The sequence below is a fragment of the Enhydra lutris genome, unplaced genomic scaffold (assembly GCF_002288905.1).
Source record: "Enhydra lutris kenyoni isolate GAN:26980312 unplaced genomic scaffold, ASM228890v2 scaffoldscaffold62, whole genome shotgun sequence".
Classification (NCBI taxonomy): domain Eukaryota; kingdom Metazoa; phylum Chordata; class Mammalia; order Carnivora; family Mustelidae; genus Enhydra; species Enhydra lutris.
The window spans coordinates 2275297-2345789 of NW_019154146.1; the positions used below are offsets into that span (position 1 = coordinate 2275297).

The window sequence follows — 70493 nt, forward strand, 5'->3', positions numbered from 1 at the left end:
CTGCGCTGGCCGACCCGGGAAAGTGGCAGGCGGGGCTCGAGGCCACGTTCGGGGGTGCACACCTCACGGGGCTCCCCGCTTGGCTCTGCCTGGCACATAGCGTTTCTAGTCTGTCACACTTCGCTTTGTCTGCATAGACGGTACATGATGCCGGAGACAGCACAGTTCCCTAGTCTATTATAAGAAACACCTTCCTACTAAATTTCTCAAAACTGCTGAGAATGTCTCTCTTGAGGTCTGAATGTCTAGATGCTTTTGAAACTCGCTCGGCTTCCTGGCTCCGAGAAGTCACCGTAGTTAATGCCTCGCAGAGAAATGCACAGCGCCAGGCACCAAACTGCACGTGAATCGGGGCTTTCCACCTGACGGCGGGGCCCACCTGCCACAGAGGGGTCCCCGGGGACCTGCCCAGTCCCGGGAGGCCAGGCAGGACCGGGGGCCCACCTGAGCCCAGCCCCGGCTCTCCTGCCACGGCCGCATGGTCTCATGTCATGCTCTTGAACGATGCCCCGCAACGGGAGCTCACGAGGGTGACAACAGTTCGAAAGTCTCCTTCCCGACTGCTTTGTCTTGTTCTCTGTTCAAACCTGGCCCCAGAAGGGACGCCCCAAGATGCTTAGAGGAAGGACAGGTCTAGTGTGTGCAGAGGCCCAGCCCGTGGCCTTCCCGGGACCTGCACCTGCCTCGTCCACGCGGACAGACCCCGCCTTTCCCCGGGCCGCCCCATGACCTTGGTAATAACCAGGGTGAAACATGGTGCCTGAGGCCAGAAGAAACGGCAACGCTCCCTCCTGCTTGTTCGCTTGTTCGGAAGCAAAGTTACGATGCGAGCGGGTCCCTGCTGCTGTGCTCTGCCGAACACGGTCCCCAGAGAGCAGCGAACCTGCTCAGTGAGCCTGGCTCCTGCTGGCGGGCGTCAAGTCCCCTCCAGTGAGTGGACGCAGGCGACTGGCCTGCAGCTGCGGCCGCACAATCACGCGGGAGCTTCGGATCAAGTTCTCTGCCCTCAACACCGTCTACATCGCGTCCGTATTCTTGCCGTGGGCTCAGGGCACGCGCCGTCCCACACGACGCTACTCGTTAAAAATCTAGTGTTTAACGTAACCCTTTTCCACGTCATGATAAACTCCCCACAGGCTTTCTTCACTCGATCCCCCGTAATCTGTCCAGATGTTTCTTAACCGTTTCACCGAAGACAGACACTGAGAGCTGGTGCCCTCTGCTCGGGTAAATCAGGCTATGAGGCCACACAGCCCCCCGGAGACCTCGCTGCGGCCCTGCCCACGCCAGCCGCCTGAACAGGCTCCCGGCCCAGCGCCAGGCTCTGCCGAACCTTCCCAGCAGGGCTGTCTCCGGGCTCCTTGCCAGGCGAGCCAGCTTTGTCCAGGAGCTTAGCCGTGGGCTGCACTCCCTCCCCGCAGTCCCTGCTCATTAGCCAGGCGACCGGGGGTCTTATGCCAGCAGAGCGCTGGCCCTCTTCCTCTCTGCTCCTGCCCGCTGGCAGGTGGGGGACCCAGGATCTCTCAGAACACCCTGAGGCTTTGGTCAAACTCAACTTTCTGACTCGGTCAGTCTGGGGAGTCCCGGCACCCCCGGGTTTTTGAGCCCCTTAGTTAACTCCGGGAATGTGCAGTGGAGCCGTCTGCCCTGGGTGAGTAGCCATGGTCAGGGCCCTTGGGTCGGCTCCCCGTTCTGCCACTCTGAGCTTTGAGACCTGGGACAAACCATGCAGCTGCTCTGAACTTCCCTGGTCTGTGAAATGGGGGTGACAGCACCCGGCCTGTGGGATTATTGTACCGGTGAGGAAGATCACGTATGAGCCATTGAGCACGGAGCCTGGCGAGCCTCAGCCCCCCGTTCGGGTATGACGCTGCCGTTTTCAGGTGACCGGTCTAGTCCCTCAACTTTCTTTAATCCCTGAGCAGACTGTGTGCCCTTTGGGGACACAGCAATTTGCCTGTGCACCGCCAACACGGGGCCTGAAGCGGGACAGGCGGTCAGTGACCTGGAGGTCGCAATATTCTGCTAACTCAAAGGTTTACTAGGATTCTTTCTTTCTGGTATGTCCTTTCCAGATCTTCTGTGAGGCTTCCGTCGGCCCCGAGCGTGATTCCACACATCTCTGGGAGGGGACAACGTCTCTGTCTGCCGTCAGGTTCCGGGTCCAGTGACCCCACCTCTAAGGATGTTTCCCTGGGATCGTGTCCTGTCACTCCCCTCACAGAAGCCTCAGAAAGTTGTCTTCTTGAAGACATACGGGGAGGAAGGGGGATTTTGTCCTTCTCCAAACTGTTTTCTCTGAGTAAGGAAATGAGTCAGAAGGAAAGTGTGGGCAGGCAGCAAACGATGGGCCCCAGAACCACAGTGACTTTGCTGTCAGCAGCGAGTTTTACTTTCTTTTCTCCATTGACTCGCTTCTTCTAATGCAGCAGGTGCACGGTCTCATCTGTGAGTCTGGCAAATCTCAGCATTGTCCAGAAGGATGGCCAGCAGCCCGAGTTCCAGTCTGAGCGATGGGTTTCTTTCCCTACTCAGAAGGGACTATCAGTGTTTCCAAATTCTCTCAATGTCATTTTTTCCCCTAAAATCCAGTGGGCCACGGATCCCTCTTTGGCTAAAGAAAGCCCCCCAGGTTCGGGAATACTCGGAGCTCTGCCTTACTCCCCACCCACCCTTCCTGGTCCGTCCCCTGAGTCGGACCCTTCCTAAAGCCCCTGACCACACCCCCCAGCACGCCACACGTTACCCGCGCCTCCCCGCCCCGCAGGCCACCCGCTGGTGCTCACACCTGCTTTCCCTCCTCATCCCCTCCCTGAAGCTTGGAAGGTGTCCACTTATCTTTGTGTCCCCAGCACTGGGCACAGGGCCTGGCACACGGCAGACACGGACTATGTTTGTGGAATCAATAATAAACACATGAACAAATTAACCTGATTTAAAGTTAACACATTAACTTTCTTAATCATCTAATGGGTTTTATTAAAATATACTTTGGAATTCTGGATCCACAGGCAAACTTAAAATATCTTTAAAGGGTATTCTAGGAAAACACTAATACAGATGAAAACATGACGACTGGAGAAAGCTTGTCCTCTGTACTTCCACAGTCACCTCTGCCACTGAATCAGACTGTGATTTATTTAGGGCTCGGGATCATGAACTGCGCAACTCCCTGCGGGTTGGGTCAGCGACTGTCAGAGACTCCTAGAACACACCACCAGTGTTCGTGGACTCCCCGAAACCGCCAGCCTTGCACACCCCCCTCTGTATGTTGTACATCATGTGAGATTTGCCATCTTAACCGTCTTGTCATGGTGCAGGGACAGCAAGGATATTCACACTGAGGAGCAGCCATCACCACCGTCCATCTCTAGAACTTTCCATCTTCCCCAGCTGGTGCTCTGACCCATCCAGCCGGAAGCCCCACCCCCGCCCCGCCTCTGCTGCACACCGCCCCCCCCCCATGTCTGTGTATCTGTGTGTATCTGTGCATGTGTCTGTGTTTTTAATCCTCTCTGTCACCTATATCCTTTGACCCGCTCAGAGTCCCACGGCTCAGGGAGCAGCCGGGGGTCCGATGTGGGGCAGACACGCCTACAGGGAGCAGAGGCACCACAGGGAGGAACGGGGACGGGGTGGAGCAGAGCTGCGCGTCCCCAGCAGGAGCTCTTGGTCTTGGGCCGAATGTGTCTGCAGAGCTTCAGGGCTCTGGCTGGGATTTCGAGCTACTGTTGACCAGAAAGAAGCAAAGGAAAAATCCTCATACAAGGGGAACAGAACCCCTCGGGTGACTCGCAAGTTTAGTCCATGTCTGTAATGACGAGCGTTGCAGATACGCACAAATGTGCTCTAAGTCTTCGTAAGACAAGCCTCACTGACCCGCTGTCCTGGTGGAACAGTTTCCAACTTCGTCACGTGCGAAGTCTCTAACGGAACACGGCGTGTCCCCCGAGGGAGGAACTGAGCTGTGTTTCTGATATTGTATCTATTTTATGTGAAAATATCTTAGGATTATAAAGATTATTTATATTTTATCTTTATTATTAGAAAGATGATGATAAAGATTGAACACTAAATTAAAAATACTCCACAAACTCAGAGAACGTCTTATTTATTTTTAAGGAAGGAGTCGTTGATGCGAGGAACAAATCTTTGGATTTCCCAGCATAGGAGAAAACGGGATCCAAATGCTGCATTTGTCATGAGGGAGCAGTAGAGCCCTGAGCCCCAGGGCCACGCAGGCAAGGGGAAGACAGGGAAGGGGAGAGGAGCGGCCGTGGTGGGTCATCCCAAAGCAGAAGAGAAACGGACACCAGAGAAGTGTGTGTGAGGTGCGGGACGGGAGGGGTCCCGGACCCGAGTCACACCTGAGGGCAGAGAAGGACAGAAGAAGCCGTGGGGAGGGGAACATGGGGGCATCTTGGAGACTGAACTGCATCTGCTCAAGTGTGATGCTCGTGTGGGTGAAGTTGGAGAAGGTCCTTGTCCTGAGGGGCCTGAGGGCGTCCTCAGTGACTCCCACAGGCTGCATGGACCACGCACCTGGGGAGAGAGCACGCGGCCCTGCCCTGAGCAGGGATGGACTGAGGTGACGTTCCACGGTCCTGCGTGAATTATGACTCTCGGTCTTCTCCGTGGCTTTGAAATGGCCCAGAGTAAAAGGTGGGAGGAGAAAAAGCATCAACACCAGTTTCATAAATACCAAAACGCAACAGCTAAGATTTAAAAAAAGAGTAAATGGATTTCTTGTAGGGAGGGGAAGGTCTGGGATGGGGCAGTGGGTGAGGCCCTGCTAATTCTTCTCATGAATCCCACAGGACCTCTTGCTTCTGTAAGTTATGTGCATTTATAATTTGATAAAAGAAAACTGTAAATATAGATCGGGTTTTAATTTCTTTACCACGCCAATAAAAGAAAAAATTATTTTTTTAAAATCAGTTTCGAGAGCCTACCTATGACATGAAAAATGAGAAAAATGTCAACATAGAGGGCATCTATAGGTTCCTTTTAACCCCATTTTTAAACCCCAATTTAAGTGTTTTCCTATGAGATATTTAAATCACAACATTTTTAAATAACATGTAATTACTTCACCTACTACGTTTATGCAAGACCAGTAAACGCAGATTCAAAATCATTCTCGCCAAAGAAACCAGCAGCATCACACTTTTCCTGACAGCAAAACAGGGGCCTGTGAACGCGTTCATGTCCTCTGGTGCATTTCTCCTCGGTGTGTGGCCTGGACTCCGCCACCTTCGAGAGAGGGCAGCGCAGAAGAAGAAATCCCTACCCGAGCCGGCCTCCGCCACAGAAGGGTTATCTGATCTGGGGAAAGTCACATTATATAGGGTTTGAACTCAGTTTTTAGTTCCCCTTTTAGGTCGGAATTCTCAAAGAGGGCCCCAGTCTGTGACGCCAGTGGAGGCCACAGTGAGACGCGGGTGGACAGCCAGTGCACTTCCACGAATCCACCAGCCACGGCCTCGGACGCGCCCGCTTGCCGGCACCCGGGGACCCACCAGGTGTCATCCAGCCCCACACGGTCCCACCGCACGTGACACGGTCCCACCGCACGTGACACGGTCCCACCGCACGTGACACGGTCCCACCGCACGTGACAGACAGGTAATGGTGTCTCTTACAGATACGTTTCAGCAGAATCTCGTTAGAGCTTCGGCTAAAAATCTTCCTGTAAGACACAGACATTTATTACATGACAAGAAGTCACAGTAAAGATTTCGCCTCCTGGTCATTATCGAGTCAGAGCTCTGCCAACCTGCACTTTCTAGATAGTTGCAAATAAATAAGAACGAATGTTGGTCTTGAAATTTTCTATCGGATGAAGACCAATTTTCTAACTTCTTGGATACGAATGGGTTGGCAATCTCTTGGGCCGGTGCTGAGCGGGTCACTGAGGGCCAAGGACAGATAGAAGACGTGGTCCCCCGTCTCTAGGAACCTCAGGCACACCTGGGCCATCGAGCCTCAGTGACGAGGGGACCGTCAGCACACAGACGGCACGGTGCCGACCAGGGTTCTTCCTCTGCAAGGAGGCGCCGGAAGAGGCCTTGAGCTGAGGCGAACTCCGAAGGACGAGAGAAAGAGAACGTGTCCAAACGGACCTGCCCAGCAGGGGAGCAGGGGGGAGGACAGCCCGCAGGCCAGCCCTGCCTCCAGCAGCGTGTGGGATGAGGCTGGAAGCCTGGGGTGGGCTCAGACATGCAGGCTGGTTGCACCTGGTGTGATAAGCAAGTGGCCACGTCCATCGAGACAGACCTGGGGGCTGCGGGAGCGGACTCTGGCGGAAGCATGTAAACACACAGGGAGAGGGAGAGCCCATTTAGAAAGCGTTAGTGACCCAGTCACACAGCCATGTCTACGCCAATGTTTTCCACATTTTACATGTGAATGAAAATTGTCTTCAGCAGAGTAATGGTCCCCAGGAAAGCCCACAGGCCGAGCCCCAAAACATGTGAATCTGTCACCTTTCCTGGCAGAGTGACTTTCAATTGATTAAGTCAGGGCTCTCAAGATGGGAGATTATCCTGGACCATCTGGGGGGCCCCCCCTTAATCACCCCTGTCCTTCAAGGTCAGAGTCCGGGAGAGAACTTGGCCCCTGAGCAGGAGGGAGAGGCTTGAGGAAGCGACGCTCCCCTTCGGAGACGGAGGAGGGGCCACGTGCCAAGGAACACAGGTGCCTCTGGGAGCTGGAGAACACAAGAGAGTGGACTCTCCCCGGAACCTCCGGAGGAGGGGCACCCCTGGCTGACCCCTGGGTCTTATTAGGCCCGACGGTCACACGCTGGTCTCCTGACCTCTGGCTCCATGAGAATTGTGGGCATTGGTTTCAGCCACCAGGTCTGTGGGGATCTGTGGCAGCGGCCCCAGGAAACAGGAAGCAGGAGGACGCCGTGTAAACTGCGCACATCTAGGCCTTACCCTCAGAAGCTGGAAAGGAACCGAAATGAAGAAAATCAAACACTCCAGCTCCTTGACGGGGAGAACACAGGTGACGGAGGGACTGAGGTTCTGATAGGGGAGGAGCGGCAGGGCCGCAACGCTCTGATTTCCAGCCAGAGGAAGGAGCAGTGGTGTCCTCCTACAGATGCGGGAGAAGAGGAGGCCTGACGCTGCTGGGAGGCAGAGAGAGGGTCTCAGAGGTGGCACGCCACGGTGCGGCTGCCCGGATGTCCCAGTGCAGGAGGCGAGGAGGACTGTGGGTCCCCAGCGGAGCCCCAGAGGCCCGCTGCACCCACAGACCAGGAGCGGAAGGAGCTGGATCAGGCTGTTGGAGGCTCGAGGAGAGAAGAGGCAAGGCCAGGGCAGGCTCCGTCCCCGGGACTGCAGACCAGGGGCAGGAGGAGAAAGAAGAGCGGGGCAAGGAAACAGCCTGAAGACTCCCAGGGACCAGACGTTGTGGGAAGCATGTTGTCAAACAGTGTCGGCCGCAGCTGGGCGCTCTGGGCACGTGCAGGAAGGACAGAGACGTTAATTGGGAAAACTTGGCCCAGGTCAAGGTCAGGTCAATAAATCTCCGGGGGGTTTGGTTTCCTCACCTGCAAAATGAGAAGTTGGGGTTAATTTCTAAGAGTTCACTCGCTCTAAAACATGCTGTGATTCTATGATTTAACGGAAAGATCGTTTGTAGCTGGTGACGCCCACTGAGTACCAGTTTGAAAACACAGTAGTGACCGTGCCTAAGGTGATCCCTGCGAACTGTTAGATTGACCAGATTATAACGTTCTTCAAATACTGGAAAATGGCTAAATGTAGCCAAGATGTCTTAGTTTGGGGCGTAACTGTCTCCCCTGCTCCACTGAGGGCCTCAGGCTGAGAAATGCAGCTGGTCCTGAATGGGGTCCACTGTGAACCTCAGGTCCTCTTCTCTCCCTGTATGGGCAGATCCGTTGTCCCCTGGAAGTTCCCTCTCTGCCTGCTAAGCGTCAGGTCAAAGGCCTCTTGCTCCCCGGCTTCCCCAGAACTGGGAGGACTCCTGTGTGAACGTGGCTTCACTTTCTGTTTGATTGTGATAAAGGGAGAAAGGTACTTGGTTGATAAAATGTGATTCTCTCAGGATTCCTTCCCCTCCAAGTCTGTGGGGACCAGCACTCGCCCACAGGAGGACGGCTCGACCGGCAGCTCAGCAGGGGACAGGCAGGCTTGTCACGACCTCGAGCCCAAAAAACAGGAAAACGAGGGCTTCTCCCCCAAACTCACAGCTCTGCAGCCAGAGCGCAAGGACACAGAGAAGAGAAAGGCGGCGGCGCTTCTCAAGGATCAGGCTCTGAGAAGTGTGTTTCATTTATTTTCATTTTTTAGAAGATTTTATTTATTTATGTTTGCAAGAGAGAGAGAGAGAACACAGGCAGGGGGAGGGGCAGAGGGAGAAGCAGACTCCTGGCAGAGCAGGGAGCCCGATTCGAGGCTCGAACCCAGGACCCAGGATCATAACTGAGCTACAGCAGACGCCTCACTGACTGAGCCACCAGGTGCCCCTAAGAAGTACGTTTTAATCAGAATTACAAACACTCCCATCCCTGTGTCTGCTCCTCTGCTCACTGACAAAGCGTGAGGCCCAGGTGTCTCGTAGAATAATGCACCCTGAGGGGAAACTGAGACTCCCCCGCGAGTCGCCAGAGGGGCCGCCTGGTCTCTCTCTAAAACATAAATTAGTAAAAACTGCACGTCGAATGGAGGCAAAGCCCCTTGTGAGCCGCGTCTAGCAGCACCGACTCTATCTTGTCCGCACGACCTCCTGGAAGGAAATTCTCTGCACGGCAAGGTTATAAATGATGTTTTTCCTTTTTGACGCTCCTGGTGCCTGTATTTTCTATATCGAAGAGATCATTTCTGTTATTAGAAAATAATCACAAATTTAAGGATTCAATTATTAGGTTGTGAGTTTGCACTGTGCTGGGCCAGTGCTGGGCGCCAGACGAAGGTCAGGGCCTGCGGCCCGCACGGATGGCCCGTGGGCTCCACGCCCCTCCCCCCATGAGGAGAGAGAGGACATTTGTGGGACCAGCATGTCGCCCCGGCCTCAGGAAAACCAGAACCTGAAGATCGCTTCCAACAGGCCTCGCAGCTACAGACACGGCCTGTGCTGGCCTATCGCACCGGGAGGGAAAGAAGCCCGGAAAGGAGAAGAGCCAGTGCGGGGGGCGCATCCACACCTGGGGTCCCCGCCCTGATCCGGGAAGGGCGTGGGTCAGGGATCGGGAAGAAGCGCAAACAATACTTACGCTGGACACCATTTAATTTTTTAAGATTTATTTATTTGAGAGAGAGAGAGAAAAAAAAAATACCCTGTGAGCAAGGGGCGGAGGGAGAGGGGAGAATCCCCAGCATGCAACACTGAGCGAGGAGCCCCACTCGGGGCTCCATCTCACCACCCTGAGCTCACGACCTGAGCTAAAACCAGGAGTCAGACATTTCACCGACAGAGCCCCCCAGCTGCCCCGACACCATCTACGATTAAAAATACATGTGTGGGGGCGCCTGGGTGGCTCAGTGGGTTAAGCCTCTGCCTTTGGCTCAGGTCATGATCCCGGGGTCCTGGGATCAAGCGCTGCGTCGGGCTCTCTGCTCGGCGGGGAGCCTGCTTCCCCCTCTCTCTCTGCCTGCTTCTCTGCCTACTTGTGATCTCTGTCTGTCAAATAAATAGATAAAATCTTTAAAAAAAAAAAAGTGTGCCTCTGCTTGGGGGAGGGGGTGTCACAGCTCCTGTCTTTTCCCTTTTCATCGTGCTTTTCTGTGTTTTCCACTTCTACGCATTGAGAATACGTCAGATGTGCAATCAGGTAACATTCAAGATTATTCTACGAAGATGCTTTGGGGGTTGTAAATGGGACTCGACCGTGGTCAGGGTGCCCCAGATTTGCTGAATGAGCAAATAAGTGAATCACGTACTTTAAACGATCAGTCTCAGAAAAGTCCATTTTTAAATGCCATTTCTGGCTATGTTTGATCCTTTCTCCAGCAGCGGTGAGAGGACAGCCCTGAAAACCTACTCCCATCCTCCAAGACTGCCCCAACTTCTGCTTCCATCCACATCTTCCTCTCGCACGTCCGCCTCGCAAGAGCCAGGGGCTTTCCGTCCTGAACTAGAAACTGTTCCCCTTTAACATGTGTCCCAAAAATGGTGAAAAATTTGTTGGGGGTTTTCTTGCTGTTGTTTTAGTTTGTTTGGCTTTTTTTTTCTTTTTCTTTTTTCATTCCACTAGGAAGCACCTTTCTGCACTTGACCTGTGTGGGAGTTTGAGTATAATCATTCACAACTTTTTTGTAGGGTTAACATTTTTCTACAACAATAACTTATATCCCTAATGATTTCTCTTTTTTTTAATATTTTGTTTATTTATTTGACAGAGAGAGAGAGACAGCGAGAGAGGGAACACAAGCAGGGGGAGTGGGAGAGGGAGAAGCAGGCTCCCCGCCGAGCAGGGAGCCCGAGGCGGGGCTCCATCCCGTGTGCGTGAAACACTGATAACACTCATCGTTCATTCCGTTGGTGGTATGTGCGTCGCAGGGATATTCTGAGGTCGCCGAAATTCTTTTACCCAAACCCTAAATCCAGACGTGCGCTCGGGACCATCACAGGACTTGGCCACAGTCACATGACTTCCTCCCTCCGAGGCTGCACTCCCAGCTCCTTTTTCTAAAACATGACCACTTTTCTCGGAAATGACCGTTGCTCCTGTCCCCGAAGGCTCAGCCTCCCAGAGTCTGAGGTGACAGTAAGAGACGTGAAGAGTCACCGAGTCTTAGACCCGGAGTCTTGCCCCGCTGGGGTAAAGCAGAAATTCCTTAGGACGGGGAGGAGCAGGGTCGTGGGGCTGGGCAGTCGGGTACGGCCACGAGAAAGGAAAGTGGGACGCAGTGAACTTGTGAAATCCGTAGGACAGCCAGCCGCCCGGGCCGAGGAAACAACGTGCCGTCAGCGAGTGGGACTGGGCGCCCCCAGCCATGGGCGCGTCCCGCATCCCTGACAACCCTATCCCCATCCCGTTTCAGTCGTACCTGTTACTGAATTTTATCACGCGCTCCTCGCAGATCTGTGTGTATTCCTTGGCCTTTCCTGCTGGAAGATAAGTCCTCAAAGTCAGGAAAGATTTTGAACATCGTAAGTATTTGTATCCCCAGCACAAAAGGAACAATGCTTGATATGTTCTAAATTTTTTTTTTTAAGTGTCTAATAAAGTATTTAACTTTGCCCAAAAAGAGGTGTTGACCTTTGGTCTCAGCAGCCAGGAGGTCATCTCTGTTGGGAGGTCATGCTTGACGGAGATATGATTTCCCCGGGGGCTTTGGGCCAGCCAGATGGTAACACTGTGATGAGGCTCGGGGCTCTGGGTCACACAAACCAGCCAGCCCTCCAGGACAGAAGGAGCCTAGGACGGGCCACATGGAAGCTCGGCCGCCCTGACGGGACGGACCTCGACGAGGCGTTTGGATGCCAAGGCTGCAGCTCCCCCCGCTGACAATGCTTGATTGGATACTGAGAATGTCACTCCATCCCTAATCCACGACAGGACAAAGGAAGCTCCACACTTATTACTTTCCTAGACTCTGTCCCATGCACCTTCTCCCTCCCTCAGTGGATTCCAATCTATGCTTTTTCTATAATAAAATGAAACTCTGAACAAAATAATGTCCAGTGAGTTCTCGGGTCCTTCTAGAGAATCGTCAAAACTGGGGGTGGTGTTGGAGACCCCTGACTTAACAATCGTGTGTGAGAAGAAGTGGCCTTGTAGGGACTGTCACTTCAATCCCCGCCACTGGCTGACCTCGAAGCGGCTGACAGGAAAACCCAATTTAGTCTTCCACCTGCTTATCCTCAGACGCAAAAGAAAAACTGGAAAGGAAAAGGAGAATTAAAGGCTGTGCTGGTTTGAAGCACAACCACAATTTGAAGATTCCGTTTTCATTTAAATTTGGGAACAGGCGTGTGAGTAAAGCATACATAAAAACTTCTCTTTGAGAAGAGGGAAGCTTCCTTAATGAGAAGAACATTGAAGAAATAGTAATAGTGATTGAAAATAGAGTTCCTGGGGATAATAAGATTTACTAAGACAAGATCCCCAAGGGAGAAGCTGATATAGCGCACCTTTAAAAGACAGGAAGTAAAGAACAATTCAGTCTCTTAGAAATAAGGAAGATGAATGAGTACTGAGAAAAAGAAGCAGAATTTTAAATTCTGTTATTTTTATTTCCCATATTTAAACACAAAAATATGTAATAATTATTAATTTTTGTGTTGTCTAATGAGCTGGGCTGGCTATGACTTAGAAGGTGTCTGGCACACGCTGAAGTCCGCAGTTACAGGGTAGCTCTGAAAGTCTGTCGCTGTCTTCAACGTGTTGTGAGGAGCACATCTGAGTCACTTGTGTCCCTGAAGAGTTAGCTGCCAGCTTCCTGGGCGTCCTCCTGTGCCGACAGCCGTCGCAGAGATGAAGCAGATGGCCTCCGGCGACCCTCCCCGGGAGCTGGCCGAAGCTGTCCACAGTGAGTGTGCCACTGGCGAGTCCCTGTCCACAGAAGGCATCACCACGGTGGTGCCGTTGGGACACTCCCACAGTCTGGATGCTTGGACGACTCTCCACAGGTACCTTCTTAGAAAACAGAGAGACAGGTGATCCTGCCTGATGCAGAGGTGGGCAATGTGTAGGCCGGGGGTCCAGCTGGAAAGGAAAACTCTGGGTCAAATCACCTGAAATCAGGTAAATCAATGACCCTGGTGGGGTTCTGGAGATGCGGCCTTTTTATGACACAGAAGGGAACCGTGGTTAACTGGGGGGCAGCAGAGCCGTGTGGTCAAGACCCCCAGCTCTGGTTGGACTCGGGGCTGAGAGGATCCTGCTCCTGCCATTTGCTGAACTGTGACCTTGAGCAAAGAACGAACCTCTCTGGGCCTCCACTTCTTCGTGCACAACACAGAGCTTAACACTGACCTACTTCCCTTCACTGCTGCCTGTGCCCCGCGATAGCATGGGCGAGCGCGTGGAGAGCCACACACCAGACAAACATGCAGCAAACCTTAGTAGCTATTACTGCTGAGACGTTTCTCGGTCTAAAGTCTGGTATCCGAAGGGAAGACATCGGAGCACCCTTGATGACAGGCGCAGAAGGAAGCTCGATGCTGGGAGCGGAAGGAGTTTTGTTGCCGGCACACGGACGTCAACAACGGCAGCTGAAAGTGCCCCGGCACACCAGGGTGCGGCGTGCAGGACTGTATTTGTAACAGAATCTCAGACACGCATGACCCTGCAAGGGGCTGTCACCTTCACTTCTCACTCAAGACGCCGGAACACAGGCGTTCCTTTGGTTCCCCCAAATCACACTGCCACTAAGTGCAGAAGCCAGGGGTGGAATGAAAAAATACTTGTCTCCAGAGCTCAAACCACACTAAACAGAACCAAGATAAGTGAGGCTGAACGGTGGGTCAGGACCCAGGTGAGTAGGGCTCACTGGTGGGTCAGGACCCAGGTGGGTGAGGGTCAACAGGGGCTCAGGACCCAGGTGGGTGAGGGTCAACAGGGGCTCAGGACCCAGGAGAGTCAGGGTCAAGAATGGGCCAGAACCGAGGTCAAGCATGGTCCACCATGGGAAGGGATGACTGAATTCATCTTGTATCTCATGACCTTGACTTTCTGGTGGAATCTATGCATCTTGGCCAGTCATCAACTTCATTTCTCTCAAGGCCAATGGAGTCTGACAGGTCTAGATCCTAATCCAGGTCTCATAGGAGGGAGGGGAAGCTCCTCAACAGAAAATAAAACGGGACAAAATAAAAGGACAATCGGAAAGTGGGCATCCGTGAGTGAGAAGACCGGGCCACCCAGAGCGTCTTCTGCGATGCCCAGGACCAGGTCTGGGTGCCCATGTGTGAAACGGAGCCCACGCAGGAGAGCTTCAGTAAGTGTCCCTCCTCTGGGGCTTCCCCACGAGGCATATGCAAGCTAGAGAAGTCTTTGGTTTCCATCCTGATCTACCCGTGTAAGGACGAGACGACGAGGCGCACGGAAGCCACTGAGGCTCCACGGGCAGAGCCGCAGGTGTGTCCCTGTGCTCCCCAGACATCCCGGACATCGGCGCTCAGCGAAATGCCGGATGAAATCAAGCGAAACACAGTTTCCCCTTTTCAGGACAAAACAAAACAGAACAAAACTGCAAGGGTTTTTTCCCTCCCCTCTGATCCTCTTTCCCCAAACAAATTTTAGTTTGCTTTTGACTTCATCCTGATGCTGGTTCAGTCCTTTTTCTCGCTGAGAAAATGCAGAACTCATACAGAAACCCTGGGGCGGGAAAAAGCGCGTTTCTCTCATTTCGTGGGAAGGAGCCTCCCCGGAGCCCGGGCTCTCGGCGCCCCGCGGCTCTCAGGCGGGATCCAGCGGCGGGGCCATCGCCATCGCCATGCCCGCCGCCAACTGCTCGGCGCCCAGCGCGGCCGTGGAGGTGACCGTGGGCGCGCTGCTCGCGCTGGAGTGCGCGCCGGGCCTCCTGGGCAACGCCGTGGCACTGTGGACCTTCTGCTTCCGCCTGAAGGTGTGGAAGCCCTACGCCGTCTACCTGCTCAACCTGGTCGCCGCCGACCTCCTGCTGACCTTCTGCCAGCCCTTCCACGCCGCCTTCTACCTGAGACGGAAGACCTGGCCCTGGGGACGCGCGTCGTGCCAAACCCTGCTCTTCCTGCACGTCCTCAGCCGCGGGGTGGGTGTCGCCTTCCTCGCGGCCGTGGCTCTGGACCGCTACTTCCGGGTGGTCCACCCTCGGCTGAAGGTCAACCTCCTGTCCCTGCGGGTGGCCTGGGGGGTGTCGGGCTTCGTGTGGCTGCTGCTGCTCGGCCTCACCCACCAGAGCCTGTTCGTCTCGGAGGCCGCGTGCCCCGGTCCGGAGCCCCGGGGAGGCGCGTCCTTGAGCCTGCTCTGGCAGGAAGCCCTGTCCTTCCTGCAGTTTATCCTCCCCTTCGGCCTCATCCTGTTCTGCAACGCCGGGGTCATCAGGACCCTCCAGAGGCGCCTGCGAGAGCCAGACAGACAGCCCAAGCTGCAGCGGGCCCGGGCGCTGGTGACGGTGGCCTTGGTCCTGTTTGCACTGTGCTTCCTGCCCAGCTTCCTGGCCCGCGTCCTGGTGGCCGTCTTCCGCGGCACGGGCGGCTGCGGGGTCCTAGGAGCGATGGTGCACGTGTCCGACGTGGCCAACGGCCTCAGCTACCTGCAGAGCGTGCTGAACCCGGTGCTGTACTGCTTCTCCAACCCCGTCTTCAGATGCTCCTACCGCAAGGTCTTCAACACCCTCAGAGGCCGAGGCAGGGAAACTGAGGCCCCGGGGGACATCAGAGACTCCTACTCCTGAGGCCGGCCAGCCCTCTGGGCCCCGGGGGCACAGGAAGGGCGGGGATCTGAGCGCTGACGACCAGCACTGAGGGTTGCGGGGAGAGGAAACTGAGGCCGCGCCCCAAGGAGCAGGACCCACGCGTCGGCACCCCTGCGGCCAAGCTTGGACCCACACGGTCTGCGGGATTTCCTTCTGCTCTTCTGCCCCATCAGACGGCAGAGCGGAGAAGCAAGTGGAGCTCCTTTCCAGCCACGACAATGCTGACCTGGAAGCAGGCTGCCGCCACGTCCTCATGCGAGGTGTTCTCGTGGGTCCGTCACGGGACCGGGGAGGCTGAGCCGCGCTGCCCTCACTCTGTCTGGTCTCGGTGAGTCGTCCGCCTTCACTGTCCCAGGAGTCTGCTCCCCTGCCACTGCGCAGGCCTGCGCTGGCCGACCCGGGAAAGTGGCAGGCGGGGCTCGAGGCCACGTTCGGGGGTGCACACCTCACGGGGCTCCCCGCTTGGCTCTGCCTGGCACATAGCGTTTCTAGTCTGTCACACTTCGCTTTGTCTGCATAGACGGTACATGATGCCGGAGACAGCACAGTTCCCTAGTCTATTATAAGAAACACCTTCCTACTAAATTTCTCAAAACTGCTGAGAATGTCTCTCTTGAGGTCTGAATGTCTAGATGCTTTTGAAACTCGCTCGGCTTCCTGGCTCCGAGAAGTCACCGTAGTTAATGCCTCGCAGAGAAATGCACAGCGCCAGGCACCAAACTGCACGTGAATCGGGGCTTTCCACCTGACGGCGGGGCCCACCTGCCACAGAGGGGTCCCCGGGGACCTGCCCAGTCCCGGGAGGCCAGGCAGGACCGGGGGCCCACCTGAGCCCAGCCCCGGCTCTCCTGCCACGGCCGCATGGTCTCATGTCATGCTCTTGAACGATGCCCCGCAACGGGAGCTCACGAGGGTGACAACAGTTCGAAAGTCTCCTTCCCGACTGCTTTGTCTTGTTCTCTGTTCAAACCTGGCCCCAGAAGGGACGCCCCAAGATGCTTAGAGGAAGGACAGGTCTAGTGTGTGCAGAGGCCCAGCCCGTGGCCTTCCCGGGACCTGCACCTGCCTCGTCCACGCGGACAGACCCCGCCTTTCCCCGGGCCGCCCCATGACCTTGGTAATAACCAGGGTGAAACATGGTGCCTGAGGCCAGAAGAAACGGCAACGCTCCCTCCTGCTTGTTCGCTTGTTCGGAAGCAAAGTTACGATGCGAGCGGGTCCCTGCTGCTGTGCTCTGCCGAACACGGTCCCCAGAGAGCAGCGAACCTGCTCAGTGAGCCTGGCTCCTGCTGGCGGGCGTCAAGTCCCCTCCAGTGAGTGGACGCAGGCGACTGGCCTGCAGCTGCGGCCGCACAATCACGCGGGAGCTTCGGATCAAGTTCTCTGCCCTCAACACCGTCTACATCGCGTCCGTATTCTTGCCGTGGGCTCAGGGCACGCGCCGTCCCACACGACGCTACTCGTTAAAAATCTAGTGTTTAACGTAACCCTTTTCCACGTCATGATAAACTCCCCACAGGCTTTCTTCACTCGATCCCCCGTAATCTGTCCAGATGTTTCTTAACCGTTTCACCGAAGACAGACACTGAGAGCTGGTGCCCTCTGCTCGGGTAAATCAGGCTATGAGGCCACACAGCCCCCCGGAGACCTCGCTGCGGCCCTGCCCACGCCAGCCGCCTGAACAGGCTCCCGGCCCAGCGCCAGGCTCTGCCGAACCTTCCCAGCAGGGCTGTCTCCGGGCTCCTTGCCAGGCGAGCCAGCTTTGTCCAGGAGCTTAGCCGTGGGCTGCACTCCCTCCCCGCAGTCCCTGCTCATTAGCCAGGCGACCGGGGGTCTTATGCCAGCAGAGCGCTGGCCCTCTTCCTCTCTGCTCCTGCCCGCTGGCAGGTGGGGGACCCAGGATCTCTCAGAACACCCTGAGGCTTTGGTCAAACTCAACTTTCTGACTCGGTCAGTCTGGGGAGTCCCGGCACCCCCGGGTTTTTGAGCCCCTTAGTTAACTCCGGGAATGTGCAGTGGAGCCGTCTGCCCTGGGTGAGTAGCCATGGTCAGGGCCCTTGGGTCGGCTCCCCGTTCTGCCACTCTGAGCTTTGAGACCTGGGACAAACCATGCAGCTGCTCTGAACTTCCCTGGTCTGTGAAATGGGGGTGACAGCACCCGGCCTGTGGGATTATTGTACCGGTGAGGAAGATCACGTATGAGCCATTGAGCACGGAGCCTGGCGAGCCTCAGCCCCCCGTTCGGGTATGACGCTGCCGTTTTCAGGTGACCGGTCTAGTCCCTCAACTTTCTTTAATCCCTGAGCAGACTGTGTGCCCTTTGGGGACACAGCAATTTGCCTGTGCACCGCCAACACGGGGCCTGAAGCGGGACAGGCGGTCAGTGACCTGGAGGTCGCAATATTCTGCTAACTCAAAGGTTTACTAGGATTCTTTCTTTCTGGTATGTCCTTTCCAGATCTTCTGTGAGGCTTCCGTCGGCCCCGAGCGTGATTCCACACATCTCTGGGAGGGGACAACGTCTCTGTCTGCCGTCAGGTTCCGGGTCCAGTGACCCCACCTCTAAGGATGTTTCCCTGGGATCGTGTCCTGTCACTCCCCTCACAGAAGCCTCAGAAAGTTGTCTTCTTGAAGACATACGGGGAGGAAGGGGGATTTTGTCCTTCTCCAAACTGTTTTCTCTGAGTAAGGAAATGAGTCAGAAGGAAAGTGTGGGCAGGCAGCAAACGATGGGCCCCAGAACCACAGTGACTTTGCTGTCAGCAGCGAGTTTTACTTTCTTTTCTCCATTGACTCGCTTCTTCTAATGCAGCAGGTGCACGGTCTCATCTGTGAGTCTGGCAAATCTCAGCATTGTCCAGAAGGATGGCCAGCAGCCCGAGTTCCAGTCTGAGCGATGGGTTTCTTTCCCTACTCAGAAGGGACTATCAGTGTTTCCAAATTCTCTCAATGTCATTTTTTCCCCTAAAATCCAGTGGGCCACGGATCCCTCTTTGGCTAAAGAAAGCCCCCCAGGTTCGGGAATACTCGGAGCTCTGCCTTACTCCCCACCCACCCTTCCTGGTCCGTCCCCTGAGTCGGACCCTTCCTAAAGCCCCTGACCACACCCCCCAGCACGCCACACGTTACCCGCGCCTCCCCGCCCCGCAGGCCACCCGCTGGTGCTCACACCTGCTTTCCCTCCTCATCCCCTCCCTGAAGCTTGGAAGGTGTCCACTTATCTTTGTGTCCCCAGCACTGGGCACAGGGCCTGGCACACGGCAGACACGGACTATGTTTGTGGAATCAATAATAAACACATGAACAAATTAACCTGATTTAAAGTTAACACATTAACTTTCTTAATCATCTAATGGGTTTTATTAAAATATACTTTGGAATTCTGGATCCACAGGCAAACTTAAAATATCTTTAAAGGGTATTCTAGGAAAACACTAATACAGATGAAAACATGACGACTGGAGAAAGCTTGTCCTCTGTACTTCCACAGTCACCTCTGCCACTGAATCAGACTGTGATTTATTTAGGGCTCGGGATCATGAACTGCGCAACTCCCTGCGGGTTGGGTCAGCGACTGTCAGAGACTCCTAGAACACACCACCAGTGTTCGTGGACTCCCCGAAACCGCCAGCCTTGCACACCCCCCTCTGTATGTTGTACATCATGTGAGATTTGCCATCTTAACCGTCTTGTCATGGTGCAGGGACAGCAAGGATATTCACACTGAGGAGCAGCCATCACCACCGTCCATCTCTAGAACTTTCCATCTTCCCCAGCTGGTGCTCTGACCCATCCAGCCGGAAGCCCCACCCCCCCCCCGCCCCCGCTGCTCACCCCCCCCCCCCCCCGCCCCCCCCCCCCCCGCCCCCCCGCCCCCACCCCCCCCTTTCCGTCTCTGGGGACAGCCCCGCAGGGCCAGGGCCCGGAGCAGAGCTAGCGAGCTAGGACACAACTGTCTTTCTGCTGCTGGCTCACTTCCCCGGCGCACGCGCTCCCAGGCCACAGCGCGGGTCAGATTTCCTTCCTCGCTGCGGTGGACCGGGCGGTCTGCTCGTGGGTGCGGCCTGCGTTGCTTCCACCTCTGGGCCCCCGCGCGGTGCTGCTGTGACCGCGGGTGCGCACGTCCCCGCCAGACCCGCCTCCAACCCCTCCGAGTGCGTAGGCTCCAGGGCGACCGCGGGATCGTGTGCGTGTCTATCGTCCACTCCCGGAGGATTCGCCACCGCTGTCCGCACGTGGCTTCTCCACTGCACAGTCCCACCCGCACGCTCAGGGTCCCGGCGCCGCCCTCTCCACCCTGGCACCTGTCTGGGGCGGGCGCCGCAGCTCCAGCCTCGGGGGCGCGGAGCGGACGCGTACCTCTGACCAGAAGAATCCCTGAACCTCAGAGACCAACAGGAAACCCTGTCCCGTGTGCGCGCACGACAGCCAGGCCTGCGCGGGGCTCGCTGGGGGCCTGGGATCTCACACCGCAGCCTTCCCAAGGAACGCACCGGCCACAGGACCGCCCCGGTGAATTCGGTCAGAGCAGCCCTCGCCTGGATGGAGAGGCCACGGAGCCCAGGCCCTTCCCGCGCCCCAGCGCTGCTGAGCCGCCCCCAGCACCAGCTCCTTGCCCTGGGCTCCCTGCAGACGGCCCCGCACCTACTCCCCCTGCGCCCGCGGCATCCGGCTGCTGCCTCCCAAGCCAGGCCCCAGCGATGACCCTCCTGTACGACCCCGGCGGCTCCAGCTCCCCTCCTTCACACACGGTGTGTGAGGGTGTAGACCGTCTACACTGCAGACAAGCGCGCTCTGTGCTTCCGTAATACCCCGCGGCCCAAAATAGTAAAGGCACCCGCGGAGTCTCAATAATAACCCCTTTCCGTTTGCAAGACCTGGGGGGTCGGCAAGGCAAGTCCTGATTCCCCGTTTGCAGCTGAGCAAGCTGGGGCCCCGCGGGGTCGGCAGTGTGGCCGGAGGGCAGGTCAGCGGTGGGCCAGACGGTGATGGGAGCCTGGGCGGCCGGCAAAGGTCGGGGGTGATGGTGTTCCAGGACCTTCTCGGCGTCATGCCTTCCGCTTGGGCTTTCATCGCTTACTTGTATTTTGATTTTCCTCCTCCCCAGAGCGTCCCGCTAACCGGCCGTCTGGGAGGAGAGACGCGGCATTTGTTAAGCACCGCGGGCTCGCGATTGCAGAACATTCCACAACTGATTCGCCAGTGCGGCCCGCTGTACCCCCTTGTGTCCCCTTGTGAGCTGGCGTCAGTCCCTGCGAGCTGTGGTCCTCCACCGTTCCCGGTGTCCCCCTGCAGGCAGGCCCAGATGCGCTGAGGCAGCGCAGAATTCCCTGAAGTTTCAGGTTGAGAAAGTAGAGAGAGAGAAGGCCGAGCTGGGCAAGGGGAGGACGCCTGGTCCTGGGCCCCCCGCAGAGGCCCCGAGCACCCGCTTGTCGCTAACAAAGCTGTGTGTGCACCCTGTGGGCAAAGGCTCGGGAGAAGCCAGCCTGATCCGCGGACCCGGAGGAAACCGAGAGAGGCTTTGAGCGATGAGCTTTGGTCACTAGAGGACAGCGGGAGGCAAGCCCCTGGATTTCTAAGGAACCGACAGGGATGCGCTCGGGGACTGGGGCCTGAGGGAGTAGGACACTCCGGGATGAAACCCCGGCTCCTCCTCTTGGGCTGCTCACGTGCAGCCAGCGGGGAGCCTCATGCTGCGGCTCTCCTGCCTACAGACGGGAGGACAGCCTCCGGGCCCCCAGCAAGCCCCTTCCTCCTCTGCCCACTCAGGGATCCCTGTCCCAGCCTTCTGGAACCTGGAGTCCTTCCCACAGCTGGCCGCCTCATTCCGCCTGCCTGAGAGGACCGTGGGAGACAGCAGCATGTCCCCGGGAGGGGAATAAGCTGACTTAGAATTCAATAGTACTAAGACAATGAGGTGAAAAGAAAACTTAGAAACACCAGAGACGCTAACCGAGCCCGGCTCCATGGCTTCCCTCTCCCGTACTGTGTTCACAAAGTATGCCACAACATGAAATGGTTTTTTAGTGTCCTAGTCAAGGATAGCAGCAGGAATATTTGGCCCAAACTATATTCTTTTTTATTTTTTTAAAGATTTTGTTTATGTATTTGACAGAGAGCGAGGGGGAGAGAGAGAGCGCACAAGCAGGGGGAGCAGCAGAGGCAGAGGGAGAAGCAGGCTCCCCGCTGAGTAGGGAGCCCGATGCGGGGCTTGATCCCAGGACCCAGCGATCATGACCCGAGCTGAAGGCAGCTGCTTCACCGGCTGAGCCCCCCCAGGCGCCCCTCCAAACTATATTCTTACTTTTTAAGTTAAACTGACTGAATACGGCACAGTGGAAATTGGGGCAAGAGGCTGGGTTCCCAGTGTCATGAGCATCCCAGTTACCAATTCCCTTCCTTCCTTCTGTCCATCTATCCGTCCTTCCCTCCCACACCCCAGGTGTTCCGGCCTCTCTCCCGCTGGCTGGGGAGATCAAGGGGCGGCATTTCCAAGCTGCCCCGCAGGCCCGCCTCCCCAGGAGTGCTCCTGGCCCCAGACTGTGGCCGCGGGGAACACCCGGGAATCTTCCCTCTGTCAGTCCATCCGGGGAAGGTGACAGAATGCTTTCTGCATTTTCGCTCACAAAGGACGGTTGGCCCTGACGGGTCACTTTGGATCCGGGGAACTGAGCCATGATGTTCCTGCCACCATCCCCACTTGGCGGGGCAGCAGCTTCTGAGAACAAGCACGCGGGGGAGACTGATGCAGGGGACGGCCCAGGGGACGGCCCAGGGGGCAGCCCGGTGCCCCTCAGATCCCGCAGCCCCTGCAGACAGGCTCCAAGCAGGGGCCAGTTAGCATGTGTGGCGGGTGACCGTGCGGGGCAGAGGAAGAGAGAAGCAGCAGACCCACACCTCAGAGGGGCCCTGCACAGGCATCACCCCCAGATCTAGCAGTGGGGGTGGGGGGGGTCCGGGGTGGGGCCTGGTAAATGACTGTCTGTAACCAGCTTCCCAAGGCCACGTTTCAGCCTACAGACAGATTTTCATTGGCTCAAAAGTTATTTTTACATTTTCATATTGTGTGTAGTTGGAACAGCAACAGCACATTTTTAAAAGTCTGGATTTCCAGCTCTTCTTGAAAACCGGAAGATCTACCAGGCTTGGACACTGATTCCCCACGCGTCCATCGGCAGGGGTGCGGCTGGGCCCACGAGGTGGAGTGTGCGTACCTGTCCCATGTCCACTGGCGTGTGTCCTTCCGGTGCCCGAGGATGCCTGCCCTGTGGCCCCTCTTCTACACTGCGCTGTGTTTCAAACACAGTTTCGCAGTGTCCTTTGCTCGTAAGCGTGGTGGCTGACTTTCTTGGTCCACTTGGCCAACCATGGTGGTCAGTGTTTCGTCAGATGCTAGCCCGGTGTTATGTGAAGGTGCTCAGTGGGTGCCGCTAACATCTGCAGTAAGGTGTCCAAGAGTAAAGAATATGGGCCTCATGAATGTGGTGGGCCTCATCCAATCAGGTGAGGGCCTTAAGAGCCCGAACTCTGAAGGTGCCTCGAGACTGGGATTGGAACTTGCAGCCTGCCCGCTGAGCTTCAGACTTGCCCGTCCCACAGCGACGCGCAAGCCACATCCTTGAAGTAAACACCCACCCCCGGGTCTGCGTACCCATCTCCTGCAGGCTCCGGGATAGTCTGCAGCCCTGAGGGACAGAAGGAAGACGGACTCTCCACCCCGCTGCCCCACACTCCCATGGAGTGGAGCAGCGATCTTAGTGACATCTGTCAGCACAGAGCTTCGGGTTCACTCTGTCCCTTTGTTTCAGCTATGGTCACCTCCAGCTCCCCGATGACATCCATATACCTGTACCGGCTTGAGGACAGTCCCCAGTCCCCAGAGCTCATCATCTGGTTTCTCTTCATCATCAAGCCGGTGGTCCTCATGCCACGGTCACACTACGCTGGGTGAGGCCACGGCTCATCCAGCACCGCTAAACACAGAAACTGACACAGATGCGGCTTTGTTTTCAACCTTGGGCCTGAAGCTCCCTCTGCTCTGTGACCAGCACATTCATATGAAGCTTTTCAGATCCGGCCAGAGCAAGAGAAAGAGCCAAACCTCCCCACGAGCCTCCCCTCATTTCACACCTGCGTGAGAGAGAACCACCAACTCTGAGCTCAGCGCTTTTTTCAGTTAAAACACACCAAAGGCATATTTAAAAGTTAGAAATATTTCTAAACTTAAAAAGCACAGGCAGCAGGGACCCCCTGTGAGCCTGAGCGGGAGGCCGGGGTGCGAGCGCGGCGCGCGTTCTAGAGAAGATGAACGTGTCTCTGGGAAACGATTCCTTGAGGCCGCCGGGAGCGTGGCTCCGGGGAGGGCGTGAGATGTGGGCTCTGGTTGCTAGCGTGCCAGCGGCTCTCAGATGGAGGAAACTCCCCAACCCTTTCATGAATCATCGTTCTCATTTTCACTAGAACCCGGGCGCGATCACACTTCTGAGATTGAAGACCGATGAGTTGCATAACAAACCCGTTAGTAGAATTCATAACCCGGAACGCTCCTGCGATTATGTTATCTCACCCACAACACACGAGAAGCTATTAGAGCTTTTGTTTGATTCCAAAACATGGCATTTCTTTGACTTCAAAAACCAGCATAAGAAAATTTAAGAGCGAGCTGTCTAGAAAAACACACCGCTTACTTCTGTTATACAAAAGCAAACACTCTGCAGATAAGGGGAGGAAACTGTGAAAATGGCCTAGTGCCATTCCCTGTAAGCTGTGCTGACTTAGTAATCTCATTATCTGAGAATTAAATTCCCCACCTGACATTTAAGTGGTGGGGAGGGACGGTGAAAACGAAGAGGAGGGGCGCCTGGGTGGCTCAGTCAGTGAAGCCTCTGCCTTTGGCTCAGGTCATGATCTCAAGGTCCTGAGATCAAGTTCCATGTTGGGCTCCCTGCTCAGAAGTGAGTCTGCTTCTCCCTCTCCCTCTGCCCCTGCCCCTGCCCCTTGCTTGTGCGCGCTCTCTCTCTCTCTGTCTTTCTGACAAATAAAATCCTGGGGGAAGAAAAAAAAAAAAAAAAGAGGGTCATGAGCAGAGAGGGAGACTGAGTCTGCCATCCTCGGTGGGGGGGCACGGAGCCCGTACAATCAGGACCCCCGATCTCGTTCAGACTTCAGCTTTGCATCTCCTGGTGGGAAGGGGCTTCCCAGGCACTGAAGTTGTGCCCACCCCGCTCCACATCCCCTGGAGAGCTGCTGGCTGCCTTCGTAACCATAGAGACCGTCAACAGCCTGGAGAAGCCTGGGGTGCTGGAGCTGCCTGGTGAGTGGCTGGCCCGAGTGTTTCCTTCAGTTGGCAGATACTCACCGATTCTTTAGCACCCAAGGGGGGTGCCCAGAGGAGAGCAGGAATCCACATCAAACCTACCAAGCCACTTCTCTGTGAAATGTGGCATTCAATACAGGTGTCCCACGTCTGTGCTCGGTTTATTATTATTACTAACCACGGCTTAAAAACCAGAGGGTCAGGAGTGTGCGAGACCCACGAGGGGCCGTGACCAGGGGCAGCTATGGGACACAGGGGAGAAGCTCTCAGACCAATAATCAACCCACTGCAGACGTCTTTGCCCTCTTTGTGGAAAATGGCAGGGCTCTCTCTGCCCACAAGGCCCTCGGGGCTCTGCCCGCCAAGGTTGGGAGGGGGAGGAGAGCGTGGGAGGAGAGCCGGGGAGGAAGGTGGAGCCTGTGGGGTGGGAAGCGCCCTTTGGGGGAGGGGGACCGCCAGGCCTGGGTGATGTGCCACTTGGACGGGCTACGCCCTGTAATAGTAACAATAAAAGTCAGGTTGGCTCAGACACGGTTAATGTCTTGCTCACATTGGAGCGCGAAGGGGTGCACCAGCCAGTGGGACTTCTGCCGCTCCCAGGTCACCAGGATGATGCCCACACTGGTACCCAGTATCTCTGGCTAGAACACAGTCAGCTGGCTGAAGGCGGTGGGGTGCGTGGTGTCAGCCACAGGGATACGTCACCTGTAGCCCACAGAGAGCTTCGATGGGAAGGGACCAACAGCTGATGACAGACTATCAAGGTCATGCACATTTCCATAGTTGAGACCCCAGAGACCCCGGTCCTGGACCCGCTGGTGGCCACTGTGTGACCCTCTCCACGTGACTGAGGGACGGCTCCTTTGAGAGGCTCTTCCCAAAACTGAGGCTAGGCTCCTGAGTCCGCCTTCCCCCGTGGCACTGGCAACCTTTGACAAGGGCTCTCCAGAGGGGTCCCGCGTACATCTCCCCATCACACTGCACAGACCGGAAGCCCTAGGATCCTCCATGCATGGTGACTCACCCAAACGCCACGCTGTTCCTCTGTTGTCCAAACAACTGGGGGCAACAAACCACATATCCCCAGAATTAAGAAAGCTAACAAAATGAAGGTTTAGCTTAAGAATTTTAGAATTAATTTCTGGTGAGTAAGAGATTATATCTCTTCCTTTAAAAAAAAAAAAAGACGATTTTTATTACTTTAGAATACCCTAAAAAGTGTCCTAAAATATATACTTTAAAGTATATATAGATACTATATTTTCTAAATCCTTTATAAAACATATACACGTTTATAAACACATATGCATACACCAGGACCAAAACAAACAAGCAAACACCGGAAAACGAAAACATAGGTAGTCACATAACAAAATAAATAAATAATTAATTAATTAATTAAAAAGAGCCAATCTACTATTACATGAGTATTAAAGGCAATTTTAAAAGTGAACTGCGGCAATCCAGCAATCAGATTTAAACTTAGTAATTATCTCAAGGGTTTCCTACCCATTGTAGAGGATCTAGTAAAAGAGTCTATTCATTTTGTATTTTTTTTTTCTGTAAAATAGATTTAGTCACTGCAAATAAACGTCCTCCTATTAAAAATACCAGATCCGAAGGCGCTTCACTTATTTCTGTGCGTCTCCACTCACGGGGCGCTATTAGGTTACCTAGAGTCTCTTTTTTTATGCCTCTTTCCCCTTAGGGCTGACATTTTAACATCGAGTCTCCGTTGCCTATTTTGTTACTTTTCCTTTTGTTTATTCCGCCAACCAGGAAGTACACCCCCTTGTTGTGTTAAAGCGTTACAGGCTCTCACGTACCTCAGCGCTACTTTGTTACTTTGGCGGGGCGGGGCGAGCGCGGGGGCGGGGGCTCTCGTGCGCCTGCGCCGTACAGAGTCGGACGCTTCCCCGGAGGCCTCCGTCCGCGTCGCCCGTCAGTGTCCGCCCGGAGGCCTCCGTCCGCGTCGCCCGTCAGTGTCCGCCCGGAAGCCTCCGTCCGCGTCGCCCGTCAGTGTCCGCCCGGAGGCCTCCGTCCGCGTCGCCCGTCAGTGTCCGCCCTGCTCCCAGCAGCGTCCCGCCGGCTCACGAAACAAAACACTGCGCGGTAGACGCTAGCGCGCGTGCGCACACGGGTGACACACGGTGGCGTCGCAGGGACGCGCCGCGGAAGCCCGCCGCGCCAGGACGTCGCCGACTGCGGCCGTCACTCTTCTCCGCTTTGTCTTTGTGTTTGAGTGTGAACTTTATCTTTTCGAGGACTTGGAAAAATTACTTTAAAGGCCTTTTTTTGCTTTAAGTTTTCGGAGAATGATAGTCTGAGTTTGGGGAAGGTGGTCGGCGACGAGAAGAGGGAAGGCGCCACGGACATGCCGTCCGCCAAGGGCCAGTTCCGCGCCTGTTTCGCGCTGAATCGCGCTGAATCGCCCGGGTCTCGACCGCATTAGCGAGGGGTAGATAGGGACGCTGCTCGGGACGCTGCTCGGGACGCTGCTGACCCCGCGGTAGGATTCGCAGGGCTGAGTTTACGAGGCCAACCGGACACTTGGGGACTGTTTCCCACAAGACGAACGAACACTGCAGCTCATTTTCCGGAATCACGTGGGACTCCTCAGGGCTTGCAAAGGGGCGATAACGGAGCGGGTGGGGTTACGGACCCTGGGGAGGGCGTGTGCTTCGTGAGTGCTGTGAAGTGTGTAACCCTGGCGATTCACAGACTGTACCCCTGGGGCTAATAATACATTATATGTTTATTTAAAAATTTTTAAAAATTTAAAAAAAACAAATGGGCAATAACAGGGATTTAAAATTTTAGATCCTAAAATAAAGGACAACTAGAGGACTGGAAAAAGAGGAATAACATAATGGGAACTTTTTTTAAGTTACTAATGTCCCAAGATATCTATTTGTCTCTATATTTTTATATAACATGGAAGTAATTTTATTTATTTATTTAAACATTTTATTTTATTTTTTTCAGTAATCCAAGATTCAGTGTTTATGCGCCACACCCAGTGCTCCATGCCATACGTGCCCTCCATAATGCCCACCACCTGGCTCGCCCTTCCCCCCACCATCCTCCCCTACAAAACCCTCAGTTAGTTTCTCAGAGTCCACAGTCTCTCATGGTTCGCCTCCCCCTCCCGATTTCCCCCAACTCACTTCTCCTCTCCATCTCCCCATGTCTTCTGTGTTATTCCTTATGCTCCACAGTAAGTGAAACCATATGATAATTGACTCTCTCTGCTTGACTTATTTCACTCAGCATAATCTCTTCCAGTCCCGTCCATGTTGCTACAAAAGTTGGGGATTCATCGTTTCTGATGGAGGCATCATACTCCATAGTGTATATGGACCACATCTTCCTTATCCATTCGTCCGTTGAAGGGCATCTTGGCTCTTTCCACAGTTTGGCGACCGTGGCCATTGCTGCTATGGACATTGGGGTACAGATGGCCCTTCTTTTCACTACGTCTATTTCTTTGGGGTAAATACCCAGTAGTGCAATTGCCGGGTCATAGGGTAGCTCAATTTTTAATTTCTTGAGGAATCTCCACACTGTTCTCCAAAGTGGCTGCACCAACTTGCATTCCCACCAACAGTGTAAGAGGGTTCCCCTTTCTCCACATCCCCTCCAACACATGTTGTTTCCTGTCTTGCTAATTTTGGCCATTCTAACTGGTGTAAGGTGGTATCTCAGTGTGGTTTTGATTTGAATCTCCCTGATGGCTAGTGATGATGGACATTTTTTCATGTGTCTGTTGGCCATTTGTATGTCTTCATTGGAGAAGTGTCTGTTCATGTCTCCTGCCCATTTTTTGATGGGCAGATTTTCTGTGATTATCTGGTTTTTTAGTGTAAACTTTAAAGGCTCGCTGCACCTGCTTGAAACCCGGCAAAGGGTCCTGAGCCTGCGCGGGCCTGCAGATGCCACATGTGGCCACCAGGGGGCGGCAGCGCCCCGCCGAGGAGCCGGCCGCAGCCCTGCCATCTCCCTGGGGCCCTAGTCCTGGAAGGTTCCCCTGCCTACACGCCAGGCTCGGGAAAAGGATCCCAAAGTGTCACGTTGAACTCAACCCAGTTAATCTCTCAAGAGGAGGCAGAGGAATGAAAAGTCCTTATTCGAACAGTAACCCTCTTTCCAAATCCAGTGCTCTGAGCCCGTGGACTGAGAGCGCGGATGCCCGGGGGCTCCTCCGTGGGACATGGGAGAGAATCTGCTGTCGTCCTCCACCACGGGCCTCAGCGGAGACCCCACCTCTCCCTGCGCTCTGACTCCCGCCGTGGCTGCGGGAAGCCCGGCCTCTGTCCCTTCCTCCCTCAAGTGAGCTGTCCAGCTGCCCTTGCTCTCCGGCTGGTCCTCTTCTGGCGTCCCTGCCCCTGTCTCGCATAGTAACAGAATTACTGTGTGTTCACTGTTTTTCCAGGGAGGTGGGCACGCAGACATCCAGTCGAGGATTTTCTCCAGCTTTCTTCTACCTGCTAGCAGCCCCATAGCTAAGCAAAGGCCAATAGTTTGAGAAGAAGTGATTTCCACAACTTTCAGATTGTCCCGTGAAACACCAGGCCACCTGCCACCTGCTTTCCCCTTTTCCTTTTTCTGTTGGCTGGGATGGAAATGTGATGGGGGGAGCTAGAGCAGCTCCTTTACACCAAGAGGACAGCCTGGAATTGAGGACGATAGCATCCTCCCAACCCTCTTGGATTGTCTACCTGGAGCCAGAAGAGAGTCTGCACGACTGTGGAGTTTATGCTAATTGTGTATTAGCGTAGTTTGGGAAGGCACCGTAACAAGATATCCCAGAATCCCTGGCTGCAGAGGCCACTCTGACCTCAGAAGCAGGAGCACCCTGCTCGCACACGGGGGCGGAGGGGGGCTGTAGAATAGGGTCCCACGGGCACCACAACCAGCGCCTTCTGCTGCCACAGCTGCCGCCACGCCACGCCACGCCCCCCCACACCTCCGGAGGAGGCGGGTTTGGGGAAACTTCCACGGCACTGCGCGGACCCTGAGGCTGGGACCCAGCAGACCGGCTTCTAAAATCAGGGCACTGAGCCCTCCCCAGAGAAAGTGCTGCCCCAGGGTGTGGGAGGGTGCTGGGGCTCAGTCACCAGCAGGTTCCATAGTGGGCGTGGTCTGTCTTTTCTCACTTTCGTTCCATGGGGATGTGCATCCGAAAATCTGAGAAACTGGGGTGGAAATGGATATTTGGAACACACCTTATATGTTTATATAGGAAAGGAAGGGAACTACCTGGGGAAAAAAGATAAAACTCTCAAGTATTTGAAATTAACTTTAATATGAAAAGTTGCTCTCCCTGCAGAAAACATGGTTATGGGCTGGATTGTGTCCCCCGAACTCACATGCTGGCGTCCTGGCCTTCCGTTCCTCAGCCTGAGACTGTATTTGGAGAGGGACCTTCACCGAGCTGATGACAGTAAAATGAGGTCAGGTGGGTGGGTGACGGGCGTCCTTATAAGATAAGCAGGTCAGGACACACACACACAGAGGAGCAGAGAGGGAAAACCCAGTGAGCACACAGGGAGACCGAGGCTGTCTGCATGCCCAGAGAGAGGCCACACCTGCCCACACCTGCCCACACCTGTCCACACCTGCCCACACCTGTCCATATCTGCTCACACCTGCCCACACCTGCCCACACCTGCCCACACCTGTCCATATCTGCTCACACCTGCCCACACCTGCCCACACCTGCCCACACCTGCCCACACCTGGACCGCAGATTTCCAGGCTCCAGGACGCAAGACAGTGAGCGTCTATGGTGCCAGCCCTGGGTCTGGGATACCTCATCAGGGTGCCTTCCCAAACTAGGACACTAATATACGATTAGCATCTACTCTGTAGTCATTTAGACCAGATTGTCTGTGCCTACACCCCAAGAATTCCTGGACTTCGCACATGATGTCAGAAATCTTAAAGGGATTTGAAAATATTATACTTTTCTGGCCTCATTTTAAAACTAGCCTATCTGTTCAGAAGCAGCTAAGAACGCAGTGTGCAAGGGGACAGTTAAACGCCTGCCATCTGGGTGTATCATTTGCAGGTGACACAATGCCCAAATTTTCACCTTTTTCGAGAAGTACGAAGTATAGGAAAATCTCAGTTATCTAAAAATAATTGATCAACTACTTTGTACGAGGAACCAAGAGAAAACGTCTTCTGGTCAGCACAAGCCGCTGTGATCATATTTGGACACACACGTGAGTGTGTGACAAAGATAGGCCCGTGTATACAGTTAATTTATTAACAACAGACTAACAAGTCCTGAGTCACCGCCCCTGGGAAGATAGGTCTGACCAAAGAACATAGTGGAATGGGGTTTGCAAAGGGCAGAGCACAGGTCACCAGCAGGCACACGCAAGGTCCAGTCAGAGCCGGACGCTGGGAGGAGATCTGGGGAAACCAATGAAAAAAAGATACCAGAACCGTTAAAGAACCATCTGGAGCCCCTTAATAACGGACCAAAACCCACACGGTTCTGTGTCTCCTGAGGGCATTGACACGTCATCACACCAAACAGCAAGAAACAATGATGATATTGGACAAAATAAAGTCTGTATCCTACTTTAGAAACACTTTTATTCAGTACAGCTGAAATTAAATGGACTGTTGCATAAAGAAGCTTCACTTATCTGAAAATTCAAATTATACAGAAGAGCTGATTTCTAGCTGTGTCACAGCAAGCGAGCTATTTCCTGCTTAGAGACACAAACTTCTCTCCCTACATCCTCTGAGCGCATCCGGGACCCGCAAGGGGCATGCAAGTAGGCCACCAGGCTCTGAGCACTGGAGCCCACGCTTACAGCCTGGGAGGACGGCCGACCTCGGAACGCCTCAGCTCCCGGGTCAGATCCCTGATTCTGGAAAACCGCTCCTACTTCATGCACCAAAGACCTTCATTTTGCAAAGCCAAAACGATGTTTGAGACATACAGACTCAGAACCCTAAGATGGCATTTTGAATTTCATACAGAGATGCAGGTCAAGCTCATGAGAACGACAGAAAGTTTCAGATTTCTCAGTCAGCTTCTTTGTAACTCACGTCTTTGTAACTCACGTACCTTCTAACACATGCTTGCATTTTTGTAATGTGGGTTTTTTTTTTCTACTTGTGTTCATATGTTTACAAAGCACTCTCAAAGCTTGAGTTCTAGGAACTTTCTAGAAGTTGAAGACAGTTGTTAAAATCGGATTCCATGATCAACCTCAGACTTTGGGTAAAAACCAAAGCCAGCAGCAGAGAGGGAAGGAGCCCAGCTCCCTGTGGCCCCTGATGCCCTTGGCTCCAGGGGCTGCTTCCGCTTCCGTGGACGTGGGACCAAAGCCCTTTCTGTATTGTCTCGGGGAAGCTTCCTTGTGCTTTTTAAAAGAAGGTAATTTAAACACCTTACATTCTAAACTGCACTGTGACCCCCAATTTCACTGTGATTTGTCTGACAATAGTCACGAAGCCCTCTGTGTTCTGAGTGTTTGCCATTCGGTTGCGGCTCGTGGAGCTCTGCCTACCCGACTTTCGGAGAATCGGCGACTGCAAGGAACACTTCCCCGGGGAAATAAAGCAAGCCAGCCCTTTCCCAACGGCCTGTTACCACCTCGTCTTCCTTATCCTCGGTGACAATGGACACCCGTGCTCATCTAGCCACCGTCCATCTCCCCACGCCACTTGGCCGGCTTGGGTGGAATGTTTCACCTTCTGCCTAAGATGAGGGGTGCAAGGGCTCTTACGTGATATTTTTCTATCTTGGGTTTCCCAACCCTGTGCATTTTGCTGTGATCAGGAGAGGTCGTGCTCACAAGATGCTTCACGAATATTCCTGAAAATGTCTGATTCGTAGTCCCGGGGGTCCATTTTGGGGAAGGCCAACCGCAGGGGACCCCCGGGGGCCCCAAGTGCATGTCCGCAGTCCCCCAGACCGCGGGCCTGCTCCAGGCCGCTCACATGGTGAAGGACGAGGCGTTCTCGTTGTCCACGGTCTCGCTGTTCTGCCTGGAGACGAAGCTTTCCGAGTGCAGCCTGGAGCAGGAGAAGCCCGGAGACTTCCGCCGCCTCCGCACGCACCACAGGTCCTTCACGATCTTCAGAAAGTAGCTCCTAAACTTCTGTCCGATGAAGGCATAGAGCACGGGGTTGAGACAGCAGTGCAGGAAGGCCAGGACCTCGGTGATGTTGGTGGCGTAGCCCAGCAGCTTCTGGCCATGGCAGGAGCGGTTCATCCTGCCCAGCTGCGCGGCCGTCACCAGGAGCACCATGTTGTGGGGGATCTGACAAGCCAGGAACACCAGCACCACCGCGATGATCACGCGGATGGCCTTGTGCCGCTTGGAGTTCTGGGCCTGCACCAGGGTCCTGACGATGAGCGCGTAGCAGAAGGTCATGAACAGCAGCGGGATGGAGAAGCCGAAGAGGAGCTGCAGGCCCAGCACCAGCAGCTTCCACTTGATGGGGTCGGAGCCCTCGTGGTAGCGGGGCTCGCACACGGTGCTGTCCTGCACGTGGTACTTCTGGTTGAACACGAAGGTCCAGACAGAGATGAGCACCGACGCTGCCCACACCAGCAAGCAGATGGCCCGGCGGTGCGCCAGCGTGCGGGACCGCAGCCGGAAGGACTTGGTGGCCTGCACAATGGCGACGTAGCGGTCCATGCTGACACAGGCCAGGAGCAGCATCCCGCAGTTGAAGTTGACGGCGTAGATGCCTTTCATCAGCTTGCACGTGGCGTTGCTGAACACCCACTCGCCAGTGGCGTGGCTCACCGCCCAGAACGGGAGGGTGAGGACGAACAGGATGTCCGCGATGGCCATATTCAAGAGGTACACGTCCGTCATGGACTTGGCTTTCTTGTAAAAAGCAAAGGTGACCACCACCAAGACATTGCCCAGGAGGCCAAAGACACAGATCAGGGAGTAGGCCACGGGCACGAAGAGCCCGGAGAAGCTCCGCACATCCTGCAGGGAGCACACGAAGCTGTCGCCGTCAGCTGAGTAATCCGAACTGTTACCCGACCCAAAGTAGTCCTCGCTGAAGTTGAAGCCGGCGCTGAAATTCATCACCTCCTGGAAGGTGAACGAAGGTAGAGTTAGCTGTCGTGTGACCTGTGGAGAGCCACGACGGACCGACATGACACTCCCGGCCAAAATAAAACAGACACTCACCCCACTCATTGCGGTGCTTGTTCTCGGCAGGAGGGGCGGGCGTGGACGGAAGGGGATGGACGGTCAGGCCCTCTGGCTCACCAGCGGAGATAATGGGGGGACGTGAGTCTAAGGAGGAAAGAAAGCAAGACACTCTGTGAGTGAGACAGGCATCCCCAGGAAGCCCAACAGTTACGGGCTAGCATTCTGTTTCCCTTGGACACAAAGAGTACATGACATGCTATTTTGCAGGAAAATAGTCCTTTAGAACGAGGGTGGGCAGCCTCTTTCTGCAAAGGACCAGACAGTAAAATATTTTAGACTCTGCAGATCCTGTAGTTTCTGCCCCAACAACTAGAATCTGCCCTGGTGGCTTCAGAGTGACACGGACAACTTCACACGTGAACGGGCTTGGCCTGACTTGGCTGTCACGGCTACAGCTTGTCAAACCCTGATCAATGGCATAAGGAAGGGAGATGCCAGCAAAAGCACAGATTCCGATCCGCACAGAAATCTTGGTGCAAAATGCAATTCAATGACGCTTAGCAGGATTCCGGTGAACAAAATCTGCGGGACTGTGGATTGCGTCTAGAATACGTACGATTCACAGCCCTTGCCTGTAAATAGTGTAGAGTGGGATTCCGTGGCTTCCACCCAGCTGGGCATGTGAGAATCCCTTGTAGAGTTTTTTCAAGTCTGAATGTGAGAGTCATTCTCAAGATACACGGAATAGGACCCCCTGGCTTGAAGGGCAGCAGCAACGTACATATATATCTCTTACGTGACACAAGCATTGCCCTCGTGCCCTCGAGCTAACCAGCACCAGTCTGCGGGGAAGACCCATCATCATTGTCGGAAACCAGGCCGCGGGCAGAAAGGTTAGAGATGGTCAGTGGGCAGGCCCCCTCGGTCCTTGGAGAATGCGCGTGGGGCCGGCAAAGGGATGGCAGAGAAGGTGAGCAGGTGGAAAGGAAACGTGAGTGCTGAGTGTTTGCCCCTCCACGGTGGGGCCGATCCCACTGGTTCGAGGTGACATTCACCAACTGAGCCGCGCACAGCACTGATGTGCGGGGAATGCCCAGAGGGACGACGCACAAGAAGTCCCCGAGATGAGTCAGGACCGAGAGGCGGCCCCGGAAGGAAGGACTCGGACAACGAGGAGGAGGAGGAGCGCGGAATGACAAGCCTCGGTGCACAGGTGGAGACTGGATCATGCTGCACCACTCGGTCCTCACCTGTGTGGTCAGTGTCACCACCTGACATCTGGGGGAGGAAGTCAGTATGACCCAGACCTCAGCCTGAGGACTCTCCGAACACACTTCTCGTATCACTTGATTCTCGCTGTGTTGTTGACGCGACCACAGGTCAGGGGCCCTAACCCAGTTTCCTCCCTGACGTCTGGAGCCATCACTTGGGAAGCAAGTACTTGCTGCCTCTCAGCCGTTGCCCTGGATGTGACACTAGGGGCGGGGCCGGGGGGTGGTCATCTGTGCACATCTGCAGTGACCTACAGCTGTGCCTTCTCACTGAGGGTTTCAGGGCATGCAGAAAAACCACAGCATAAAGGCTTGGCGTGGCAAAGCCTGTAGCAGACGAACACGTCCATCTGAGTATCGATGGGACATGTCAATCAAACGGGACTGTGAGATTTATTCTGCTAGCCATGATGGAGTCATGGAAAACAAATGTCCCCTATTGCATGAAACAAACAGAAACACCTGGAAAATACATGAGATAACAGTTTTCAGGCTGTTGGGCAACTGATGTCCCAAGACTGTGGTCTCTGACCAGAAGAGAACAGGAGAAGTGAGTGTGACCTGAGCTCTGGGAAGCTCCCAGCTCCCATGAAAGCAGTTTCCAAGTGCAGAGCATGGGGACAAGTTGAACAGGGAATGGGGACCTCGCTGAGGACACAGGGATCAGAGTTCTGGGAGGTCAGGGCAATATGAGGTGCGGGAGAGGAGGGAGCCACACACAGAGAAAGGGGAGCTGCAGAGAGGTGTCCCTGAGAGGAAGCAGTGCAAGAAGAGTGTGAGAAATGAGAGACCAAGAAATCCTCAGAGCCCTCGTGGGCTAGAAAGAATTCTTTCCAACAGAAGGCGTAACAGCACATTCTAAGTCCCAGGGGATTGGAGAGCAGCCTCAGAACAGCACTACTGGGGCACCTGGGTGGCTCAGTGGGTTAAGCCACTGCCTTCGGCTCAGGTCATGATCTCAGGGTCCTGGGATCGAGTCCCACATCGGGCTCTCTGCTCAGCAGGGAGTCTGCTTCCCTTTCTCTCTCTCTGCCTGCCTCTCTGCCTACTTGTGATCTCTCTCTGTCAAATAAATAAATTTTAAAAATCTTAAAAAAAGTTAAAAAAAGGAACAGCACTACTGGAGGAGTGACACTCCTAAAATCACCTACAGTGACTGTTACTCTGAACCTGCCACAGCAAAGCTTGAAAGAAAGTCTCAGATGACCCATCTGATTCCAGTAACATCACTACATCCCAGAGCAAAGCCCCAAATCATTTAAAGACATGCCATGAAATGCAGCCTTCAGTCATGTAAAATTCATGTCAGGCATCCAAACAAAAATTTCTAGATCACTGGAGTCTGAATGTGCATGCGTCCCCGAAATTCATATGCTGAAGCCTAATTCCCAAGGTGGGGGCATTTCGAGGTGGTGGCCCCCCCCCGCTGCCACTCATGAATGGGATTTGTGTTCTTTTAAGAAGAGACAGCTTGCTTCCTCTGTCTGCTCCCCTCCTCCTGAAGACTGAACTGGGGGGTCCTCACCAGATACTGGGTCTGAGTCACCTGGATCTTGGACTTCCCAGCTTCCAGAACCATGAGAAATAAAGGCATCCTGTTCAAGCTACCCTATCTGTGGAAATCTGCTACAGCCTCTCACACTGACCATGACACAGACATTTGAAGAAACAGGGAAATATGACCCATAATTGACACGAAGAAACAAGAATGACTGAGATAACAGAAAAAGTTGGTAATGACTATCCATTGATCTAGATGCCCTGGAGGGTAGAGGTAAGCACCCTACAATGAAAAAAGTGACAAAAAATATTTAAAAAAAAACAAATAAATGTTCTATAGATGAAAGACAGAACACGTAACATGGAAAAAAAAGCACTGATGAGGATTAACAGATGCAAATCAATTGTCTCCAATGCCCTAGCAATACTTGGAACGTTTGGCAATTGGGACGGAAAAAAATTATAATCGCATCAAAACCATGAAGAAAATACTGACGAGGACATCTTAAATTGTTACAAGATCTCCATGCTGAAGGCTATAAAACATTGCTGAGAGAAATTAAGATCTAGGTTACAGGAGAAGTGCATCAGGTTCAGGATTAAATAATCCAATAGTGAGATGTTGGTTCTCTCCAAACTGATCCACAGACACCACGTGATCCAAATCAAAATGGTGTCAGGGTTTCTGGAAAAAACTGACTGGCAGATCCTGCAATGTATATATAAATCCAAGGGACTGAGAAGGGCCAAAACCATCTTGAAAAAGAATACAGAATTCTAAGATTCCTACTACCTGGTTTCAAGACACACTATGAAGCCACAGGAATCATGGCAACATGGTGCTGGAAACAGGATAGATGCGGAAATCAACAGACAGAACAGAGTCCAGAAATAGACCCACACGTCCATGGCCAACGGAATCTTAACAAAGGTGCCAAGGTAATTCCAGAGGGAAAAACAGTCTTTTCAATAAATGGTGCAGGGCCAATAAGGTGTTCATGCATAAGAAGTCGATCTTTTCTTTTCCTCATGCTACAAACAACAACAAAAAACTCTAAATAAATTATAGTTCTAAATGTGAGCGCCAATCATAAAACATCCAAGGAAAACAGAAGAGAAAATCTTTGTGCCCTTGGAAATGATAGATGTCTCATCTAAGCTGCAAAACGCATGAGTTATAAAAAAAAATGAAATAGAAAATTGATAAATGGAAATTGATCAGAATTTAAGGGGCGCCTGGGTAGCTCAGTCAGTTAAGTGTCTGCCTTTGGCTCAGGTCATGATCCTAGGGTCCTGGGATTGAGCCCCATGTCAGGCTCCCTCCTTGGCAGGAATCCTGTTTCTCCCTCTTCCTCTGCCTCTCCCCCTGCTTGTGTGCATGCAAACACACTCTCCGTCAAATAAATAAATAAAATCTTTTCAAAAATTTTTGTAATTGATCAGAATTTAAAATTTCTGTTTTTTGAAAGACAGTTGAGAAAAGTAAAAATAGATCATGGAATGGGAAAAAAATTTTGTGAACTTGTAATCTGATCATGGATCATATCCAGAATATACAAAGAACTCTTACAACTAAACGTCAAGAGGGGACAGGCAACAAATGCGAAGTGAGTTCACCAATGGAAATACATGGGTGGCGATTCCGTATGAGAAAACTTGTTCAATGTGATTAGTCATTAGGGAAAGGCAAATTAAAAGTGCAATGAGATACCTTTTCTCACCCACTCGATGGCTGAAAGTCAGGGGCAGACAAGACAGGAGGCAAGGATGGAGACATGGGAGATGGCCAAGCAGTCAGATGGCCACACTGAGAAGACCACAGGGTGATGTCCTATAACGCTAAACATGCACTTACCATATAAGCCAACAGCTGGCTCTTACGTTTTTAGCCAAGAGAAATGAAAATGAAAGACTAATACTTGAACGTTCACAGCAGGTTTCTCTATGACAGCCCTGGATTAGAAAAACAGAGGCTTCCATCAGCAGGTGGACAGATAAGCAAATTGTACCATCTCCGTATCACAGATCACTGGCCCCCAAGCAAGAAGCAGAGTCCTGATGTACGCGTCAGTCGGGGGGCAGCGATCACAGAGGCATTTGGCTGGGTGAGGAATCCAGACATACAAGACCAGGCACGGTGTTATACCATTTACGTGAAATCCTAGAAAAGGCAAAGCAAGAGTGGTGAAGGTCAGGTCCATGAGTGTCACGCCTCAGAGATGAGAAGAGACCGGCTGAAGGGGGCACAGGGACCTTTCTGTGGTGACAGAAGTGTCCCCTGTCAGGATCGTGATCTTGCTGGGCATTTGTCAAGACCCACTGAATCAGATACTTCAGGCTGGTGATATTCATTGTACATAAATTAAAACCCAAGAGAGCAAATCCAGTAACTGCACAAGGGGGAACATGGCAGCGGGCCACAGAGCTGCTGGAGGGAGTGCTCCGTGGGAGCCGTGGCCGGGTGCGTGATCACAGAGGGGACAGACGGCATGCCAAGCCGAGGGGGGCCATAAGGGCGTCCCATGAGGTGGGCGGGGGTGGGGGGGGACATGACGACGTTCGGACCATGCGGAGGCTGGTGGCCATGAGGGCTGGCAACAGAGCAGCTGTGAAAGGGGGCATCCTCGTGCGCTCCAGACTCGGTGCCCAGCGGGAACCCCAGCGGGAACCCCGCTTCAGAAAAATGGCTCTTTCAACCACACTCTGACCTATAATGAGTTCTGATTTCATGTTTAATTCCGCTCAACAAACGTTTATGGGCTGTCTGCAGAGGATGACACGGGGCACAAAGATGAGTCACATGTGAGCCGCAGCCCCGAGCCTCTGGCAAACCGACCGTTGTAAAACCGTGCAGGCCAGTGGCCACCCCGGGAGGCCCAGGGTCCGAGCGGCCGGCTCGTGGCCGGTGTCCGCCCCGGTGCAGGGGGAGCGAGGTGCTCAGGCCGGGCTGGGGGGCACGGGGACTTGTTTGCCTGCTCCGTGTGAACAGTCTACAAGTCTGGACAGCGGCGAATTCGATGCTGTTGTGGTTAAGAATCAGCGTTCTTGAGAGAAAACACCGTCGTCAAGTTTAGGGGGATGCCAGTCACTCGTGTGACTGGAAATGATTCAGCGTGCCCCCAACCACCACCGTCACCGCAGATTCATGCAAAATGTGCTGAGGAAACCGTGCTGGTGACGTACTGGCATCCGGGCCACCACAAGCCCTAAGGAAGCCCATACGTGTTTTGTGCAAGTAAATCACCTTGGGTCCTGGGCAGCAAATGTCACCTTTTTAGAGAAACACGTTCTGAACTTCTTTGTTACAAACACTGAGATGGTAAAGTCATGAAGACATTTTTGAACTTCTCCACTGAACAGAGGGGGATATACTGTCCTATCTACCGGGGTTGGTGGCCGCCGCCGGGGACACGTCCGTTCTCGCTGAGCCAACAAACCCACAGTCGAGAAGCTTCCGGACATGGAAGGCCTTGCCCCACCTTGTGTTTGAAGCTTGTCTCCCCCTCGTTCTCGCCCTCTCTAGCATGTCCTCGCTGTCACCAGCGCTCCTGCCAGCTCTTACTTCGAAGGCAGCAGATCACACAGAAGTGCTCCAGGGCTCAACCTATTTTAAAACGTAACTTGTCCATCATTGAAATTCGGGTATTTCCTAAGTCACCGTCTCTCCCACAGCCGGGAATACGAACACTCGTCCAGAACCAGTCGCTGTGAAGAGAATCTGTGGGACAAACCGTTCGGAATTGTCCCCGGCAGGAAGTCAAGTCTTCTGGGAGGAAACCGTGACGCCGCACTTAGAAACGCTGCTCTGTCCCGCCTGGCTCTGCGGTGACGAGCCTTCCCGCCCGGAGCCCCGCCGCCACCTCAGGGACCCAGGGCCACCGCCTGCCTGAGCCTTGGCCCCTCACAGGCTCTCGCCCCCTCGGGCCCCTGGGGTCTCCCGTGCAGCGCACCATGGCGTGGCACCGAGGGTGATGCGGGCAGTGGGAGGCCCAGGTCCAAGACTGAAGCCCGCGGAGTCCAGGAGATCGGAAGGCGGAGGAGCTCCCAGAACTCGCCGCGGGGGGAGAGGGTCCGTGCCCTGGGCCGGTGCCGCAGGAGGCTGGCAGGGGTGAGGAAGGGCGTGGGGGGCCGGGGCGGGAGCGCTGAGTGCTCAGCGGAAGCCTGCAGGGCAGGGAGGCCGGGGGCACACTGCGAGTCCACGGTTACACCCGCCATCTGCCAGTCCTCGTGCCGTGCCGTGTGATGTAGGGAACGACAGCCAGTCGGGTGACCGCCCAGCAGAAGACCCTCCCTGGCACCAGGCTGGCGCTACCCGCCGTTTTCATGACTGTGAGCGACAGAAGCAGAGGAGGCAACTCAGCAGGTCTGAAGAGGACGCGACGCCCGAGACGAGAATTATTAAACTGGACGACAGAATCCGTGTGGAAGAACTCGGACAGAATCAAGCAACCGGTCACATGTCAAAGGGTGAAATTCCGTGGGGAGAGTCAGAGGTTCTGCGCTTGGGTTTCAATGGTCAGTTACGCAGGTAGAAAATGAAAGTTTGGCAGCTGGAGCCACGGGAAGAGTCTCACTGGCTCGTCACTCCACCGAGAGACGGCGGGGTCTTCGCGGCATGAGCTACACGCCACTACGGAAGGTCCCGTCATCCACGTCATACTGCCCCTCGATCGCGTGCTGCTCGCACACTCACCGACAGACACGTGCTGCTCGCACACTCACAGACGTGCTGCTTGCAAACTCACCGACAGACACAGGCTGCTCGCACACGCTCACCAATAGACACTCTGCCCCGAGAGACAGGGTCAGTGCGTGCAGTTAGCAGAAGCAGGGCCCCAGAGATCCCCACGCCTCGCCCCCAGAACCTGGGGAAACACGCCTTCCCATGCCAAACGGGACTGCGCATTTGAACCCTGCGATGGGGAGACAACCCTGGACTGCTCAAGTGGGTCCTGTGTCGCTTCGAGTCCTTAACAGCGGGGATCTTTCCCAGCCGCGATGGGAGAGGGAAGAGAAGGGATGGAAGGATGGAAGGGCTCGTCCATCGCTGTTTTGAAGACCAAGCAGGGGGTAGGTTCTGGGAGCTGGGACCGCCCCCCACGGCCCCCGACACCCGACATGAGGAACGCGGCTCAGTCCCACAAGCACAAGGAGCTGAATTCCAGCCGCAATTCTACCGAGCGCGGAGACAGGTCCTGCTTTAGAGACTCTGGAGGGAACGCCGCCCTGCCAACAGCTCCCCCAGCCTGGTCAGACCCGGCCCGGACGCGTGTCCCACAGAGCTGTAAGGTACTTGTTCTGCGTGGTTGGAGTGACTTTGTGATGACAGCAGTAGAAAACTAAAACTCTGCTCCCTAAACGCATCCTGCTAAGATTAATTTGTTTGCTTTTTAGGTCAAATCAGTGAAACTCTGAGGTTTAGGGTAAGGTAGGTGAGAGTTCCACCCACCCTGCTCCGGTCAGACTTACGCGGTGATTTTGATTGCGTGATGGGCAATGTGAGCGACGGGAATCAGGTGAGGCCCAGCGGCCAGGCGGGAAGAAGCGACCGCCCACTGCGCATGTCAGCGCCGGTCACATGGCCTGAAGACAACGACGGCTCAGGCAGAATGAAGTCATCAAGTAACCTGCAGGGTTGTCACATGAAAGAGGGTCTCGCCTTGCACTCCCACGAGCGGAGGTTACACAGACAGACCGTGGCCTAACATCAGAAGAACAGCTGGGCCGTTGAGTGAGGCCGGCCCGGGCTCCCTCGGGAGATGTATCTCTGTCAAGCACGGTGAGTCTTCCCTGAAAATGAGGTGGCGAGGGCTGCACCGGACCCACTAAGTCAGCATTTCTGGCAGTAGAACTCTGGAAAGGAAGGCTTACAGCAGGCTGCTCCTCCGCCTTCTAGCTGGGGCTCCAGGGACCGTGAACCCGGACCAGCCCTCCTTGGAAATACACTAATGGCATTGCCAAAGACAGAAACCTGGGGGTCCCCATTGAAACATCTAGATGAGCTTTTGAGCAGACTATACCTGGTACCCACATTTCTGACTACACATGAATGGGATTTGACAGACTAGGAGCTCTGTCCACGGAGGACGGGAAGCAGACACCCAGGGAAGTCTTCTCTTTGCAGGATGGGTGGGTATCAACTGGGGACCTTTGTGACATGTTTTCACACACACTTTCCACAACACCTCATGTTAACTGCTTACTGAAGCCCGTTTTTGGTGAGCCGTGGCGAACGGTTTGGGCTCCTCTGGGAATGTGCCTGGTGCTCCCCTGTGTCTTCTGCATCGTTAGAAAAATGGGACGTTGGCAAGAGCCATGGGTCCTGTGGATGTCTGCTTTGACCACTCAGCTCTTGGGGTCCACACAGTCCACATTACTCTCACCCATATTCATCTGTGGTCAAGGGACCAGAGAGCGCTGGACTAGACCAGTCTCTGAACGTGGTTCCCAGGAAGGCTCTGGGCGGAAAGAAGGGGGAAGTGGGAGGAAGATGGCTCTGTGGTTGCTAAGTTTGGGAAATGCCGCTAACTGCCCCCCCTTGGACACAGACACAGCAGCTTCCTAGCGGTTTCCTCGCTCCTTCAGCACCCGCTTGCAAGAGCAGTAACAACCGCCCAGACCCCCCCCCCCCAGATTAGAGCCTGGAACTGACTCCTGAGTCGCTCCCTTCTCATGGGTGTGCTCAGAAATGAACTTTCATTAAAAGATACACCTTTGTGGGGCTCCCTTTCCTGTTTTAGAGGCTCATGATGACAAATTAAATCTCATGAGACCTTTGCAAAGTGTTATGTTACTTTAAGAAAAATTCAGTGTTACTTAATGAGAGTCACATTTTTAAAAAATAGTGTTGAAAATGGTAACGTATATTTTATTGCAGTAAGAGAGTGACTTCCTGTAGGATTTTTGTTAGATACCACATGCAAAAGAGTCCCAGAGACTAACGGGTAATTGACTGAGTCGTTCACAAATGAAATGAATGGGGTGCTGGAGGGGCTCAGTCCCTTGGGCGTGCAACTCTTGGTTTTAGCTCAGGTCATGATCTCAGGGTCATGGGGTCCAGGCCCTTGTCGGGGCTCCGCACTCAGCCCGGAGCCTGCCTGAGAGTCTCTCTCTATCTCTCTCAAATAAGTCTTTAAAAAACCAGAAATCTGATACTATGTGTCCTAAAACCCAGATCAGCCCTGGAAGCCAAGGAAAGGGTGGCAGCCCACGCGCCACCGTGGAGAAGGCAGGCAGCGGTCCACGTACCCCCAATGCAAGCGCACCCCCCCCAACCTGCGCAGAGGAATCCCACCGCACCTCTGTTCTTTGAACTGAGGGCCTTGGGAGTTCCTTAGTCACCTGACCAGGGGCAGGTGGGACACATTTCAGGTTCTTAGCAGCAAGCATCATCGCTGGGACCAGCTAACTGACACACGCTCAGGCCAGTCATGCTCTGTGGGGACCAGGAGTGGGTGGCGGCAGGCAGAGGGCCCGCAAACAGGAAGTAGGAGCCCCTAGAGAAGAGACAAGGTCTGGAAAAGCAGAAGGGGCGCCAGCACACCGACTTCCACTCCCGGTCCTCCGGCCAAGGTTAGAGTCTGCCCAGGAAAACTAAATCTGGGGAAAACATTAATAAGACATCAAAATATTATCAGCAAGGAAAACTGCTAAAATTTTCACTGAACAAGTTGAACAGTTAAAAATTGAATGGAAGCAGATTTTAAATCTGTGTTTACTTGCACAAATAGCGATGGCCCACAGGATACAGAACAAGAACTGAACAGAAGCGTGCGTGTGTGCGCGCACACCTGTGTGCACAAGTGTATGAGTGTAAATAGGTTGTGTGTGCATGTGTATGTGTGCTGTGCGCGTGTGTATGTTTGCGTGTGCACGTGTTGTGTGTGCAAGTGTGTATATGCATGTGCATGTGTGAGAGCACCGTGGGGGTGTGCTACAACGGGGGGCATAGTCGCGATTGCACACTGGACACCAGGGATCACTGCTCTACATCTCTTATCTCTTTTAACAAAACCCTTGAAGTAGACACTGTACCCATTTTTCAGATGGAAGACAGGAGGGCTGTTCGCTCTAAGCATTCTAACCCACTTTGTCTTCACGGGGTCTTCCTGAAGGACTGTAAACACTCAGGGGAGCTCAGATAATATGTATATTTTAAAACCTTTTAATTGATATCAGAATCTCCTGTCCTGCAACTGGAGCTACTCAATAAATGTACGTTTTCTCAGCTCACCTGAATCGTGGGCACATAGATAAGCGACAGCCAAGCTGGAAGTCTAGGCTGGCTCCTTCTGCTTTCAAACAAAACCAGTTAAGACAGAAGCCAGGAGGTTTTTTCTAGTGATTTGTCTATAGGTTTGTAATTTTTTTTTCTTTTGGTTTTTCTGCTTCTTCGGAAGCTCATTTTATATTTTCTTTTTTGTTTGCAGAAATCGTACTTTCCTCATTGTAAGAAAAGCTCCAACGCAGACCTTGCATTTATCTCTTCCCAGTGCTGATCTCCACAATCTCTGTTTCTGTTTCTGCTACAGGGCAGTCTTTGGGAGGGATCTGGAGCAGACCTTCTCCAAGACCATCACGCACTCTTCTGTGGTCATGAGACACTCACTTCCTAATCATTATGGCATTTGCAGCCATTATCAGAGTTTTTCTGAGATTCTCCTGAATCTCATAAGATTCGGGATATGATATGATATGAGATTCTCCTGAATCTCATAAAAATAAAAATTTCCACCCCATCAACTTCTCTTAAACACCTTACAAGCCTCTTCCGACTCAATCCCCAGCTGTCCAGAATGCACACCCACTACCTTCTATCGCACAGATCACATTGGGCATTGGTTTCAAAACATCTCTTAGCTTAGTTTTTCGCTCTCCAAACTTTTTATGTTAAGTAAATGACTGCATCTCCCTCAAGACCACTGCCCTGCGGGTATTGAACTGTCTGAAGAAGCAATGCCCAGACCGTGCCCCACGCTCTAGAGCAAGGCAATTGGGATAAATCACTCACTGTGCACTTGGAGGCAAAAAGGAGATTTTTAAAAACACAGTCCTGTTCCTAAAGCCAGAAAGACAACGTCTGCAAAACCAAGGCTGTTTATCAAGTGCAACACACTCACCAGGCCACTGTCCTGGGATTCTTGATGCTGCCCAGGCGAGGTTGTCTAAGGAAGGAAGATGCTTTTGAAAGAAGCAAGGGCTTGGCCGCGCTCACCTTAGAAATGCCGTGGCCCGACGGGCACTGTCCCGTTACACCCGCCCGGCGATGCTTCACGTCCCCGCTGTGATTCTCTCGACAAGACGCGATTTCTAATAGCCATTAAGAAAAAAAGAGTGGGAGACCAGAACCGGCCAAAAGCAAATTTGCTGAACTACCACTTCCTACTTAAAAGTAACGCCTATTGGCCCACATGAAGAAGGTTAACCCTGTGTGCGCTGCGGGGCACCAGCTGATCATGTGACTCCCTGGAAGGCGAGTCCCACCCGAAGGGGAGCCCAGGAGGCGGGACTCCTGGGTGGCTGCGCTCCTTGTGGTGACTTCGAGCTGCGTTTCCAGTCATGGCCACAGTTTGTGCTCAAACCTTCTCCCTGCCACCCCCAGCCCCGGGGCCTGACCGTCTCCCATGATGACACTTTGGACACTTTGCAGGCGCCTGGGAAGGCGCAGATGAGTCTGGGAACGGGTACATGTGGCTGTGGTTAGGGCAGCTCCTGCAGCCCCTGCGCCTGGATTTCCCCCAAAATCTGTGCGCCCACAGATCAGTTCCTGACCCTGCGGGGCTGCCCCAGTTCCTTCCTCCGTCAGATAACAGCCGAGTGCCTCTTGCCTCGGCGTGTCCTGGGAACATGGGGTCGGCCCCTGTGGAGCTGGGAGGACGGCGCTCATCCCATGTGAGCTGTTGCTGTGTGACTGGGGCACAAAGACAAGTCCCAAGAAGCGGGGCACGTGACCTTTCTGAGATGGCAGGTGACAGAGCCGAGTACACTGTCGTTAGAGGTAGCAACTCAGGATTTGCTTGGGGAACTCATTTTTAGGAGTGAGTGATTTAAAAAAACAGCAAAAAAAAAAAAAGCGAACAAGGAGAAAGAGCTCTGGAAATCAGAAAGGTGTTGCTCAGCACAGAGCGCTGCTGTGACTCGAGTCTCAGGAAACACCAAAGGTTTTGTAGCAAAGGGCCCCAGAGAGCAATGCGAGCCAGAACCGGACCAGCTGGGGCTGCCAGGCCTGCGGAGCAAGCGTCTCTGCCTCCTCCCCCAGCTCACCAGGACTCCCCCTGCTCCGCTCGGGACTCACCCTGCGTGTCCTGCACAGACGCTAGTCAGCCTTCACGCCTGCCTGTCGTGCCCTGAACCTCGCCTGTCCCAGCGCCCGGGTGAGCATGAAATGTGGAGCCTGGTCCCTTGTCAGCTTCTCTCGGAAACTGGCTGACCACGACAGCTGCTTTTCCTGGCAGAACCAACTGTCCCTTTTGTCCAGTTGTCCCCTGTGCCCCCCCAAAACAGTCTGCTTGTCCTCTTTCTTCCCCTTTCTCCGTAGAAGAAAAGCCTTTTCCTCTTTGATTCTGAGCCATTCACAGGTCTTATGGCCACGGGGACCCCCACTGCCTTCTGAATAAAAGTCCCTCCACACCAAGAGGTGCTGCTCTTGGACAGAGCTTAAGATGTCCATCGACGCAGCGAGCCTGTCCCCTCTTCTGTGAGAGAGGAACACCTCCGTGTGACTTCCCTCACTGTCCCTGCCCTGCAGAGGGCTGATGGTCAGGGGAGGGAGCTCCTCCTTGCCCTTCTTCCCTCCCTTACCTCGTCCCCCCTTCACCACCTCCCCCAACCTCCGAGGTTCTGCTTCTTGCTGTGGGTGGAAGCTGCTGGAGGGGCTGCCTTTTAGGGGCCCCAAAGGCCTTACAGAGGAAGACACAGGCCCCCTGGGGAATTGGGGACACATGCATCCTGTGCTCTCTACTGAGTCCCACAAACATCCCGTGTGATGGTCTCCTTGGGCCGGTGGGGAAGTGAGCCCTCTCCGGGCAATTATAGCCCTCGACTCGGTCTGCCTAAAAAAAAAGAAAAGAAAAAAGACAGAAAAACAGATCTGATTTTGCTAAGAAACACCCCCCCAAAAAACAGAAACCGGGGAAGGGGCAGGTTGAGGAAAGGGCCATGTGCGGCCTCTCGGAGAGGCCGGGAGGCGGGGCCCGTCAGGGCTCTCCTGTCGCCGCCGGTGCTGGCCACGCTCTGGGACTCACATCAGGCCTGGTGCTCGCGGCGATCTTTGCCCCAATATCCCTTCGGTTCTGTCGGCAAATCCAAACCAGACACCGTCCTTAGGAAGCTCAGAGCCATTGTGTGCTCATCTCTCTAGAGACAGGCCTGCGTCGAAGCCCCCTGAGCGCTCAGCTGAGGCGACCGTCCTCACGCTTAAACCGGCGCCGCTCACTTCCCAGACATCCAGAGCCGCGTGAGCCTCGGGCGACACCGCGTGAGCCTCGGGCGACACCGGCCGCGGCGGCGCATCCACAGGCGCGATCTCCCCGCCTGGAGCCCGGCCGCGAGGGCGGAGCGCTCAGCCCGACACCGGCTGCGGTTCGCAGATGATGGCGTGTCCGGGAGCAACCGCTTCGCAGCGTGCGGCGCGTCTGGGGTGCTGCACCGGCCCGAGCTTTCGAGCGGCTCCTGGTTCTAAGCGCTGGTCCCGCCCGGGGCCGGGCAAGAGCCCTTTCGGCCGCGGACGCTCGGGAGCGCAGCGCGCAGGGGAGGCTCTGGCCCCGGACACGCGTCCGGGAATCCGCCCCGGCTCCGGCAAGAGGGAAAAGGTTAAAAGGAAAAGCAGGTACTTGGGAAATGTGTGTAATTATGAATAAACAATTTCTTAAATTATAAACATTACAAAATCCTAAATAATGTCCATGATTTCAAGCAACAATTGTGTCAAGAAAGTTTTTCAGTCACGTGGACTCCCTCACAGTCTGCCTTGAGCTGTTTCCTTAAGGGAAGACAAAGGATTCAATAAGCTTTACGGATCCTTACCACAAGACGACTGACGCCCAGACCATCAGGGTCGACCCCGGGGCCTGAGGCTGCAACGTGGACGCCCCTTCGGCAGCCCCGTAGGCCCTGGGCCGCGCTGCTCTAACAACTCCGCTAGCCGCCGCGCAGGTGCGGACCAGAGTCACGGGCACTGTTTCCAGAAACACGCCTGAGCCTTGCTCCTGCGGCCAGTGCGCGGGGTGGCTGCGACCCAGCTGACCTTGGTGCTCTGCGTACGTCTTGTGACAACGGCAGGGAGGAAGCAGCCACTTTCCGCTCTTCTATTCCTGATGCGGGTGTGCCGCTCGCAGGTGAGAGTAAGATCCAGTTTCCATCCTCTTGAATCTAGGTAGGACCTGGCGACTTGCATGACTGGTAGGATAGAGGAGAAGTCGTGATCTGGGATTTCTGAGGCTGCACACGGGGCCTCCTGGGATGGCTTCTTTCTGGAACCCAGCGGAAACCACACAAGGAGAGGCTGGGTGTAGGCGGTCTGGCAGAGAGCTCCCGCTGGGACCCCTGCCACCAGCCAGGCTGGTGGGACACCAAGCAGCCCACTAGAGCCTTCGGGTGACTCTGGTACCAGCCACCCCTGACTGAAACTGCTCCAGAAGCACTCAGCTGGGCCCGATCAACCCCAGAGCCACAAGAGATAATAGTAATAATAACGACAAGAACAATAATAATTAATCATTGTTCTGAGCCACAACTACAGGTGCTTCGTCAGCAAAGAGATAACAGGAATGGTTCTCTACTTTTCATCATGCGTGCTAGACCTCCTCCGAAATCATAAAGATGCAAGAAAAATGTTTCAAAATCAAAATAAAACATACATTTTTTAGGAATGATGGAAGGGAGGGAGGGAGGGAGAGAGGGAGGGAGAAAAAGAAAGGAAGGAAGGAAGGAGGAAGGGAAGAAAAGAGAGAAAGGGAGGGAAAGAGAGAGAGGAAGGGAGCAGGCAGGCAGACGGACAAACCACCATTCCTGAGAAAGGAAGCAGTTACAACGGGTGCTGGAAGTGCGGAGCGGGAGAGGGAGGGAGTGAGAAATCTAAAATCGTGACATTGTTGGAAAGGTGGGAGTGGGATACACCGGAAATCGGATCTCAGACTCAGCAGTGGCTTGGATCCATGCCACGCTGCTTGGATCTACCCCTCTTCTTCCATATAGAATTAAGAAAATGCTACTCAGCAAATTATGTCAGCAAACTCCCCAGTTAGGATAAAAGTGCATTTTACAGGGGGAATTACCAGCTTTGCTGACATCTCAGATTTTAGAATTTACAAAGATTTCAAGCTGTATAGCCTTCGTGTTCACTGCCTGCTCTAGCTCTGGACCTGCAGAGGTTTGACTCTACGTCCTAAATTATCTGGCCTGAAAATTGTACTCATAAAAACCACTCCAACCTAATCTGCCTCCTATAAGTTCATATTTTTAGATAACTACCACATGCATGATACTATGTACAGATACGTGGTGCAATTTATTTCCTGACTTTAAGAAACTTACACAGCTGGAAAACAGAGAAAAATCCCTGGCGTTAGCTACACTGCCGTGTCGGCAAGGCTGAACGTGCTTCATCATTGAGAAGACGGTATTGAGAGGTGGAGCCTTCAGAGGAGGGAAGGAGTGTGTGCTTCCAGCCACTACACCGGTCTGAGCAGTCTTTGTGAAAAAGGAGGGGCTGGCACTCAGCCAAGGAGCAGGGGGTATGGAGGCAAACAGCACCAGCACAGAAAGCGCAGACATGAACTGGAACATGAGAACAGATAGAAGGATGGGACAGCAGGGGAGCTTTGCAGGTCGTGGAGTGATGGGGAGCAAGTTCACAGAACTGACTGGAGAAGAAGTGATACCACGAGGGAGTCATGGAGGGGAGGGAGGAGTCGCTGGTGGTCCAAAGGCCAGCGGCCAGGTGCTTTGGGTTCATACCTTGACATTTCCCTTATTCTGTGTCATTAACCCTCACAACAAGGTAGTGTTGATGTTGTCAAACCGAAACTCTGAGAAATAAAGCAACTTCCTCAAATGTATACGCTTAGTAAGGTGAAGTGCTAAGGCACAAGGTCACGTCCTCTGATCCCAAAGTTCACGCATGTTTGGGGGATATTGTGAAAAATTAGTAAGAAACAAGACAAAGAAGGAGTTAAAATGATCCCAATTTTTCCAACTCAACAGGACAGGCAGCTAAGAACTGGGAAGTTATTTCTAAGTTTCTAATATGTTCCTGTGGCGACATTCCAGAGACTTGTGTGAGGGGAAGGAAAGCAATTTCATGTCAGGCACAGAACGCGCGGGAAGGAAGGTCTGTGTAACTGGTCATTATTGACGTGACTTTAGATCCGTCTCAGTCACACGTTAGTCGTTTTCCAAGTCAGTCTCTGGGGTCTGTCTCCTCATCGAGAAGATAAAGAGTGAAGATTTCTCAAAGATGAGCGAGTGTGCTGAAGAGCCGTGGAGCGCACCAGCCGCAGCGCTCGCCCCGCCATCCTGCACGGGAGCTTGTAACGGAGCTCAGAGGTGTGGACAGCAGGCTGCGAGCGCGCGATGCTTAGGGGCGGAAGGACAAATTGAAGTGAGGACAAAAGACCGGAAAGAAGTGGCCAGAGGAATTAACACAGTGTTCCTGGGGCGCCTGGATCCCAGTCGGTTAAGCGTCCAACTCGTGATTTCAGCTCGAGTCATGACCTCAGGGCCCTGGGATAGAGCCCTGCTCTCTCTCTCTCTCTCCCTCTCGAATTAATAAGTAAATCTCAAAAAAAAAAAAAAAAAAAATTCACAGCGTATCCTGGGGCAGGCGAGGCAGGAAGTGCCGAGAAAGGAAAGTGAGGACTGAAACCTACGCGGGTGACCTCCCGAGGCCGCAGCACCCTTTGCCGACGACTCTCAGTGCGCGCGTCCGCGGGAGGCCGGCTGCGGGGCTTTCGGAGAGACGCGGCTGCGGGGGCCGAGGCCGCACCCGGGCCGCTGTGTTGCCAACAGGTCGGCGGAGAGACTCGGAGAAAAAAAGTGAAGCCCCAGAGAGCAGCCGACGCGGGTGAAACTTTCATGACTCGGGGGTGCCTGGGGGCGCAGTCGGCGGAGCCTCGGATTCTTGGTTTCAGGTCAGGTCGTGATCTCAGGGTCGTGGGATCGAGCCCCGCAACGGGCCTAGCGCGGAGTCTGCTTGGGATTCCTCTTCCTCTGCCCCTCCCCCGCAGCTCTTCATCTCTCTCAAATAAATCTCTTAAAATGCTTCATTCTTCACCCTCGGGGTCATCAGGCAGCACCTCTGACCCTCACACAGGCCCCCCGGGACCCAGTCCTGGGTTCAGCGGCAGGGCTGGGGGCAGACACAGCCCTCTGCCCAGTCCCCCTCCCCAGCACCCAAAGCTCCAGGCCTCTGACTCAAGTTGTCTGGTGCTCCGCCCTCACACACAGCCGCCGGTGCAGAGGACACAGATACTGGCCCCCTGTGAGCCAGCAGGGGACCCCTGAACCCACAAGGACGGGGCTTAGCCTTTCACACCAGCACTGACCTCCTGGTCCTCCTTATGGGGCTGCCAGGCTCAGGGTGTCCAACCACGCTGGCTGGCGGCGGGGGGGGGGGGGGGGGGGTGGAAATTCCAGTGCCGAGAGCAGCACAGTCCTCGTCACCCAGGTCCTCGTCACCCGGGTGTCACTGAAGTCCTGGCAGCAAGGATCGGGACGGACGAGCCCTCTGGCACAGTTAGTAGGGCTGGGTGCCTCCTTCCCGAGCAGGACAGGCCTGAAAGCAGGACACTGAGAAAGGAGGAGGGAGGCTGGTTGGACCAGGGGCGGGGGGCCGGGGCAGGGGCTGCCCCCCACAGGACCAGCACTCGCTGGCCTCACTCTCGGGGGTACCAAACAGACACTTGGGCCAAAAGATAGGAAGAGGAGGAGTTTCGAGGAAATCAGGCTGCCCGCTCAGGGGTCTGGGAGAGCTGGGGACGGGAAGGCGACCTAAGAAAGAGCTCCTACAGGAGCCCTACAGGTCCGGCCCCCCGCGTGAGGGTTTGAAATTGTGTTCCTGACTCTGTGCAAGGCGGCTGCCCAGCTCCTCAGCCATGGGGACACACGACCCCTCACGCAGGACGTTCTAGACACATTTTGTGCCCAGCACAGCCGCTGTTTCAGGGATGAGCTCACCTGAACCAACATCATCCTTATCCAACGCCGGATCTCTGGAATGGGGGCAGAGAGAGAGGTTCCAAAGCGTCGAGTCGGCCTCATGACAGCAGTCGTCTCTACGACATTTTGTTCGAGGTCCTAAATTTAAAGTTCTAACTCTGACCACAATGTTCTAGACACAGAAAGTGTGAAAAATGATGAGTTTTTATAAGTAAAAGTGAGAAACTGTGACAAAACTCTGATCAGAATATAGGCTGGGAGGGAATACATTCAAATGAGAGCCCTGGCTGCCTGGGGGCTTAGAGAGGACGACTCCGGGCTTTCCGCACATTTAACAATGAGACACATTGTTTGCATAATGAAACAATTTCTAAGAACAGGGAAATCACTATTACAGCAACTATTACACATATCACTGCTGGAAAAAAATCACACCTTCGAGATCTCTCCTGACCATCTTCCCTGTCTGAGTGTTCCTGTAATGGCAATTTCTTTGTCAGTTTCCAGAACAGCGAATGTGCTATTTTGTTTCAAATGAGATGCAGGAAAAGCGTTGGAATGTTGGACACCGGCCCCGGCTCAGCACAGGAAAGCAGAGAACACGGTATTTTTGACCGAATGAGACAGTCAATAAATAGCTCTTAGAAGCTCTAAAACTAACTTCCAACGGGACTGGTCTCTCAGACTCAAAAATATCACAAAACTTGGGGCGCCTGGGTGGCTCAGTCCGTTAAGTGTCTGCCTTCAGCTCAGGTCATGGTCCCAGGGTCCTGGGATTGAGTCCCACATGGGGCTCCCTGCTCGGAGGGGAACCCGCTTGTCCCTCTGCCTGCTGCTCCCCCTCCTTATGCTCTCACTCTCTTTCTGACAAATAAATAAATAAAATCTTTTTTAAAAAAAATCACAAAACTCTGCGCTTCACCAGATTACAGAACGAGGATGACAGAAGGGCCACCTTAGCCCCTGTCCCACCAGATCGGGAGCTCAAAGGACACCATGGCCTGGCATCCGACCTCGAGAGCCACCCACTCGTCTGGAGAGGCGATCGGGTGCCCCCGTGTCAGCCACAGCTTCTGAAGGGCATGGGGGAGGGGAGAGGCGAATCATTGTACCTGGGGTCACTAGGTCAGAAAAAGCTCAAACTGACAAAAAGACCAAAGAAGACTGACTTAATTTATCGTGTTTTCATTTAATGAAACACACAAAGCAGTGGGCAGTGGCTTAATGAAACATGTTTATCCCCCAGAAAGAAATCTGGGAGAGAAAACGGGGACCTCCGAGCAAATGATTCTGATGTTACATAAACCCACAATAAAGTCTCAAGGCGCCTCCCTTGAGCCTGTAAAGACAGCGGCGCCTCAGTTCCTCACAGCGCTCACCATGCATGACAGGGGAGGGCGCCCAGCACAGGGCCCGGGAACCCCCCTGATTCACTGTGCTCCCGTGACCCAGATTCAAGGCCGGCAGTGTCACTCTAAAGGGAACAGCCACGCAGATTGATACAGGCGCTACAGAAATGAGAAAGGGTAACGTCAGGAGGGACAGTCACAGGCTGCTCCCCACGACCTCCCCACAAACCCACCCCCCGCACATCCACATACACACACCCCCAATGCAAACACCCTGTGCACATGCGCGCGCACGCCCGACACAACACGCTCCCCATGGGTGAGGCTCCTCTCTCTCCCTGTGGATCTCCGGGGCTGAAAATGCAGCTTCTGACCCGGAAAGCTGGCTGGGGCCTGGGGTCCTGCAAATACCGCGCTAGAGCGGGAAGAGTCTCGGGGCCTCAGTTAAGGGCTCGGAACCTGAGGTTCACGAATCTCACCGTCCTCTCGCCCCCTGGAACTTCAGACGCGGGGTGGGGGGGTGCACTGAGCCCACCCGGGGCTGGGAGCAGCACGGAGGGCTTGCGACCTGGAAGCCCAACGCGGGAGAAAGGTGCTGAGCGGGGGTCCCCGAGGCCGTGCCCACCCCGCCCCCAGGACACCACACACCCACGCGCGGGCGAGCCTGCTCAGAGTAGTTGGGACCCTTTCCTGGATGAGGTCCTACGGCACCCAGGGCCACCACCGTGGTGGTGCCGCCAGCCCCGCCCTGCTCCTGGGTGGCCGCACCCCCCTCGCAGCCTCCACGTGTCACCTCGAGCTTCTTCTTTGCGTCTCTTCCCCCCTCCCCAGCCTGCCCTGCCTTCGACACCTGCGTTCCCTCTCCATGCGGTTCTCTTCCTCCCCACTGCCATCTGCACACTCTGCTTCCCAAACAACGTCTGGAAGGTAAAAAGGAATGTATTTCTTTTGGAAACACTCAGTCGCCCCAGGGATGGAATCCTTTTCAGATGGTGAAACCGTGCGTGGCCATCACATCCCCTGAGGGTGGGACGAGACACCAGAGCATCCACCGGTGCCCGCTCTGCCCACTCTTGCTCTTGGAAACGTGCCCTACGTCACCTGTCAACTAAGGCTGATTGTGTACAGATCCGTATTTTAAGATTAGGGACCTGATCCATGAGTTTCCTGCTCAAACAGTTCTTCCGGGCACATCGCCGTCGTCCAGCCCCAGCTCCGTGCCCTTCGTAGCCCCCAGTACTGGTGCAGCCTTTCCCCTCTGCAGCCATGCCCCAAACTGCACCCAGAGATTGCTCAAGTACTCGGGACCTTTTGCTTGTCTACACTGAATGACCCCAGGGTGAGCATATCAAGCTTGTTTGGGAATTCTCCATCCCAGCTTGTGCTGGAAGCCAGCCCATCAGCCCACTGCTCCCAGCCTCTGACCCCAGCAGGTGACCTTTCCTCTTCCAATAAGCTCTGCGCTGGGAAACCCAGTCGCCAGCCTCTCGGAACTGCATCTAAAGTAAGAGCCATTACCTCCGAGTGTGCACCCGAGGGTCTCCCCGGGGAGAAACACTCACAGGCTTCAGGCTATGGGATTTGTGGTGTTTGTTTCAGCTGCTGTCTCTTTTGGGGTTCACTTCCTCTTTCTCAGTTTGTCTTAAAGAGTCTGTTACTAGATAAGAGACCTCCAGATAGAGGAAGGCTCGCAAGGGTTAAAACACTTAATAAGAGAAAGCAGAACGCATGATTAAAGCAGACGTCCCCCATATTGTCATCTAAATACAATTACAGTATTTTTTGAATGACATCAACGCAGGAACCCACAACACGGTGAAACTCATTGCCACGCGTTTGTCACTTTCGCCTGGAAGGCAATGTTATCACAAGAACACCTTCCCGTGAATCAGAGCTGGGTGCGTTCTCTTGAACCAGACCCAGGGGTGCACACATGTGGATGCCCGCTCACACCCAGCCTCACCCCCTCTGCAGACCGGGCCCCAGGCTCGCCTGCCCCTCCTCCCGCCGGCTCTCTTCTCTGTCCTCACGGGACTGGCTCCTGCCCCGTCCCCTGCCTTTCCTGCCCTTCCACAGCAGTCCGTCCCCCCACCCACCCCTCGCAGCCTCACACCTGCTCTGCACACCATCCAGGTGCAGAAACACCAGCACCTGTCCTGGAACACAGCCCAGGGCCCACGGTGCGCACTGAGCCAGGGAGACTGTGTTGGGCCTGGGTTTACAGAATCCGCATCTCTCCCTCAAGGCCATGGCTCATACGGCTGACTGCCCTCAAAACGGGGTTCCTTGCCAATGCGACAGGCTTTCAAAGTACAAGCCGCCAGCCTCGGGTCCCAAGCACCTGAAGGTCGTACTTAACATCTTCATGAGATAGAGAGAGCACAGACTCCGGAATCGGACGAACCCGGACTCAAATCTCTTGGCCCCACCCCGATCCTGCGTGCTTGTCCTGAGTCACACCTGCGCCCGGGACTGCCATCAGGACTCCCTAAACTAAATGTAAAGTCTCTAGAACAGCGTGCGGCTCCCAACAGGCCCGATACAAGCCCGCGTCCTTCTCCGTCCCCAAGCCACGACCAAAGTTGTGCGAATAAGCGATCGGCCAAGGTCCGACTCGATGAAGCGGGCCCTGCAATGTTTGCTTTTACCTTCGTAGCCTGAAACCGTGACCAAGACGGCGCAGATGCAGTGTTTTCTGAATTCCAAAACAAAACAAAAACTCACCAAGGACAAGTCGCTTTTTGTTCTGCAAATGAGCAGCCACTGAACTTTCCCCTTAAATTTCAGATTTCTTAAATCTGTAGATCTCTCCTCCCGGGTGGAAGCGGCCCGGACTTCTCGGTGCGGCGTGAGACAGCAGGCGGGCTTCGCCTCTCCAGGGTCCCCCCGCGGTGGACGGCCTAATGCTCACAGCTCGGCCACCTTCTGAGCGACTACTCTCGCTCTGTGCCCACGGGCCGGGCGGTGGGGTGAACTCCCTCACCACAGCGTTTACTCCGCCGGCACGTACTTCAGATCACGTAAAGGTAACAAATGAGGTGCAGGAAGGAAGACAAGTGTACACAAGTAGGTCACTCGATCATTTCAATTTTACCTATAAATTCTTTTTGTTTCAGAATTATTAGTCTGGGGACTATCTTTTTTTATTCTTGGAAATTCCAAATTAATTAGAATGATTATAAAGTTCTCTGAAAAGCTCCACACAATACCGAATGAACTTTATCATCGACTACCCACGTTTCTGTTCTTAAGAGAATAAAAAGCCTGAAAAAAATATGACTAATGCTTTTATGGTAAAAATATAATGACTAGAGAACCAGCGTGTCACCAATTCTGCAGGCCTGTGACCATCTCCGAGAGCAGGCATAACCCAATTTCAAAGGAGAAATCCCAACCATTGTCTCACTAACCTTTTTCTACAGCATGTGGCCATCACACCGTGACTTGACCTATTTAGGAAGAGCAGAAACTGAGTCTTCACAGCCCCAGAGCAACTGTCAAAATTCAGTTTGGAAAAAGGCCTCTGGTTTGAGGGATGACCTGAAATACATTCTCCACCTATCTAAAATAAACATTATTCAAGCCATAAATACCTCGAGAAAGGTCCCAAAGTGGCCCTTGATACAAAACACAAGACTCCATTGGGCAAAAGGGAGACTATACATCTGGTCTGTCCATTTCCTTTCCTTCTCACGTGCTCGTAAATGGTGTTGTGCAAGTTAATTAGCCTCTGTGTAGTAGAAATTAGAAGGTATTTTTCACATTTATCACTTTGTTTAATCCTGACAAACAAGTTGGGTGAAGTATTTTACAGATGGAAGGAGACGAGCACATAGGAATGTTAGTGATTCGCCCCAAAGTACATACATCAGAAATCATGGATTCCAAAAGTCAAGACTTGGGTCTTCTAAGTCCTCCTCACACCATACCTCAATGCTTTTGCTCCTTCAGCAAACACTGAGCATCTACTATGGGCACTTTTCCAGGCCAAAGGGTTACAGTGGTGAATAAAGCAGACAAAATCCTTGACCTCGTGGGGCTCATATTCCAGTCATGGGAGCTGGACAGTAAACAAAATACATAAAAAGATACTTAGTCTGGTAGATGGTGACAAGCGCCACGGAGGGTCAGATGGGGATCGCTGAGGCTGCTGTACGTGGAGTCACAGGGCAGGATTCACAGATAAGGCAACACTCGAGTAGAGCCTGGAGGAGGGGTGGGCGGGAGCCGTGCGTTTGTTTACCTGGGGAGGAGCGAGTCGGGATGAAGGAACTTCGAGGAGGTGTGATGCTGGGCGGCTGCCGTGAGCCAGGAGAGGGCACTGGGCGTTGAAGCCAAACAGGCGAGGAGGATATAGGTTCCCTGGAGCCTTGGAGCCCATGGTGGTGACTTTACCTTCCTGCCAGCGTGAGGTGGAAGCTAGTGGAAGGTTCTGCGTGGTGTCACCTGATCTGCAATGTAAGGAGATCACTCCGGGGAAAACGTTAAAAATGGATTAGGGAGACTGAGGTGCAGTGAGGACACCGGCTCCCGTAACAGAAATTGGGCGCGTTTCGAAGAAAATGCCAGCAGGATCTACTGACAGATAGAGTGGTTTTGCTGGATTTGCCGAATATAGTGGTTTGAGAGAAAAGACAGCACAAAGGGTGACTCCAAGGTGTTCGCCTGCAATGATGGAGACAGGGAGCTCATGGGTGCGGCAGGAAACACCGAGGCAAAGGCAGGGTGGGGGTGAGGGAGACCAGGAGGTTGGTTAGGGACTTGGGAAGCTGGATAACAAGTAGACTAGCCCAGTGGCGATGTCCAGTACGCAGACGTCTATTTTCACACGGAGGTCAGACAGAGTCCTGGCTAGAGGCTCGTCCCTTATGCGGTCACCAAGGGAGTGGGCGCAGATGACAAGAGAAGAGGCCCAGGTTCTGAGATCTGGAGGCCAAGTGCAAGTGTGTTTCAAGAAGGAGCAGATGGTCCACCATGTCAGTGCTGCTGGCAGATCCAGCAACACAGAACTGAAAAAAGGGGCCAGTAGACCAGTTAGCAGCATGCAAATCATTGCAGCCTTGCCACGGTTGCGTTGAGCGGTGTAGAGGAGAAAACCTGTCTGTGCGAGAATTAAAGAGAGGGGAGAATATGAACATTTATCTCAGGGAATTTGCTGAGATATTATTAGAGTCAAAAATATTTTGTTAAGATGCAGGAAATAAGAGTCAGGTTTGCCTCAGGGTGGGAAAGGCCCGTAAAGAAGAAAATGTTGACCGTGCAAGAGGGTGGGAGAAGGCCTTGCTCTCCATCGTGGAGTAGACCAAGGGGGCTGGAGCAAGGGGGGGAGGGGCCGGACTGGGGAAGGAGCAGGGCTGCTCTCCCACCATGTGGTCGTGGGCGACACGGCAGCGTCTGTGGATGCAGAGGCTGGGGGTGGGGGGTGGGGAGGTGCTTATGCAGGTTCCTTCCTGATGGTTCCTGTGTTCTCAGTGAACAGGAAACCACGTCATCCCCTGAGCGTAAAGATGGAAACCGAGGTGTCAGGTCTTAACCAGAGAGAAATAGGAAGGAGGAAGCCATTTGGAGGAAAAGACAGAGAATTCCCTACTGCCAGGCACAATCGGCAAGCAGCCACTACCACTGTTTGCCCTCTTTTTCTAGATATATCCCACCCATTCTGTGGGCACAAGAACAGTGTAGGAGGAGACCTTAATTCAAGCGGAGCTGTGGTTTAACCAACTGAGTAAGACAGAGAATGTGCCAATGTTCTACCACCTTCCACCCACTCTACCCAGAACACTCTACCCAGAACACTCCAGTGATGGCCCAAGGACAGACTGCCCCCCAGAACACTCCGGGGATGGCCCAAAGGTAGGCTAGTTGAAAAAAAGAAAGAAGGAAAGAAACTAATGATCACCTTGCCGCTTCAGACAGTGTCTATCGAACCCCCAGTCTTGTCTCTGACACTGGTATCAAAGACTACATCGTGACTGGGTGAAAGGTCCTCCTTGATGTCAACTACAAAAGTTTGTAGATTGTGCATGGTTTAGAGGAGCCCAGGCTCCTAAAAGGCCATGATGGGGGAGCCTGGGCAGGGCATTTGGTTCAGTATCTGACTGTTGGTTTCAGCTCAGGTCATGGTCTCGGGGCGTGAGATGGAGCCCGGCATTGGGCTCCCCACTCAGCACGGAGTCTGCTGGAGACTCCCTCTCCCCTCTGCTCCTGCTCTCTCTCTCAAATAAATAAATAAGTGTCCAAAGAAAATCTATGGTGGTCTTTTACACCAAACACGTTTAAATTTTGTTTTACCTCTTTCTTAGTTTTGGCCCAGCTAGTTCTCAGGACAATTGATTATTGAATTCTACTATCATCTACAGAACCAACGCTTTTTTTTTTTACCCTAACTTACTTTCTTAGGCACCTGATACATTCTAACACTCTGATACTTAGCAAGCAAACCTGTGTGCAGAGCAGTAATGATACTAGTAATTACAGCGTTAGGCTGTTTACTGCAGATGTATTTCAGCAAGGTTAAAAAAAAAAAAGAAAGAAAAGAAAAGAAAGCTACTTAAGCAAAAGTCGCCTCCTAAAATTGCCGGCTTGTTCTCAGTAGAGCATAAGTGATCTTACGGTCTCCTACCTGTATTGATCCGGAAAGCCTGCTAAAGGGTACTCTTAGACATCAAATGTAGATCCAGAGACTTACCGGGGCTGGGGTCTGGGAGACATTATTCGGAGAAAGTACCATGAATTTGGGGGCAGAAATTTCCGATATTGGATTTTAGGTTGTTCTGGCCTTTTCTGTGACGTAGCCAGCGCTCTAACACCCCCAAACATCAGGGAAAACCTTGGGGCCTGTATGAGGCACGGATCAGATGTGCTCCATGGGAATGGAGAAGAGAAATGGTCTTTAGAATTCAGCACTGAGACCGAAGTCATTATGGCGGGGGGCCGAGAGCACTGTTAGAAACCTGGGAGGTCACCAAAGCAAGGGCACACCCAGGAGTGTGGCAGCTCCGAGAGTCCCCCAGACACTCCGCCATGGACTATTGCACCAAAGCCCACGGGCTGCGCCTGAGTGCGAACTTGGGAGGCGACTCTGAGTTGTTCTCCCCTGCGACGGCCGACTGGACTTTTTACCACTTGGAATAATTGATTTATCTGAAAAATAAACAGAACCGGAAATAAACCCGGAAATAAACAGAACTAGTCCCACCTCAAACCCAAGCCCGGCTTCTAGCAAAAACCCCAAACTGAGAACTTACAAACTTGTCAACATGGCCCTGAGATAAACATGTTTTTATTGTTTCAATACTTACACTGCTTTTCAATATATACAAAAAAATATGTATGGTTAAACATTTTGTTTTGGTTTGTTGAAATACACACTTGTAAGGACGCCAGATGGGACCGGGGCAGAGCGAGCCACCAAGCCACCGGGCTGTCAGCTTCCTTAGCGTCTCTGGGGACCCACGCTGCCCACAGCATTCAGTCACTCCTGAAGAATAACGAGGGCCCGCTTTCTGCCTCCTCCAGCCAAACAGAGCAATGTCGTGGGACTCCATTATCTTTAAATAAGAACCGTTAGTGACAGATAACACTTGCATTGAAGGAGATGTGTTCCTGCGTGCACGAGGGAGTTGGAGAGGCTGTGTGGGCATGAATAATGAAGGCTAGTCCTTCCCATCCTCGCGGTCATGGCCTCCCTTTGTGTGCATTAAGATCTCATTATTTAGGGGCACTTGGGTGGCTCAGTGGGTTAAGTATCTGCCTTTGGCTCAGGTCATGGTCTCAGGGTCCTGGGATCGAGCCCCGCATCGGGCTCTCTGCTCAGCGGGGAGCCTGCTTCCCCCTCTCTCTCTGCCTGCCTCTCTGCCTACTTGTGACCTCTGTCAAATAAATAAATAAAATCTTTAAGAAAAAAAGAAAAGCTCTCATTATTTAGAACAGTTGTCTGCCAGCACCTGTTATTACGTATCAGATTGACATGATTATTAACTAAAAGCAAAGCTTCAATGATTAGAACAAAAAGCCTCAACCTTTCATCTGCCCCTTTTCCCTCCCAGGTTCTCCTAAGACAAGGGACCAACGTGAAGTCTAAGTTAAATTCCGAACGAGCCGGGCAATGCCACTAGACTCCCCGCATCACCTTCATGCCTCCCAAGGTTGAACTTCTAACCGTGTCGCCTGAGGGCGTTCCACTTTTCGGGGCATCACCCGTTTACGGTAGCACCTGGGAACCAGCGCGGGGTCAGATGAAACAGAAAGTTAATTCGTGGAAATAAATGGAAACGTAATTGTGAAACAGAGCAGGTCCCCAAACATCTGAAGCCACGAGGACAATCGTGATGAAAATAAAATGCTTCCTCCACGGTCCGCACTTTCCGACCACCGAACACACTTCCCTCCTGACTCAGTCCCCGTGAAACAACGTCTTCCAAACCCACCTTCACAGCTCTCGCTTTTGCTAAGATTCCATCTTTCTCAACAGCCTCTCATCTTACAGCTCTAATCGGGCAGAACACGTAGAGGAAACTGCGGCTGGTATGCATTTCGCAGTCTTACACAGAAGCAGTGAGGATTGATCGGTAGCAGGGCGCAGGAACCAATAGGGCTTCGCAATCCACACAGACCGTCCCGGTCCCCTCATGTCGTCCCACCAAAGCCATTCAGAAAGGGCCAGGACACACTCATGTGGGATGCTTTGTTCTCAAGGGATCTTTCAAAATCAGGCTTCCCAGGTCTCATGACCTTAACCCCTGGCACTTCAGACTGGAGGACGCCCCTCCGTTTGGGCTTGTGCAGGTTTTCCTTGTCACTAGATGTGGGACACGCCGTTCCGGCAGAAACATCACAGGAGTGAGGCTGTGCTCTTCGCACAGGTCCTAGCCGGTGCTGCGGGGCTGGGACTGTGCGCGGCTGGGACTGTGCGAGGCTGGGATTTGCGGGTCTGGGATTGTCCGGGGCTCAGTTTAACAGCAATGGCGAGATGAAGGGGCATCTGGCAGACTCCAGCACTCTCAGGTCATTCTTTCTCGCTTTGGAATGAGGAAGTCCTTGAAGAAGAGAAGCCGGCAAACTCTGTAAGCGTCCCCTCCTCATCCACCTTCCACCCACCGGGTGCAGCGCACCTGGGCATTTCCTCAATTGCTTTCTTGGAGCGTCCAGTGGTGACTCTCCGTTCACCAGTCTTTCCACATCCACGCGCTGCCACTTTGCTAATGGCTTCCCCTCTTCCCTGTTCACTGGTGTCAGCGCAGGCTCCCGGGGTCCTGTTTGACTCGGTGGGTTATTGACGACCCGCTGTTATTTAATTGTTATCAGTATCGTCACTTATGCTGACGTGCAGGTACTCCAGATTTGACCTGTAGGAGCCCCCCTCGAGCTGGCCACCGTGTCCGCTCAACACCACGTCACTGTCGGAGCGTCTTGCTTCCTGCTCTCAGCCCGTGTGCCCTGCCCGAGCCCCAGTCCTGGAAGCTGCCCTTCCTCCAAGCCTGGCTCCATTCCATGGAGAAGGGGATGCAGAAACGGGTCCCTGGGCTCTAGATGTTCTTGGCTATGGGGCTGTCTGCTCCCAGATCCTCTGCGTGGAAAAGCTGGGGGATGCATTTATGTCTGCACACACACACACACACACACACACACACACACTCACATGTGAGTGCACACACACACATTTACCTCTCTACTTGTATCTGCATCTGACCCACATACATTGAAACCAGGCCTCCCCACAAATATCTCCAATTTTAACTCAGCGCTGTAGGATTCAATCCAGTCTTCTCTCTTTCCGTACTGGTAATTTCCTTCTCACCATGAGAAACATGGCTTCTAAAGTCGTCGGGATATTTACCTATTTGATCAATCCTCCCTCTGTCAATCAAGTCTCCAGTAACCACTGCTGCCATCTGGAGTAGCTGCCCTCTGCCCTTGGTTTGGTTCTGACCCACCCTGGTTGCCATCCATACCCCCACATAAACAACCTCTCCAATCCACATGTATCTGGACCAGGCGTCCACACCTGCACCAGGTGTCCACAGCCACAGCCCCCTGGGCACCTGAGTGTTAACTTCCATGTGAGTAACTGTAAGCCAGCCTGCTGCTCATTGTTGCACAGGATGTACACTGAACAACTCCAGGGAGAACCAAATGAATCACAGTTTGTGGAATGTTTGACCCCAGTTTCCTTTCCAGGCTCTTAACTTTCTTCAGATACTTAGTAACATATTAGCACTTACAAACAGATGTCTGTCTTCTTCAGTTTCTTTCATGAGTGTTCTGTAGTTCCTCGAGTACAGATCCTTTACCTCTTTGGTTAGGTTTATTCCCAGGTATCTTATGGTTCTTGATGCTATAGTAAATGGAATCGAATCTCTAATTTCCCTTTCTGTATTTTCATTGTTAGTGTATAAGAAAGCAACTGATTTCTGTACATTGACTTTGTATCCTGCCACGTTACTGAATTGCTGTACGAGTTCTAGTAGTTTGGGGGTGGAGTCTTTTGGGTTTTCCATATAAAGAATCATGTCATCTGCGAAGAGAGAGAGTTTGACTTCTTCATTGCCAATTTGGATGCCTTTTATTTCTCTTTGTTGTCTGATTGCTGTTGCTAGGACTTCTAATACTATGTCGAACAAGAGTGGTGAGAGTGGGCATCCTTGTCGTGCTCCTGATCTCAACGGGAAGGCTGCAAGCTTTTTCCCATGGAGGATGATATCTGCTGTGGGTTTTTCATAGATAGATTTTATGAAGTTCAGGAATGTTCCCTCTATCCCCATACTTTGAAGCGTTTTAATCAGGAACGGATGCTGTATCTTGTCAAATGCTTTTTCTGCATCAATTGAGAGGACCATGTGGTTCTTCTCTCTTCTCTTATTGATTTGTTCTATCACATTGATTGATTTGCGAATGTTGAACCACCCTTGTAGCCCAGGGATGAATCCCACCTGGTCATGGTGGATAATCTTTTTAATGTACTGTTGGATCCTGTTTGCTAGGATCTTGTTGAGAATCTCAGCATCCATATTTCTCAGGGATATTGGTCTGAAATTCTCCTTTATGGTAGGGTCTTTGCCTGGTTTGGGGGTCAGGGTAATGCTGGCTTCATAGAAAGAGTCTGGAAGTTTTCCTTCTGCTTCAGTTTTTTGAAACAGCTTCAGGAGAATAGGTGTCATTTCTTCTTTGAAAGTTTGGTAGAATTCCCCAGGGAATCCGTCACGTCCTGGGCTCTTGTTTTTTGGGAGGTTTTTGATCACTGCTTCAATCTCGTTACTAGATATCAGTCTATTCAGGTTGTCAATTTCTTCCTGGTTCAATTTTGGGAGTTTATAGTTTTCCAGGAATGCATCCATTTCATTGAGGTTGCTTAGCTTATTGGCATATAACTGTTGATAATAACTTCTGATGATTGTTTCTACTTCCTTGGTGTTAGTTGTGATCTCTCCCTTTCATTCATAATTTTATTAATTTGGGCTTTCTCTCTTTTCTTTTGGATTAGTTTGGCCAATGGTTTGTCAATCTTATTGATTCTTTCAAAAAACCAACTTCTAGTTTCATTGATGCGTTCTACTCTATCTCTAGTTTCTATCTCATTAATCTCTGCTCTAATCTTGATTATTTCCCTTCTTGTGTGTGGGGCTGACTTAATTTGTTGTTGATTTTCCAGTTCTTTAAGGTGTAGAGACAGCTGGTATATTCTGGATTTTTCAATTTTTCTGAGGGAGGCTTGGATGGCTATGTATTTCCCCCTTAGGACCGCCTTTGCTGTATCCCATAGGTTTTGGACCGAAGTATCTTCATTCTCATTGGTTTCCATGAACTGTTTAAAAGATGGAAGACCATTCCATGCTCTTGGATTGGAAGAATAAACATTGTTAAAATATCTATACTGCCTAGAGCAATCTATACTTTCAGTGCTATTCTGATCAAAATTCCACCAGTATTTTTCAAAGAGCTGGAGGAAATAATCCTAAAATTTGTATGGAATCAGAAGAGACCCCGAATTGCTAAGGAAATGTTGAAAAAAAAAAAAAACAAAACAAAACTGGCAGCATCACGTTACCTGATTTCAAGCTTTACTACAAAGCTGTGATCACCAAGACGGCATGGTACTGGCATAAAAACAGACACACAGACCAGTGGAACAGAGTAGAGAGCCCAGATATGGACCCTCAACTCTATGGTCAAATAATCTTCGACAAAACAGGAAAAAACATACAGTGGAGAAAAGACAGTCTCTTCAATAAATGGTGCTAGGAAAACTGGGCAGCTATATGTAGAAGAATGAAACTCGACCATTCTCTTCCACCGTACACAAAGATAAACTCGAAATGGATAAAAGACCTCAACGTGAGACAGGAATCCATCAGAATCCTAGAGGAGAACACAGGTACTAACCTCTTCAACATCAGCCACAGCAACTTCTTTCAAGATATGTCTCCAAAGGCAAAGTAAACAAAAGTGAAAATGAGCTTTTGGGACTTTATCAAGATGAAAAGCTTCTGCGCAGCAGAAGAAACAGTCAACAAACAGATGTCTGTAACAGTAAACCCATGAATGTTGTTTCTCTCTAACCACTGATAAAACTGGCAGACAAACAAAACTTTCCTCAAATATTTTTCTCTCCTGTACTTGGTCAATACTTACCGAGTGCCCGCTTTGTGCTGGAATAGAAGACTTTTGTTCACATTTATTGGGACTTTGGGATCAATCAGGATCTTCCCAAGTGCAGCCTTCTGCTCATTTATTCTCTGGAGTCAAGAGGGCTGTCAAGACCACGGCTCTGGCCTCTAGGACATCTCCTTGGACATACGAAAGAGACGGAAGTGACTCCTGTCCGTGACCAGTGTCCCCAGCTCCTGACAGTAGAAGTCATCAGTCATGCACGCTCTGAGCAGCCGGGAAACAGCCTGTTATTCTCTTTCACAAATGCTTTTGTCTCTTATTTCCCTCCCCACATCCCTTGTTCACCTCCCGGGGGGTCATGGTTTTAACCAAACAAACCCAGTGCATGTTGGCTGTCACCGGCGATGGGAGACCCCCTGTGCCACGCAGGCTGTGTGCCTCCCCTTCCACCCCAGCCAGCTTCATCTCCCCTTCCTGGAGGAGGCAGACGCCCAGCTCTCCCGGGTCCCGCTCCGGCTGCCCCGTTTGCAGGGCAGAGCAGACCCATAACAGCTTCGCCTCCCTGGATGCCGCAAGGCTCCAACCGTTTACACACTCGTTGCCTGAGTTTGGAACTGGTTAAAACGACATCTTTGTAGGAAAACTGGAGACAGCCTGCTTCCATGGGGCTCAAGGAAGACAGGTAACAGGGAATCGCCTTTGAACCAGCAAGACCCATGGAACAAGCGGCCGAAACTTCCTGCCTCTTTGTGTTGTCTTCAGGCCGACGCGTGGCCCCGCGGGTGAGTTCCAAAGCACGCGAGCCGTGCCTGGCCACGCTTAGGCACGAATATGTGCAGATCGCAGAGGCGGCTGTTGGCCCAGAGACCAACCTCCCCGGGTTTCTGGACCCTGCTGCTTCCACGGTGCTGGTAGTGTTGCCCGGACACATGGCCACAGCAATGAAGACCTATGTCTGCATGTGGCCTCGGTGGCCTCCCGCACGCATCCAATGAGGCAGCCTGACAGCTCTGGCCCTAGGGTAGTTGAAGGGTCCCCTGGTGTGTGCCCTTCTCCCTTCTCTGACTGAGCAACCCCTTTAGTTGGTGAGCATAGGGCTATGCCCTGGGGACAGGGGACAGCAGGGCAGGGAGCCTCGGGCTTCATGGGGACCACCTACCCGGGACTGTGTATCTGTGGGACCTCCTAGGAGAGAAAAGCCCAATTCCAGCTTGCCTAAGACCACGCTTACGTCTTCCGTCTAAGACCATTCGCTGCTAACCAATACAAGGACAACAGATAACAAAACCCAACCACAGCCTGCCGGGGGGTGTGACCAAGTGTAGAGATACCTGGGGACGGAGTCCTGAGCCGCAGCCCAGGGCACGGGCTCACAAGGAGGCCGTGTCAGCAGCCAGACTCCTGCACTTTCTCCTGAAGGATGGGGCAGGAAAGTGGGCAGGAGTCAGGATATCACTGGGGAAGAGGGATGTGCACAAAGGGACAGCATGGGGACACCACAGTGGTTAGGGAGATGGAAGGGTGGGATTAGCATTGTTTGTGCTGGAGAGGAGACAAGAATAAGGAGGTTTTGACTCCACTTTTTAAAGCCTGAATTTGATGTGTGGGGCATCGTGCTCACCCTATAAGAAAACTCACTCCAAAGTGTAAGAGTTGTGACCCAGAAGCACCCTCGCCCCTTACCCTCCCCTGAACCTCAGCGGTCCCTGAGCAGCTGCGAGGGGCCTGGAGTCTGGGGAACCAAAGAGGTTTAGGCACAGGAGAGAGCACCACCTCTTACGTCATCAGGCCAAGAGGAAAGGATGAAAAGACAATGGGTTTTAGGTCACGTCACAGTATCCTCGGGTTGAAGTGGTCATCTGAGAATAATTCCCTATACGTGACAACCACCACGCACTCACACTAAACAGCCCATCAGTACCATCTGGACCCACAGACAGAAGCATGATCAGGTTGGTCGGAGACAGTGAGAACTGCCTGTGGGAGGACTCTGACCCTGAAAGCCAGAGGTCTTTGGAGTCCCTGAGGGTCATGCACAGGTGAGCAGGTTGAGCACTGCTCCATAATCAAGTCTGTGGGCTGGAGGTGGGATGCCAGTTGGTTTGGGAGAGACAGATGCAGGGGACGGGTTAAGCGAGCTGCTGCAGGGTTCTGGCTTATGCGGGTGAAGTGTACGGAACATGCCACCCCCAAATATGTCTCTTGTGTTCCCAGGCCTCATGTCCAGGCCAGCCCTCACCTGTGCACCACTTTAAACTAAAGACCCTGAGAACCAGCAGAGGCAGGACCAAGTTCTAAAATGTGGCCCAAGTTCTCCTGGAAAGGAGCCCGTGCCCCTCTCCCATCCCAGGCGGAGGAGGACTTCACAGTTCCATTAGTGCAGAAGACACCGGCTCTTATCTGCATAAGGCAACTGGCTCACCACCCTTGCATCCATCCTTCCCTGGACATCTCCCCACAGCCGCCTCCCCCGCCCAGAAGGCCCGGCCCCTCCCCCGTGCTCAGCCCCAGACGGTGGACACGCCGCCTTCTGACCGGCCTTTGGGCCACTCAGGTCTGGGTGCTCCCGTGTATAAGCCCAACGCGTCTTAGTAAATTAGTAAACCTCTGCTCCTCCCTCGCTGCGCCGTCTGCGGTCGGAGGTCACGGCGGTGTCTGGGCCGCGGCTGTAGGAGAAAGAGCTGCTCCTCCCTGTACAGGTCCTGGGGTGAACAGAAGAGAAAAACAGAGACGGGGGTGAAGGTTTTGAAGGAAGGATTGGCAGAACCAACAACCGAAGCCGGAGCTTGAGGGGTGAACGCGAAGCCCAGGTGGCCGACGCCACATAACCAGCTCGGCGGTGTTGGCACGTGGTGGTCACCGCGAGGCTGTGTACCTGGGGTACGCCGAGGCCAGACAGGAGAGCCCTGAGAGGGTTTGCCAAGCATGGGGCCCCAGGTTCCTGGAGGGGACTGCCCTTGAGCTGAGCGTTGGAGGATGACACGGGATCGGCCTCCCTGAGGAGGTGAGAGGGGAGAGCACATTCCAGGGAATGGCAGGAGCCAAGGCCCGAGGCCGGGGAAGGTGCTCCCCAGCTACTCCTGTCCAGACCCCCACAGGACCCTTGTGGGTGGAGGAGGGGCGAGGGGCGCTCACAGGCACAGGTGCAGGTGTCCCCAGTGGAAATCTGTCACGTGTCCTTCCACAAGCAAGAACATATTTCACAGGAGGGAAGTTAAACCGAGAGTATCAGGGAAGGTATTGAATTTTACCAAACTTTCACGTGGAATTATTTTCACTTTTTTAGTGAAAAAGCGTGTTTGCCTCTACGCACATAAGTTTTCTATCTGTTTCGAGGCCGGCGTGGCTCCGTGGAGCTCTCCTGACTGAGATGTTTCCGCCGTGACCCCTTCGGGTTCTTCTTGTCTGAGTGAGCTTCGGGCAGACGCCGACTGCCTGACGGGGCCGGGGAGAGGGAACGCGCGCCCATAGAGTTCAGATGACAAGTGTCCCACGAGCCAGAGGGTACTGGACCACAGAGAACGATGCTCGCGGAACTAGAGACGACACATGTCCTGAGTTCCGAAACCAAAGGCTGGAAAATGAGCCCGAGAGACGCCTCGTCCCTGGATGCCCTGGACACGCGTTAGAGCACACGGCTCACTTACTGCGTCCTACTCTACTCGTGGACGCGTCGAGAAGAGCTTGGAGAGCACATCGTAGAAACACCTCTTCCTTTCTCTGTTTGTTCGGATAAAATGGCCGGATACTGAAAGCATGCAAACCCGTGATTC

At 53.4% G+C, this 70493-nt stretch overlaps 3 protein-coding genes across 8 annotated transcripts in view; 2 read left to right on the forward strand and 1 right to left on the reverse strand.

The window, feature by feature from the left end:
* The window catches only part of LOC111158730 (12-(S)-hydroxy-5,8,10,14-eicosatetraenoic acid receptor-like), a 4685-nt gene extending 3529 nt beyond the window's left edge, over positions 1–1156 (forward strand). The window contains 1 exon segment of the mRNA XM_022520965.1: positions 1–1156. This exon segment is cut by the window's left edge and continues 1454 nt beyond it. The gene's annotated coding sequence lies outside the window, so the exon portion shown is untranslated.
* Positions 1157–12231: 11075 nt separating this feature from the next.
* LOC111158729 (12-(S)-hydroxy-5,8,10,14-eicosatetraenoic acid receptor-like) lies at positions 12232–16916 on the forward strand. Its single transcript, XM_022520964.1, is given in 2 exon segments — positions 12232–14305; positions 14307–16916. Coding segments are annotated over 2 exon segments (1113 nt in total). The 5' UTR covers positions 12232–14242; the 3' UTR covers positions 15357–16916.
* Positions 16917–31273: 14357 nt separating this feature from the next.
* On the reverse strand, positions 31274–47209 carry LOC111158673 (C-C motif chemokine receptor 6). Of its 6 annotated transcripts, XM_022520868.1 has the most exons (4): positions 45822–46021; positions 42077–42234; positions 33873–33980; positions 31274–33773 (listed from the first exon to the last, which is right to left on the reverse strand). In XM_022520868.1, the coding sequence occupies exons 3-4, from the start codon at positions 33879–33881 to the stop codon at positions 32655–32657; spliced, it is 1128 nt and encodes a 375-aa protein (XP_022376576.1). In that variant the 5' UTR covers positions 33882–33980; positions 42077–42234; positions 45822–46021; the 3' UTR covers positions 31274–32654. The 6 variants fall into 6 exon arrangements, with proteins under 6 accessions (XP_022376576.1, XP_022376581.1, XP_022376577.1 ...); XM_022520873.1 differs by lacking the exons at positions 42077–42234; positions 45822–46021 and adding an exon at positions 46902–47209; XM_022520869.1 differs by lacking the exon at positions 42077–42234.
* Positions 47210–70493: the final 23284 nt, after the last annotated feature.